The sequence below is a fragment of the Lycorma delicatula genome, chromosome 1 (genome assembly GCF_047948215.1).
Source record: "Lycorma delicatula isolate Av1 chromosome 1, ASM4794821v1, whole genome shotgun sequence".
Lineage (NCBI taxonomy): Eukaryota > Metazoa > Arthropoda > Insecta > Hemiptera > Fulgoridae > Lycorma > Lycorma delicatula.
Window position 1 is genome coordinate 196,598,085 of NC_134455.1, and position 60,723 is coordinate 196,658,807.

Here is a 60,723-nt window from a genome sequence, read left to right on the forward strand (position 1 = left end):
AAGGCTAGTTCCCTGCCTCAACATCTTTCTTTTCTCACTGTCTGTCATCCCACTGTTCAATTATTCCTGTAAGTGTTAGACTGCATAACATACCTAAGTATGTTAACTAACAGAAGTTTACATAGAACTTAACATAATAAAATACCTACCACAGCACTACAAAATTAGAATAAGATATGGATATATTTCCTGATTTACTGAGTTTCATAACTGTTTTTAAAAAAGTGACCCAGAAATTCTAGACAAATTCGTATTCTACACGTACATATACACACACACACACACACACTCACTCACACACAGAGTTCTTAATGGCATCTAATCTTGTCATCTACCTGAAAAACTAAGGCATTTGAGATATAGTAAAATGAAAATAAATGTGCAGAAAGGTACTTTTTTAACTATGCATTGTCAAAGAGAAAAAAATGTATGGTGTAGTTTGCTGGAAGTACATCAGTCATGAGATACCAGCAGTAGTTAGTCAGCATGGGTTCCTTTTTCATGGTAGCGTGATTCCATGATGGATATTTCCTGGTGAAAGCATTCTCCATGTTCATCACTCACAACTCCAAGATTGGTAAAAAAAAACTAGATGAGAATCTAACAAGTGGATCTTTAGTGACATTTTACAACCAAGTGCTTTATGGTTTTTAAGAAGCTTAATTATAAGTTCTTTGAAGTTACCTGCCTTAACCGATTTTGAAGGAAGTTGTTTACAAGCTTTTTAAAACATTTCCATATAGCAACCTCATAGTCATTCAAATTGTCTTTAAATTCAACATCATTCATTAATTTTGTTATTTGTGGACTAACAAATATATCTTCCTTTATCTTAGCAACACTTATATTAGGGAATTTTTTTTTAGAAAGTGAAATCTAGTCACATCACAATCCATTGCTTTAACAAAATTTTCCATTAAACCTAGTTTAATGCATAGTGGCAGAAGATAAACTTTTTAAAATTTTAGATGTGCTGGTCTAGCAACATCTTCTCTCCTAGTCAAGTTTCTTTTTTTGGCCACTTTTTTCTAACAAAGTGATTCTTCCTATCTCGGAACTCCATTTAAACATTGTGACTGTGTGTATCTTATGTGTTCCACTTGCACAAGGAACAACAAAATTTAATACACCCAAGTTGTAAACCAAGTAACAGTGCTATTCCTTTTAGGTCTCCACAAATGTATCTCATGCTGAATCACATCAATCACAAAAAAAATATAACTCCTTTATGTGAGCTGAATGAGCCAAAGAAATTGATGGGATATTATTTCCAACATAAAGAAGGACTGCTTTCAAACTACACTTTGAGAAGTCTATAAAAGGACGCCATGGTGCATATACACCAAAGCTTCTACCAAAGATTCCACATGAGTAAAGTAAAATAAGTTTTCGTACTAGAAGAAGAAACATTCATACTGCCTGTCACAGAAAGCACTTATTTTAATATTGTAGTGCAAAACTATTATCTGAATAATGTTTATTTTCTGTATTTGTTATGTATTATTATAAGTTATGTTTATTAAGTATTATTAAGTTATGTTTATTTCATAATTTCTTTTAATTTTTTAAGGTTATGATTTAACATAAGTTTAGTTTTTCTTTCTAATTAAAGTCCAATTTCTTTTGGCAAATACGAGCTGTGTGTTCTTTTATTTTTGTTAACTTTACCCAACAATGTTCTTTATTCTTTACAGTATTATATCCAGCACGGAGTCACCAAAACAAAATTCATATATACTGCACAATTTGTGAATAATTACATTAGAAAAAATATGACATGATTCACATGTGTACCATTTATAATTGCTTCAAATTCTGTTTAAAATAATAATAATACTTATTTATCATGGCTATTTATCAACTCTCGACTTTATTTACCAACTTAACTGCTGCAATAAATAAATAATATATTGTGTACATGCATTATTCAGGCACATGTACTTGTTGGAAAATAGAAACTGCAATTACAAAAAATCTGAAACCAATAGGGACACTGACTTCATATTTGGGCGGGATCACTTCCCAAAAATACATAAGATTCAGCAAATATTGACCATGTAACAAAATCAATGTTGAGGGTGTAATATATTATAATACTGTTTAATAACATTCTATAATAATGTACTAAACAGATAAGTACTCAACTGATAAAATATTCGATCTACTGGTCATTTCTGTTAAATTATCAACTGTGAAATAGTTTACCACACAACCTTCTGTTAAAGATCAATCTGTTGGTCTTTAAAGGGTTACAACAATTAGTTAAATAATAAATTAATTAAAATAGACAGTACCCTTACCAAACAGAAATTGGGCCAGCCTCTGTGACATGAGTGATGGCATCTCAGCCTTTCATCTGGAGGTCTCAGGTTCGAATCCTGGTCAGGGATGCCATTTTCACACACTACAAAAATTGTCATTCATCTCATCCTCTGAAGCAATACCTAACGGTGGTCCTGGAGGTTACAAAAAAGTACCCTTACGAAACAGATATTAGTAATAATGAAATTAGTGTTTAAATAATAAACCAAGAGTAAATTTACAAATGCAATTTTATTGTTAACTGCAAGAAATAAAATCACCAAACGCGCAATATTTATCAATTATTCACATATGATCAGAAAAATACAACTTATTTCAATCAATTATAGCAGTCAAGAAAAAAGTGAACTAACTGCCAAAAATAGCAATCTTGATTTTATGGTGAAACTGTGCTCTAAGTAACAAGCCAATTAACATACAAACTGGGCTATCATCTCAAAGTTGCGAATTAGGTTATTAAAAAATCCACTAAACAGCATATGTGCTATTGGATCAGCAGTTGTACTACTGAATAAATTCTGAATCATTAGAATTACACAGTACCTATAGTTAAGTATTTTAGTGATACTTAATTATATTATTAGAAATAGTTTATTTTAAAGATGAATGATCTTGTTAATGATAATAATAAGTAGAAAAGAAATAAAGTGGAGGAGGAAGAACACAAGATGAAACAAAAAAATAATGTTGTGAAGGGTTAACCTATAAAATCAAATCAGAAAAGGATATTCCTGCAGCAGGATCATGAAATATAGAACAGTAATCTTTATTTAATTTAAACCATATTTATAATTAGCTTTTTAGTTTTATTTTATAGTTAAAACTTGTTATGAACACATCCTTACAGGTTACTTTTGGATTAGGGCAGTCTTAGTTTTGAGATTAATTACTATTGCAATGAGTAAAAAACTGATGAGAACACCACATGACTTCCTTGAATGCCACATACACACATTTTTTTTTAAATGAAAAGTACTAAAATTTTATTTCATTAATAACTTCTGATATTTTTTCATATATTTTTTTTATTGTATTATTGAATCATTATTATTAATCGTAAACGTTTTTTTACAAACAGAAGTTAATAATTATTAAATCAATTTATTTAAATTAAAAAAAAAAGGAAGTGAAGTCTGATTGAAACTAACGTGCCTTCTCCTTCTAAGATCCAAATATTTCATTAACCTTAGAACGACACACTGAGGTCCCACAGACCCCAGGATTAATATACAGTTTTTCCAGAATCAAGGATGGTAGGAATTAAATCTAACCTCATTGTAAATAAATTCCAGACACTGGGGAAGGTATTGGCACCACCTGCAACTTCACTCTGTCTTATTCCTTCAAACAAAACACATCTGTTCTCGCCTTGGGGTACCTCAGATCCTCAGTGTGTCAATAGTGAATGATATTTTTTGGGCATAAGGTACCTTGGACCCCAGCTAGTCAATATTGATCAACCTTTTTCTGAACGGTAGGTTAAGTTTTTTTATTTTATACTGCAGCTCATTATAGATTGATTCCTTTGTTTCTGTATAATTTAGATTTGTCATAACTTTAGCATGCTAAAAATATCAGCTAAAATATTTTTTAAAGTTTACAATGGCAACTCCTCGTTACTCAACAGCTGAAGACTTGATGAAGAGGAGCGTGCAGGTTTACCATTTGGAGACAAGTCGTCAGGATCTGGGGACGATAACATTGAGCATCAAAGTTCTGATTGTGAGGAAAGTGCTGATGATGACAATGCTGAAACACCTGCATGTAGTTTAATATTGAGAGGGAAAAACTCATGCAAATGGAGTTCTGTTGTCCCTTCTTGAAAAACACGATTGGTAAGTAAAAATATTGTTACTCACCTTCCTGGACACAAAGGAAATGCTATAACTTAAGTCATCTTTAGAAGCTTGGAATTTGCTTTCAAGGAATAATATTTCCAAAACTGTTTTACACACTAATGAAGAGATAGAAAGAAGATGCTCACCCAATATGATTTTGCAAAGTTACCATGAATTAACAAATGAGTGCGAGTTAAATGCCTTTATTGGTATGTTATATATTGCAGGTGTCAATAAATTAGGCAATTTAAACATGGAGGATCTCTGGTCAAATAGAAAAGGCCATCCAATTTATCGAAGTACAATGTCCATGAACTGATTTAATTTTTTAGCCTCAACTCTTCGTTTTGATGACAAAGAGTCTTGGGCAGTGTGTAAGTCATTTGACAATTTAGTTCTCATTAGGGAAATATGGGATAAATTTATTTAACAGTATAAAAGTCATTATTCTCCCTGTATGTAACTATAGACGAACAACTCCTAGGATTTCACGGCCAATGTTCATTCAGGGTCTATTTATCTTCAAAACTCAATAAGTATGGTTTAAAAATCATTATGATGAATAATGCAAGAACACAATACATGGTAAATACTATCCCATACGTTGGAAAAGTAGTGACTGTAAAGAAGGAGCCACTAGTTTCATATTATGTTAGAACATTGTCTGAACAAATACATGGCACCAACCGAAACATTACCGTCGTCGATAATTGGTTCACATCTGAGCCATTATTCGATGCTAAAAGAGCACAAATTAAATGTGATTGGAACTATCCGCAAAAATAAGTAAGAAATTCCACCAAGCTTTTTGAAGGCAAGACAACATGGCCAGTCACAGTTTTGTTTTGATAAAAATATAACACTTGTTTCCTTTATTCCAAAAAAAAAATTAAATAGTTCTTTTGTTGTCAACAATGTATTATGATGATTCTGTAAACCCTTGAAAAGGAAAGCCAGAGATAATTCTTTCATACAATTCCACAAAAGGTGGTATAAATACATTTGATCAATTGTGCCATGAATACATCATTATAGAAAACCAAACGACGGCCACACAGATTTTTTTTTTGCATGCTATATCAGAGTATAATAAATGTCACCATTCTATATAAGTTAACATAAGTGAACAGTCAAAAAACTATAAAAAGACGAGATTTCTTATTTGAACTTGGATTTTAGCTTTTTGAACCGCACATAAGGAATCACCTACAGACCATGACATTGCAAAGGTCAATTCGTCTTCAAATCTATGATCTTTTAGCAGTAGAATCAACACCTCCTGTCCAAGAAACTCCTCTAAGTAAACAGAGATGCAAATACTATCCTTGGAATAAAGACAGGAAGACCAGCTTAGGCTGCAAGGAGTGTAATACTGCTATATACCAGGACCATCAGTCCCTGGTGTGTCAGGAATGCGTGAGATAAATAGTATTGACAAACACACTCTCATCATGAATTACTTTGTGTTAAATTTTTTTATTTTCTAAATACCTACTTTAAAGAAACAAACTTTATGGTAGAATACAATGATGACTCAATTAACTATTAATTCTTTAAAAAATATGTTTTTATGCAAATAAAATTTTTATAATTAGCATACTTCGATTTCAGCTTAGAAACACCCATTTTTTATATTATAAAAATTTTAACTTATGTTTGAATGTTTGATTAGCATTAAAAAACAGTGGTTTTGAATAATTTGAAATTTCAATAATAGTCAATTAAATATTTTGGGGTCTGAGAGACCACAGTGTGTCCAATTAAGTTGAAAAATTAAATGTGTCGTTCTAGCATTAATTAAAATTTCATTTGGCTATAACTCTGGATGAAAATAAGTACCACTTATCATATATTGTTGAAAAGCACTCAATGAGGGCTTATTACTGAAGTTAAGAAAAAGTCCAGAATCCAATTTTTTATGGATTTGGGCTTTTTTTGGACATTTTTGGTTCAGTCGATTGCAATCAAAAAAGGGAAGTGCACAACTAGATGTTAAAATCCAATCTAATCTGGTTAAATCCATCTAGATGTCCTAAATCCAAAATTTCAACATCCTATGGCTAATTGTTTTTGAGTTATGTGAGATACATACATACATACATACATATGTCACGCCGAAACTAGTCAAAATGGATTCAGGGATGGTCAAAATGGATATTTCTGGTGAAATCTGAAAAGAAAATTTTTTTGTGATAACAATATTTCTTTTACTTCATACAAGGAAGTAAAAGATGGACTGATGGCAAATTTATTGATAATATTTTCCACTTAGAATGAGGGGTTTTTAGTTTAGGTCTCCTGCAAATGCAGATTAAAATAGCAAACTCTGACAAATGAACATAAGGGAAAAACTGTTTGAAGAACTTTCATAAACTTGAAAAAAATTTCCACTCAGAATACATAAGCTTTGCCTTTAATACTCATAGCTGAAATCAATTGGAAAAGACACAGATTAAACAATTCCCCTGAAAACAATAGGCACCAGGAAACAATCACTTACTCAGAAGAATAAAGTAATATTCAGGTGTGAAAGAGCACTTTGTGAAATTTTTAAAAGAGTAATTACATTATTGTCATAAAAAGAAAGTACTACTACTTCATGTACAAATGAAGAGAAATAAATAAACACAAAGAAAATAGAAGAAGATAAAAAAACATGTTATTAAACAATGACAGAGAGTTTCCAAAAAAAAATGTCATTATATCAGATGTATTCAAAAGCAATACTTAAGTCAAAATCTTCAAATTTAGAGACTATAAAATCTTTAAAGTTAAGAATTTGAATAGTCATATTACCCACTATTTTTATTTTGAAAGAAAAATTTATTTTAGATTCCATTGTTCTTGACATAGTATTTATTCCAAATCATGATTTATTTTTCATGAGACTGAGAAATGATCCTCAAAAACAAGTATTAAAGAGGAATCAAATCTCACCATCATCATAGTATAGAAAAAGCTAGAGAAATCATGAAAAGAGAAAACACTCGGTCACGGGACAGTACTGTATGTTCAGTAGCTTTAGAAAGTTCTTTCTTTACCAATCCTCGCCCATGGAGAAAAATATTATATGAGACAACTGTCAAATTAAGCCTGGGTATACATTTTAACTGATGATACTGGTTACATGGTTTTATGGCATTAAGGAATTTGTGATCAAGGAGGTAATGAAATCGCCTCTTGTATTTCTGAATAGCATTGTATCTCTATGAATCATCTCTTTTTATCAAGAGTAGCATAGCATAGTGGATTTAAACTTTGGGAATGATAACAACACTGTTTGAAATAAAAATAAAATGATTGTTTGTATGGATGTATTTAATAGCAAAAGTAATTTTCATTGTGATAAATCATTTATTTAGTTAAAAGCAATAGCAACTGGGATTTTATAAATCCCAATTGCAATCGAGATGATTATAGTCTAGATTTTGCAAAAATTGAACAAAAAAGTAGCATCACATATGTGAAGTTCCAGGGGACAAGGTAAATTTAATAGTAGGTGTGACTTCAAAACCGTTCCAAGTAACATACTAATGAAAAGACAGGACTTTTTTACTTTAAGACAACAGTTAATCCACTGATAAACACCAATTATATGAACACATAAAAGCTTAATGGATCAAAATAACATATGATACTCTGGATGTAGTTTTTGTGTGAAAAATGTTTAATGAAATTGAGTGGAAAAAAGTAAGGATCATGAAGAAGGGTGAGTATCCAATTGGATTCGTAATTTTGACATTTCCCAGCTAGATTGTCAAAATAAAATTATTAAGAAGAAAAGAATACTGAAAATAGGGAATTTTATGACATTTTGATCCCATTACTAATTCTATGGGAATTTTAGTAATTTTAAAGTTTACTAATCTTTTAATATAAAAAAAAAAGGAAATATTAATATGTTCTTTTATTCTAGCAATTAAACCAAATGAAGCGTTTAACAAAGAAAATGGATGTTGCTCACTTTTTATGTTAATAAGTGACCATTTAAATAGTTTTATTTTTTTCAGTTTTTTTTTTAATTTCTAAAATATATCATACTTAATTTGAAAGTTTTTTTTATAACAATAAAGAGAAATTGTTGACGTATATGAAGTTTTATTTTTAGGTAATTTTAATTTAAATTTTGATTGTAAAATGTTTTTATGGTCTACTTATAAATTTGCGTTCTGGCATTTAGTCCATTATTTACTTCAATGCTATTATTATTCACAAATAGAATGTTTTCACAGAATAAGAAAAAGTACAACTTCTTCAATATCATGTAGTAACAGATAATTTTTTTTTTACAAATTACCAAGTACAATAACATAAAGTAAATCCCACATCAATTAATAGTAATAAATCCAATAATTTTGTTCAAAAGACAATTTTAGATGATATAACATTACTAAATATTAAAAACTAAGTTTTTTAAATTAATCAAACGCATAAAAAAAGTTTATAAGTCATTAAATATAATTAAAAATCCAATCACATCATTTAAGATGATATATTAGTGTATTTACACAAACATAATTTTCAAATAAGCCATTTCTTCACTAAACTTTGTATTTATTTCTGAGTGTGATTAGGGTCCATTCAGTAACACCCAATTCTGCTAAATCTTGCTGTCTATCATGTAAACCAGCAACAAGTTTATCCATCAACTGCTGACACATAGTTTTTTCAACAGAACTGAGAAATTCTAAGTTTAGGTTGAATCTGAAACAAACTGAAAATTAGTTCTCCACATAAAAACCACCCTAAGCTGCTTAACTTATAAATAATAGGCTGACCAATATTTCACAAAAATTTCAAAATTGAATTTCACAAAATCAGTTTATATAATTTTAATATGTTTACTGTTATATGAAAATACTGTTCACGTATTTTTTTATTATGATAGTAATTTTTACAAAATTATTCAAAAAAAAAACACAATATTTTAGTTAAAGCTTTACTTTAATAGTCCCTAAAAATATTGATCAAAGGATCTTTCATTTCGATACAGTTTAAAGTTTATTACATAAATAATTTTCATTCAAATAATTACCAAGATCGGTGTAAAAAATAACTATTAAATGGACAGATGCATGTACTCACAGTCATGGAAATAAACATATTCTCTGTATGGTTCAGAATACCTGAAAATATTTTTATCAAAATCAGAATAAATATTCCCATTTTGGTAACTTTAAGATTAGAAGGAATTTTCCTCTACATGCAGTGGTTACATATAAAAAAAAACCAAAAAAATGTAATTTTCATAAACAGATACATAATTATTGCAAACGGAAACGTACTGTATATCAAATAACACTAGATTGGATTATTTTTACTTTCCTGTAATCATAGCTCTAGAGCTATTAACTTCTTTAGCATGAAGGAAAATATGGTAATCAATGAAAAATAAATTTCTTTGCATTTCTCGACATTTAATGACCCAGGACTCCAAAAAAATTGGGAGGGTAATGTCTTACATAAGTATGTAAGTTTGAAATTTAATAACTTTTGACTAGATAAACCAGTTTTGATGAGATTTTGTACAAATTTGTGTATATGGGGTAATTTGTTGGTAAAATTTTGAGGTCAATAACTCCAGGGAGGGCAGATATTTTTAGGGGTCAACTTTCTCAAAATTTTTTCAACATAACCCAATTTATATAAGCTCAGTAATGTAAGCATTCTTGCATTACCATTGTAAAAAAAAATTTCCCTAAAATTCTTCCTTCACCAAAAATTGAAAAAAACTATCTTTTTATTTATTGCATAAACTAATTTTTTTATGTCTTCTTAGGCATAGCAGTAATATTAAAAATATTGTTTTTTTTTATATTTTTTTGTTTATTTTCATGTATCATTTATTTTTCCACTATATAAGAATAAATAACCAATGCCAAAAAGTATTACTACTTTGTTGTCAGCTTTTTTATCCAGGATGGAGCATAACATTACTGATCAATTGACAACCAGATAAGCTCATCTTTTTTTAATGAAAACCCATCCCCAGATTTAGAACTAACAGAACTATTCATATTGGAGGGTTGCAATTAATAACATGTTACATATCATGTGTGTAAAATGTGATGTTCCCTTCTCTGGTTAAGCACTGTAAGAGACAGGTTTGACTGTTTTTACACTAGATTGTCATTCAAAAATAAGACAAATTTTTTTGAAAACAGTAAATTTTACACATTAGAAGATGTATAGTTAATGCATATGTTCTATTTCATGTTACCATATTTGCTGTTATTGTTCTGTCAGAGGTGAAAGCGCTTGGCATATGTCACTTTCCTGTAATAAATATTCTACATGAATGCATTTATTTGGATGGTTATAATCTTTAATGGCATAATTAAGTATTCTTATATATATATTTTGTTTAATACTACAATATAATTGGTTGTATGGCCTGAAAAATCAAACTTGAAGCTAACATATTTTAGATCTTAAATGGTCCTCAAATGAAAGCAATGAAGAACTACAACAGCAATTTGAGAAAATGTTTAAATCACTTTTTTTAGAATAAATATCAAATCATCCTCTAGAGTAAAACAGTCCCAACTTGAATCTACATATGGAGTGATAAGGAGATCAGAGATTTAAAAAAACCACATCACTCTTTGAGTTTATTGATGCAATACTGTTAGTTTAAATAAGAGTTTTTACTCTTATAAGTTACATAATCTAAAATAAGAACTGAGCAGACACAACTAGATCCAGTGGAAATTACTGAGATAAGATTGAAAGATCAACAAAACTTTTGCTCAGGAATTATTTATGAAATCATAATGATAAGAGCACAGAAGAAAGAGTAATGTAATTACAAGCAAATCAGTGAGAGAATAATTTTACTCAAAGCCCATACCTGCAGCAGAACATATTTTTCTACAAACTTCTTTACCAGAAGATGACAGATTATCTAATCCAACATACAAGGTGGTGATGGACAGGTAATAATAGGGGACTGGAATCCCAGCAAAAAGATAACAATGGCAAATAACTGAAGATCATGGGTATGATCTAGTGTATAATTACGAGCATGAAATAGTAATTACAAACATTTTTTTTAAAAAATCATAAAATTTACACACATGGGTGAGACTATCAGTCGATGAAGGCATCAGAAAACTATACAATAATTAGGTATAGATTTGAGACAACAGATTTATGGACTGTAAAACATATCAGAAGATGACATTGATTCTAACCACAACTGAATTATAATAACAATAAATAATATTCATTAGTAATTAAACATAAGCAGTGCATTATAACTTTGTTCTTATAATAATTAACATTAACTAAAATCTGTTAGAATAATATGTTAGAACATATTACATAATAAAATCACACTTAAACAAAACACAGTTCACATAAATTTTAAAATATGCTACTACAGTTGGACCAAAATGACTTCACCATAGAAAATGCTTTCCCTACAAGCCAGTTAGATATTTTTAATTTAAAAGTTCTCATGATTGTATCTCTTGCTGATACGTGACAGCTGGCTGATGGCTGGAAATTAAATAACCATATACCCATTGTTTTATGATTTTTCAATTTGCTAAGTCTTCATTTAGGAGCAACTTAAATTTTAACAAAATGTAGCATGTATACTTACCTTTTTTATACCAGATAATATTCTAGGGCTGTTTAATTACAGTTTAACTGATAAATGTATAGGACATATATTGTTATGACTAATTAAATAAATAATGGCTAACAATATCTGTTTACATCTGTTCCTGCAATTATATAAATTGTCTTTTTCTGAATAAGAAATAAATCATTAACAACTACAGAGTAATTCCCCAAACATTCAGCCCGTACAGGAGGGAGGATAAGACAATGCAAAATAAGCCATGCCTATTAAATCTGTTAAGACACATATTAGCTACAGTTTATTACCAAATATATAAACATACCTTTATAATTTATTAACTAAATTTAAAGTTAGCAGTTTCACTGATTCAGTGTTTTTCTAGAGTTTAATACCACAACTAATTTTTAGTTTTGTTTTACTAAAACTAACGTTTTGTTTTACAAAAACCTTTCTGAGTTACTAAAGTGGTCTTTCATTAATAATTCTATAAATTTAAAATCCTCATGGAACCTTAGCATAGTTTTATCACATACACAAAAAAATTTATGTATACATAAATTTATTTATTTATCATATACATGACTAAAAATTCCATTTTTCATGAAACAGCAAAGGACCTGTAATTTACTTCTTCCTTGGCTAGCACTTCTCCACATACTAATCCTGTTGGTTTCCTATTAGTCAAATAATTCTAAATTGTATGATTGGAACTTGACATATAGTATGTACACTTTTTGCCAACAAAATGCCACAACAAACATTATCAAAAGCTTCAGAAACATCAGACAGTTGAGCAGACGTACATCTATTTTCCCTCAACAATTTTTAAAATACCATACAATTAACAGTAAAGTAAAAAAAAATATTTAAAAATATAATAATTAACTGTTTCAAAAAAATATGATCTAGAACAGAGATAATAAACAGATTAACTTGCCTCAACTCTAAATCAGTTTGGTGAAATTACATTAAAGCTTTCAAAATAATTTTCAATTTGACTTACTACAAAAATAATTGATATTAGAGATGTGGTCCTGTAACTTTCTGGGGCTCCCAGTTTCCCACTTTTATAATTGACTACTGCCTTAAAAAATTTTAGAACATTGGGAAACTGAAAGTAATTTATTAACAATAATAGCTAAAAGCTCTGAAATAAATTTTTTAAAACATAATTTGGCAAACTAAAATAATCCGTTGTTTTAGAATGGGAAAATTTTCTTTTTATTTCTGCATTCCATGCAAAAACGATTTCTGCTAGCACAAATAAGAATGTAAGAATAAGAAAAACATTTCTAAAAGTAGCTATGTGAATAGCAATACTTTATGATAGTATAGTACAAGTGGATATTGAAAATTAGATGGTTTTAAAAAATTAAAAATGAAGATGTCTTGTGATAAATAGAAGATTAAAATTTAAGCCATATCTTGCAAAAAGATTGATTACACTGGTGGACATTACATAACCCAAATCCAGATTTAGTTAATTTGGTAATAAAGAAATGTGTTTAGGATTATGAATGGTAGACAAGGAAGAAAATGTAAAAGATAAATGCAAATATGATAAATAAGTTGAGCTTAAAAGAACAGCACAGAACAGAAAAGAATGGTGAACTGCATGAAATCGGTGATCAAATTACTAATGATTCAAAAATAAAGGTTAGTAAAATATTTCTTATTATATAATTAAATAATAATCATTTAGATGGTATCTGAAGATTCATAATTTAAATACATAGAAGATCCAAAAGTAGCGCACATCAAAATTAAAGTGTGTGTAAATAGTAGTATAGTTGAGAAAGTTCTATCGGTTACTGCAAGATAGCACCATGGATATTAACAACAAGAAACCAAGACACTATTATGATTTGTATTGATCACACACTGCTTACAGTATTGCTTGCTAAACACATAGTTTTTCCTAGAGTAATGTGTTTACATTGTTGAACATTATTTTTCCAGATGTTCTTATGCACATGTAGAAGAATCCAGATGTAACAGTGGCTAACAATTCGACCATAACGAGAGATTAATTGCCTGTTAGAGAGAATGCGAATCAGTTGCAGACAAGAAGAGAACTGGGAGACCAGCCACTTTGTCTGATGATAAACTGGCTGAGGTTACGAATGTGTTACAACATTCGCCTGCAAAAGGCTTGAGGAGACTATCAGTGCACTCTCAGATTTCATATGGAAATGCTCAGAGAGCGATGAAGTTGTTATTCTTTTGTGCATATCATGTTTGCAGTGTTCAAGAATTGGAGGAGCCGTTTAAACAAAAGTGTGTAGTGTACTGTACATGGTTTCAGTCATTTGTTGACAACCATGGAATTGAAGAGCTTGACCGCTTTTCTTCACTGATGAGGCATGGTTTCACCTTAGTGGCTACATGAACAGTCAAAACACTAGAATTTGGTCAACTGAAAATCCACATGTGTTACATGAAAACCCCTTACACTCTCAGAAAACAGTAGTGTAGTATGCCGTATCACATCATTGAATAGTGGGCCCCATTTTCTTTGAAATTGCAGTGATCAGTGTTGTGTACTAAGACATCATTAGACAGTTTATTGTGCTTCTTCAAAATGATGAACGTGATTGTTGGTTCCAGCAGGACATGTGGCACTGTCCTGCCACATGTTTTAAATTTAAAACTAAATTAACAGAGTGCAGCACTGTAAACAGGTATGAATATAATGTACTGCTTTTATTTTTTTAGTTTATTTGAATAGCAAAACATTTATCATACATCTAATCAAACAATGCCCTTCTTGTGTGAATTTTTTAGCGAGCGTATCATATCTAAAGGACTATGGTCTTCCATATTCACCTAATTTGACATCCCCAGATTTCTTCCTGTGGTATTATATTAAAGGAAAGGTCTATAAAAACAGGCCACACACACTGGGAGGAACTAAATATAAACATAACAACATCAGTATACACGTGTTCCACAAAGTGGCCTCAAACGTGTAAAAAGAATTCTTACATGCATTACTGAACAGACCAGCCATTTTGAGAATATATTGTAAAAATAAATAAATCTTTAAATATTATTACTTAATTTTTTTCTTTTTTATTACTTTGATGAGCATGACTTTTAGATTTCTCTGTATTATTAGGAATATAATTTTTTTTTGTACAGTTCAAAATGTTTACTTGGAAAACAAAGATACAATGCTAAAAATTCAAGAGAAATTAATTTTTAAAATTTGGTAGCTGCTTTCTGACTTACAAGTAGAGTTGAGCAGGCCAGAGTTTCAATGTGTATTACAAGTGTGGTTTAACAATTTCAAATCCTGCCAAATGTGAAGTATGTTCAGTCATTTTATTTCATCACATGAATGGAGAAATTACTTCTGATATTCACTGTCAACTGGTTTTTGTGTATAGTAAAGATGATTTGACAAGTAAAAGCAACAAACTGGTGGTATGAATTTAAAATGGAAAGTCGCAATGTTCATGAAATGAGTGAAAAGTCATCTGTTGTTAGCGACACATTCATTTAAAAATCTAAAGAAAGATTTGTGTTAATCGACATTTAATGACTGATAACTGACTTCATGAACAATGTCTAAAAATATTAAGAACTAGTCTGTATGAAATGTTTACAGAAACAGATTACAGGAAAATACATGAACCTTGGAAGTTGATAGGCAAATCGAAAAAAAATAGTTGCTTTGAAACTTGCTTACAGACAATTATTAAGTTGAGATGGCTTTTTGGCCTGCATTATAACAGGAGTTTAGATTGGGTTTGTAACCACAATGTAATGGTGCTAAATCACTGATAAAACCAAAAATTTTAAACATTAATGTACAAATGGATCTGTATTGTGAGGCCAAATGAGCATCTTTCATAAACTCTAAGAGAACCTGAACCAATAGTCATGTGATACAAAAAAAATGTTGAAGGAATGTAAACTAATGCAATATTACACCTTCCAAATATTGCTTGTTGCACTAAGTTGTGACAGAACTTCAAACAGGAATGCACTGATGATCTTGGTATGGTGACTGTTCAGAAATAAATAACAATAGGTTTTAAAGATATCGTAATTCAATCCCAAAACAAAAAATTTTTAAAATGGGGCATCAGTATTTTTACTTTCCGATAATCCCTGATAATACAGAAATTATACAATTTAACATCTGAAATGGGTACTGAAATAGCCACCACCAATAAAAAGATTAAGTAAACATTTTTTATGTTTTAGATAAATGTTGTTTTAAGCAGAATAAGCATTATTTAAAATTTTGCGATCTACTCTTGAACTAAACTTATGCCTTGTAGTTAATGCTGCAGCTGAAACAGAGCATTACTCAAGCATCACATTTCAATTTATGAAATAAGTATTACTCAGTCCTATGTGAACAACAACAAAAATACTTTGAACCGTTTTAAATTTAAAACTAAATTAACAGAGTGCAGCACTGTAAACAGGTATGAATATAATGTACTGCTTTTATTTTTTTAGTTTATTTGAATAGCAAAACATTAGAAATTCTTTTCTTCAGCAAAAAATAAAACCAGTGAAACTTAATTTTCTAGAATTAATGTTTGTATGATATAAAGTCAAAAGTTTTGCAACTGCTTTGTAATTCTGAAGCATTTTGAGATAAAGTCAAAAACATTCCTGATAATTTATGAGTCAATTACTCTGCCTTATGGTGATAATAATGAAATTTTACCCCTTTTGGGGGAGGGAGTGAAGGATATAACTAGACATTCTGAAATACCAACCACTATGTCATTTTAAAGTACTTATCAAAACAAGAAGATGATATAAAGATCAACTCTCTATGATTTTCGTATCCAAAATGGTGTAGGGGCAATATTCAGATTTTTCTGATAATAAGAATATAACTCCCTTCAAACGAATTTACTTTATAGTTTTTCCATATAGTACAGATTATCAATTTTACAAAAACTTTTACAAAATTTTAAGGATAAGCAAAGTGCTTATCCTTAAAATTCTTTCTTATCATTATCTATAAATGTTCTAAGAACATTTATAAACAACTCACAAATGTCTATAAGTAAACCGCCTTACCTTTGAGTCTGAGTAAGTTGTTCAAGTATCCTGCAAACAATTACCATATTTTGTGTTGAAGGAGGAAAGATTGAAAGGACTTCAATAATTTCCCCTAATAACCCAACTGGAATTTCAGTTTTGAATAAAACCTGTGAATCAGAACTGCAAATACTCTGTAGCAGCTGAAACCTGTAAACGATAATATTTTTTTTTAAATTTACTTCATTATTGTTTTAATTACAACAATAAATATCAGTAGTAGAATAAATAAATATAGCTTAGTGGTAAACTCAGGATGTCCATGAGACGTATCCCCAAATGTAAAGTTGCATATCAGTACAGTTTTATGAACATGAATGCAAAATAATTTGAAAAAATATATAAAAGAGTATAAAGAAAAGGATTACTTTTAAAACACTGAAATACTAAAAAAAATACATCACTGTTGACTACACATTCTATAGTCCACATGTAAAAGGCTGTCATGGAGGATCCTTTTAAAACAAATACCATGATTTTTTTTTACTACATTAAACCATTTTTTAATTACACATAACAAAAATGCACCATTTTATATTAAGCTGTCATATAAAAATGCTGAGTTTTCAGGCACAATGAAATATGGAAGAAATATGTAAACTTGTATTTAAATCTTCCAAGCTACTTTTGAACACGGCCTCTAAACAAGCCTCTTCAGCTGAGACTGCAGTTTTTGGCTAATTTATTAGAAAACACCTTAATCACAACAAGATGGTTCACCAGAGGTGAGGTGTTCCAATATATAAAAAATCATGTAACAAAGCAATATTATGGAATTAAAATTTTGTAGGGGAAGCAATTATTGTCAAGAGACAAATAGAAGCAGCATTTTAAAGGTAATTAAAATGACCTGAAAAAACCAGTCTCAGAAGAGGAAAAAATTGTTTCAAATTTAACATCAAGTATAAAAAAATAAATATATCCTATACATTAATTAGGATGTAGAATAAAAATAATAAAAAAAAGCTACACAAGATGATTCTAAAAAAAATAATTAATTAACAGTAATCTAAAAATTGTATAAAATCCATCAACTGTAAACTATTTTATTTCTACTGATACAAATTGTTAGTAGTACTAATAATACAAATCTTGTTTTTTAAGTAAGGGCTGTTTTCAATTTGCTGCATTTGATAGTGGAAATTGATGGCGCTAGAGTAGCATGTTATTTATTTCAACGATCATCTGTTTGCAACAATAGGTTAATATTATTAATGTTAGTTGCTGTGTATAGCCTCACTGAAATGAGTGCTACAATAAATAATCTCACAAGTTGTGAAGTGTGGTCTGTAATTTGTTACCTACTGGCAAAAAACAAATCTGCTGCTGATATTTGTAGACAAATTGTTGATGTTTACGAATTCAGTGTTATGTGCGAAGGTAAAGTTCACCAATGGTTTGGTTTGTTTCATGGAGGAAGAACAAATGTACACAACGAAGAACGTAGTGGTTACCTGACTGTCATCATAGATAACTTGACTGAAAATGTGAAAGCAAAAATCTGTGAAAACAAGGTTTATTGTTTCTCAATTATCAATTGAATTTCCTTTTGTTTCACAATCAGTAATTTACAACATTTTAAGTGAAAAATGGGTTACAGAAAGTTGTGTTCTAGATGGGTACCAAAAATGTTGACAGAAACACACAAAAAAATGTCTGTCTAGCTGCAGCTGAAACATCTTTGAGATGCTACGAAAATGACACTGATGATTTGTGGAAACACATTGTGATTGGTGATGAAACGTGGATATCTTATTCATATGTTGAGACATAGCAGTAATCAATGCAATTCATCATCCCTGAAGCCCAAAAAGTTTAAGTGTGAAAGTTCGAGAAAAAGCTTATGGTTACAGTCTTTTGGGAAGCCAAAGGGATATTGCTGATGGAATTTCTTGAACGTGAAAGAACTGTTAATGATATGTACTGTGAAACACTTACAAAACTTAATGTTCAGTTAAAAAAAAAGGCGTGAAAAACTAATCGATGTGATTTTGTTTCTCCATGACCTCACAAAGCATGACCTCACATGCCAAACAAAACCACTGAATAATTGCGATGATTTTGTTAGGAAACATCCGCCATTCAGACCAGACCTTGCATAAAGTGATTATTAACTTTTCCTCCACTTAAAACAATAGCTTGCATTGCAGAGGTTTGAAGATGATGAGAAACTGCAAAACAGAGTAATTAATTGGTTTAAATCACAGCTGGGAGAATTCTTCAGCAACGGAATAATGAAGCTAGTAAGCCGATATCAAAAATCTATCGCAGTGAATGGTGAATATATAGAAAAATAATATATAAATATAAGTTTATTTTATTGTAATAAAGTTTTCGCTTATTTCAATTTTTATATCAAAACGGCCCTTACATAAAAAAAAAAAACACGCCTTGTATATAAAATACATTTTTAATATAACAAGAAAAAATTTGTAATCAAATCATCTGAAAATTACTTTGCCCAAGGGCATAGTAATAGTTACTATCAAGATAGTAACTGCAAAACACACAACTAAAATGTAAAACAGAACTAAAAAATTGTTTACATATTTAACAAACTTTATGTAGACTTTTTAATTAAAAGAAAAATACAATTTCTTAAACTACTATTATAAAGTTAGATATAAAACCTGTAAATACCATTTTTGGAAGCAAAATATATATTTACCTTTCTTCAACAGTTGTACATGATCGAAACTTTTTAATAAAACCATCAGTCGCTACTGAATTACATTCACTATTATCACTAACAAAGTTATTTTTCAGTTCCTGAAATAAATAAAATACTTTATTTTTATGTAATGATACATAATACACTCAAGTGTATTATTGTATGTGTTAGTAGTTGTATGTTGTATGTGTTAGTGTATCTCAGATACACTATACAGGTGATCAAGTTTTATGATAGATTTTAAATTGGGAACCTTCCCTAGATTTTTCCCTACATTAAAAATACGGTATTTCCATTTTTGAAATCTTTGCCCTTTTTCCAACATGGCAGCCAACTTCCATTATTTCAAACAAAAACTTCATGCTTTTATTGCTTGTTTGGATAGAAAATAGTATTTTAAGACATTTTTATTCTTCGGTATTTTTCTCTAAATGCATCTGTTATGGAGCTTCATTTTGTACGTGTTGACAATTGTAAAATCAAGTATATGGCCATCTGCATAATTTTAAGAAGAAAAGTGATGTATTAGTACATGGGTATCAAATAAAATTTTTAAAGTTTAAAAGAGTTTTACCTTAAACAGTATGATTTTAGTTTTATTTAAATATTAATAAAAATGTCTTAAAATAATATTTTCTACCCAAAAATGGAATAAAACATGGGGTTGTTATTTGAAATAATGAAGTTGCCTGCCATATTGGAAAAACAGCATTTCAAAATTGGTAATACTATATTTTTAATGCAGGAAACAATTTATGGGAGGATACCTATTTAAAATTTCTCATAAAACTAATAGTTTCCCGATGGTGATCATCTTGAGTTGATCATATATATATATATAGATACATATGATATTTACACTTAAAATTATTTAGACTGCTACCTTTTTTCTGTTTCACTTAATTAAATCCTCACAGGAGGCTATATGAACAAAAAAATTATATGAAGCATACATAAAATGCTCACAAGTGTGTACATTCTACTATTTAGAAAATCAAAGAAACTTCAGTGTCAGAAAGTGAAAAATCTCTGGTCATTAATAGTAGCTGTAATAAAGTTTGTTTGCAAATATAAACCAATTGAAGCAATCTCAACAAACACACCATGCCCATGTATGTGTGTGTACACACATACATACACACAAATGAAAGTCAAAAAAATAATACAACTTTTTTACACCATCTTTTTTGTGTTATTCTTGAGAGTCAATTTATTGTAAGAAATTATAAATATTGTAAGAAATAAAAAAACCATTTCAATGTTTCACATTTTCACTATCAGATCATATAACAAATTATTTTTTAATAATAAATTTATGTATACACTTTTATCTATTGTATATATATTTCTGAAAGTTACTTCCAATGAGTTTCAAAAGAAGTCATTTTTTTGGTGTTTCTATTTACTATTTTAGCTCTTGAGGAAAAAAGGAAATATTTATAGTAAATTGTTTTTCTAAACAATATTATTAAGATTTGTACATAATTTCAACAATAGAGAAAATAGTTTTGAAGGAAAGAAAAATTTTTAATAAAATGGCTGGGAATCTCAATCACTTGTTACACCAGAGTATAACTGCTTCATATAAATGTTGAATACAGTACAGACATCATATCATACTTATCTGGACAACTGTTTTGCTGTGAAATATTATGAAGCAACTGTATTATTTTCTAATGTAAAAATTGACTGCCAGCAGTTTCAATGGGAATTCTTTCTCCCAAAACCAATTTTTGCCCTGTTGTTAATTGAAATTATTCATGTACTGCATTAGTATTGTTAACATATAATGAAAATAAATTCTAATACTTATTGAGAACTAAAATAGCATTTTTTAAAATGATACTATCATATTAAACCAAGTATCAGAAAATGCTCAAAAACTTTAAGTTATCAAAAACTAAATTAGGAATTTTTAAAAATATGCTACCACATTAAACAATTATCAAAAAAAATGTTCAAAAATGTTGAACATGTAACTTTTGTTCTTAAAATTAATTATACAATAATCTTTTTTTTACAATCTGATAAAAAAGAAATCAAAAATAAAATTGCACAACTACAAAGACAGGTAAAAGCAATTCATACACTACTTGCTACAGTTCCTACAAGTTTATGTCAAACAAACTGAAACTGAATGCAGAAAAGATCAAGGTTTAATAATATGTAAAAGTCAATTTTTGCATTAACCTGATTTATAATGTACATGGTGGGCCAAAAGTAGCTTCTCAACTTTTTTCTTTTTTTTTTTAATAAAACATTACAAATTAACTCAAAAGTAATTTTTTTATCTTTAAATTAAATCTCAGTCAAAATATGATTTACTAAATTAGGTTTTGAAAATAATATCTTTTAATCTTTTCAGGACTGCCATCACACTTACACGACCGCAGTACACTGTCTGCACAGACTACGGTTGCGTAGTCAAACTCATTTTAGAACTTTATTGTTGAGAGTACTATCATTGTGTTAACATGACTAATATAATTCTTTCACTGACATGTGCTGCACTCTATTGGATTTAAAAAGAACTATTTGCACTATCGACAGGTTGCAGCTAACAGCTTGAAACAGAGAGAATAAAATCATGTTATCAGCATTCTAAAAGCTTATTAGGTTATCTTGAGATACACGTGTTAATTTTTGCCTTTAATTTGGTGGATTTGTTTCACTTGAAATTGTAATTGGGGTTTAAGATTCAATTTCTGTTTTTGTTGATTATTATTATTATAAATTGATGCAGTTTCACTACTAATAAACACACTAAAACTATCCTCATTTGCAAACATGTTATTATGATTATCAAAAGTATCATTAGAACATTCACTTTCACATTCATCATCTGACTCTTAGTTTAGCAAAACTTCAATTATTTCACTCATATCATGTAAATTCCGAGATTTGTCCACAAAACAGAAAGTAAAAGATTCTGGACTGCCATGTTTATTAACACAATTTTTAACCTAGTCTGCGCATGAATTAGGATTTACAGTATGTTAGTCCCAAAAAGGTTAAATGTTGACCTCTGAAGCATTCACAAATCTAGGCTCTTTTTAACCTATTTTGCATGGTTAAAACCAGTCATTCTTCCAGTACTGCTGCTATTTTGACTTGAATGTTGTTTTTTTAGCTCTTCTAAATTTTGTGACTTATTTATGTAGACCTTTTCTTTCAAATGCCCCAAAGAAAAAAATCAGGAGTCATCAAATCCAGAAACCTAGGAGTCCAAAGAAAATTAAATTTCTCAAAATTATTCAATTTCCAAATTTTAAATCTAAGGAACTTCATTTTTTGGATTTTTCTCAGCTGGTATGAGCCATAAATCCATCTTGCTGGAACCAGGCCTCTTTGACACCATCTCCAAGAACTGGAATGAAAATTTTCTGAAGCTTTGCTGATAACTATCACTATTCAGTCACGAAAACATCACTTTCTTCAAAAAAAATATGGCCTAATGATTCTATGCTTCGAAAAAGCACATCATCATACCGTAACTTTTTGTAGCTGTAAAGGAAATATATATGTCAAATGAGAATAGGCAGTACTCCAAAAATGAGCATTTTGTGTATTGACATAGCCACTAAGGTGAAAATGGGCTTTGTCACGCTTCCACAAATTAGACAAAAAGGAATCTTCAGTGTTGATAAACTACCAGCAGCATTCCAGGCATAATGCATACACATTTGAGTTCATTTTATTGGCTAATTGAATTTTGTAAGGAAATATTTTTAAATCCTTATGCAACATTCTACACAATGATGTTCGATTAATGCCCAACTGAATGAACAATTTTGTGTTGATGCTGTGGCATCCTCCAATACATTGTTCCTTACAAACTCAATATTTTCATTATTTCTAGAAGATCTTGATCTTCCACTGATCAAGTCTGTTCAAATTTCAAAACAATTGCATGGATGGCTGCACCAGAAGGTGATTTTCTAGTTTTGTAAGACGTTCAAAATTTTAATTGTGTTTCAGAAACCCTCCTCAGACTTTTAAAGTAAAATGTGATTTTTTTATTCTTTCTTGGAGAGTGTATTTTCACAAAATGAATCTTGTTTTTATTTAAGTTTAATCTAAAAGAAAAAAATAATTTAATTTTTTTTTTGTCTTCAGTCATTTGACTGGTTTGATACAACTTTCCAAGATTCCCTATCTAGCGCTAGTCATTTCATTTCAGTATACCCCCTACATCCTACATCCCTAACAATTTGTTTTACATATTCCAAATGTTGCCAGCCTACACAATTTTTTCCCTCTACCTGCCCCACCAATATTAAAGCGGTTATTCCATGATGCCTTAATATTTGGCCTATAAGTCTGTCTCTTCTTTTAGCTATATTTTTCCAAATGCTTCTTTCTTCATCTATTTGCCGCAACACCTTTTCATTTGTCACTTTATCCAGCCATCTGATTTTTAACATTTTCCTATAGCACTACATTTCAAAAGATTCTAATCTTTTCTTCTCAGATACTCCGATCGTCCAAGTTTCACTTCCATATAAAGCGACACTCCAAACATATACTTTCAAAAATCTTTTCCTGACCTTTCAATTAATTTTTGATGTAAACAAATTATATTTCTGACTGAAGGCTTGTTTCACCTGTGCTATTTGGCATCTTATATTGCTCCTGCTTCGTCCATCTTTAGTAATTCTACTTCTCAAGTAACAAAATTTTTCTATCTCCATAATCTTTTCTCCTCCTATTTTCACATTCAGTGGTCCATCTTTGTTATTTCTACTACATTTCATTACTTTTGTTTTGTTTATTTTCATGCGATAGTTCTTGCGAAGGACTTCATCTATGCCATTCATTGTTTCCTCTAAATCCTTTTTACTTTCGGCTAGAATTACTATATCATCAGCAAATCGTAACATCTTTATCTTTTCACCTTGTACTGTTAAACTGAATCTAAAATGTTCTTTAACATCATTAACTGCTAGTTCCATGTAAAGATTAAAAATAACGGAGATAGGGAACATCCTTGTCGGACTCCCTTTCTTATTACGGCTTCTTTCTTATGTTCTTCAATTATTACTGTTGCTGTTTGGTTCCTGTACATGTTAGCAATTGTTCTTCTATCTCTGTATTTGAACCCTAATTTTTTTTAAATGGTGAACATTTTATTCCAGTCTACGTTATCGAATGCCTTTTCTAGGTCTATAAACGCCAAATATGTTAGTTTGTTTTTCTTTAATCTTCCTTCTACTATTAATCTGAGGCCTAAAATTGCTTCCCTTGTCCCTACACTTTTCCTGAAACCAAATTGGTCTTCTCCTAACACTTCTTCCACTCTCCTCTCAATTCTTCTGTATAGAATTCTAGTTAAGATTTTTGATGCATGACTAGTTAAACTAATTGTTCTGTATTCTTCACATTTATCTGCCCCTGCTTTCTTTGGTATCATGACTATAACACTTTTTTTGAAGTCTGACGGAACTTCCCCTTTTTCGTAAATATTACACACCAGTTTGTATAATCTATCAATCGCTCCCTCACCTGCACAGCGCAGTAATTCTACAGGTATTCCGTCAACTCCAGGAGCCTTTCTGCCATTTAAATCTTTTAATGCTCTCTTAAATTCAGATCTCAGTATTGTTTCTCCCATTTCATCCTCCTCAACTTCCTCTTCTTCCTCTATAACACCATTTTCTAATACATTTCCTCCGTACAACTCTTCAATATATTCCACCCATCTATTGACTTTACCTTTCGTATTATATATTGGTGTACCAACTTTGTTTAACACATTAGATTTTAATTTATGTACCCCAAAATTTTCCTTAACTTTCCTGTATCATCCATCTATTTTACCAATGTTCATTTCTCTTTCCACTTTGAACACTTTTCTTTAATCCACTCTTCTTTCGCTAGTTTGCACTTCCTGTTTATTGCATTTCTTAATTGTCGATAGTTCCTTTTACTTTCTTCATCACTAGCATTCTTATATTTTCTACGTTCATCCATCAGCTGCAATATATCGTCTGAAACCCAAGGTTTTCAACCAGTTCTCTTTATTCCGCCTAAGTTCGCTTCTGCTGATTTAAGAATTTCCTTTTTAACATTCTCCCATTCTTCTTCTACATTTTCTACTTTATCTTTTTACTCAGACCTCTCTAACGATGTCCTCAATATTTTAATAACACATATAATATATATTAATAATATAAATATCCTCGATATTTTAATAATAAAAAAATTTTTTTTTCATAGGGAGTGGATCTTTGGCCCACCCAGTATAACTCTCCAAAGACAATATTTTCATTTGTGATGCATACGATAATAATCTGTTGTTTTTAATATATGTTTTTTATTCCATGGATGTGTACTGTTTTTACTATAGTAGTGATCACATTAGGATTACTACTAGTTAAATTTACATAGATACATCACTTAACACATTAAATTACAACCGTCATGAATGTGGTTATTTTTATGTCTGCCAGCAGATTGTTTACTATTCTTCATTCTCAATCTCATTGCAGTTATGTGTATAAATTATTACGCTTAATTCTATCATCTTCTCATGGCTCTTTTCTTTTTACTCATTTTTGTTGAATGAATAATGTGAAATTAACAAAAACAATGTGAGGAAATACATACATTTTTAAAAGTATAAAATAATAAAAACGGGAATATCTAATGAACAGGCATCCTCTGGCATTTTGTTTCTGATGAAACTATGTTTATTACACAGACATTAATCTAATTTGGATACTTCACAAATTATATGCTTGAGAATGATCATTTATTTCAGCATAAAGAGAAAAAAATGGTGTTAATGGTTGCTTTTGTGTTATAAATTAATGTGTATACATGTGTTATTCATTTACATGAATAACATATGTATATTACAACTTATTTTTTTGGAAAAGAAGAAACAGTGGTTTAAAGGAAAAACAAAATCCCAACATAATTATTAAACACAATTTTACCTATAACATTACTCTTGTAATTAACCAGTTGCATCCGGCATTCCTGTATGATAGATCATTTACTTATTACTACATAGTAAGAGTAAGTTATTGGAACCATTCACAGACCTTCCAATCAGATGGTTAACAAAAAAAAATCATGAAATAATATTTTATAACAGCTTCCTATGTTAAATGAAACTGTTAATAGCATGAAAAATAGTGACTAGTCTGATTCCAACAATCTAAATTTAACTGTAAGTCTGTGAAAGTATCCATTTCACCAAACAATCTTAGTTGTTTAGATAACTTTTGAAGCTCAACCAGGTATAGTTTAAAATGAATTAAACTTAATAGTAGGGTGAAGGGAATTTAAAGGATATCAGAAAATATTTATTATCAGTTATGTGATTAGCACTAAAATTTATCTCCAAATAATTCTAATAACAATGGTTACCTGTTGATCCATCACCTTTTGTTTTTCACCAGCAGAAAAGTTCTCAGTTTTATGAGAGGAAACAGTATTCCAAATACAGCCCTTACAATTACCCAGAAGATTTTTGTGTTCTATTGGTTTGAGATGAGATGCTTTTACAATATTCCTAAGTAAAATAACACAATCCAAAAATATATAATTAGACCAGGCCAAACGAAAGAGAATATATAATTTATAGAAAAAATATGTATAAGCAGTCATCAAATTAAATAAAATACAGGCTACAATAAGAAAGAGAAATATTATATAAGAGATTATACATTACACAATCCTAAAGAGTAGATTAAATTTTGTGAAACATATGATTTGAATGAATTCAGATAAATTAAACAAAAAACTTTTTTATAAATTTTAGGAATATAAAACTCCACTCCCATACATGAAACAAGTAAAGGAAGACTAAATAAAGCAAATTAGAAATAAAAAACTGTCAAGATTCATTTTTTCAGAAATTCATTTTCAATTGTCAACTGCGGATTTTGAAAAAATCCGCAGAATAGAGGTTCTTGTGACTGCAAAAAGGCAAAGAGAAGCATGTGCTGGACAGAAAAATGAAAAACACAGCATAGTGAAAGAATAAAAGAATTCTGGAGAAGAAACAGGGAAAATCAGAACAGAAGGGATTAAAATGATATTTGCGTGGTCCTCTACAGGCCTGTCCGAAAAAAAACTGGGCATGATTTACAAAGATGCATCACTTAACACATTAATTAACAGCATTCATGAAAGTAGTTATTTTCATACTACAACATCATACTTTCAATATGTTTATACAATCTTTCTAACTAATCAACTTAAAATTTAGTAGACCTATTTAAAACAGTACAAGCAGAGATCCAAAATGTGAAATAAACTTATCACTCCAAATAAAATACAGACTTCACCAATTATAATCAGCAAAGAAGCCTTCAGAATTAGAGCTCTAAAAACAGGCTTTCTTTTAAACTTACCTAAAAATCCTTAAAACATTTTAAATTCCTTCAAATATTCAGTAAATGAAAAATTGAACATGTTTTAATTTTAAAGAATATCAACAAAATATTTCTGAGAAATTTATTCTCAAACTTTGCAATGCAAAACCTTTAATTGGGTAGTAGGTATTAATATAAAATGTTGAATTTATGAGTTTTTTCATTCTTCCAGTCCTGCAGTAATTTTTTGTACATGGTTTACAAACCAAGTAAAAGTTAAGGGAAGTAAACATATTTCTATTCAAAAAATTAATCTTTCCATACTGATTTTTTTTATCTCCTCTATTTTAATTAATTTAAAAAAATGAATACTTATATTCATAAATATAATTATTTATATTTATAAATAATGATATTCTGTTCTATGATGCCATTTACTAGTGTATTTAAACAGCTCATTAAACAAATTGAATTGCTCAAAAGATAAATACATGTGACTATATTCCATTTTGGAAATTACACACAATGAAGCGTGGATTTTATTGGGTTCTGAGTAGTTTAGTAAACCGGATGCTTACAAACTGATGGTTCAACACCTAGTTCATCTCAACGGTGAACAACATTCTGGAAATTGAAGGATGTGAAGTAAGGAAGTGGCAAACAGACAAAGCCATATTCAGTCAACTAGTTCCTGTAAATCATTCAAGTTAAGAACATCAGGTTACATTGAATTCTACAGGCATCTTTTAATAGCTACTGACCACAGCAGTCAATGCATGAAAGAAATAAGAAAAGATAAATGCAACATAAAAATAATGGCACTGGTAATTAAATTAAAAATAGAAAAGATTTATACAATAAAATAAAATCATACTAGTTATAATATACATATCAAATCAATTATCAAAGTTGCCCAAATGAAAGAAAGAAACTAACCTAAATTCTTCATAACTAGACACATGTTGATTAACAGCACGAAATTTTGCATCGTTTTCAAGCCAATATCTTTTATCATTTTCTATTGCTTTCTTTAATTCTTCATGTAAATCACTGAAATTTATTTTTGAGGTACTGGATGATTGATCATTAAAATCGGCCATTAACAGCAGTGTACAACTTTATAACATTTTCTTCTACAATCTGTAAGAAAAAACATCAAATACTATAAATAAATTTGTGCAGCAAAAATATATTTAAACACGTCACAAAAGCTCCAGCACATTCTAGATAATTAAAACATACAAATGTAAATTAAAACACTAACATAACATAAAATTTCAAATAACATTACTGTTGGGTCCTGGGAAAAGATAGTAATAAACTGCACCCATTACAATCTCACGTTTCACAATTCCACAATTCTCACGTTTCCCACAGATCACCAAAGTTAAACAACACAAGTATAGTTATTAAAAGAAGTTGGAATTTTTTTAGTATATAATGACCATACGAATTGATGCAATTTAAAAAAAGGAATGTTATTGAAAGCAATACTGTTTTTAACCAACTCACCAAGATTACATCATCAAAACTAAAAATACAGCCTGTTAGCTGCAGTGCAATTAGAAATAATCTTTTTTTTATCAAAATATATGTTAGACACGGCACATTAACGAGATTATAGTGTTTCATACAAAGCAAATATAATCTGTTCCAGCCTGACAAAAACCAAAAAAGAAAAAAAATAACAGTGATTTAAATAACTGTTTGAAAGCCATAAATATTTAAAACACAGGAAACAGTAAAGGGATACAAAATCAAAAACATCAAAAAATATAACAATCAATTAAAGAAGAATTAAATTTATCAGTATATAATTATGATTGGAAATTTACGTTACAAGATCACACTTTTTCTGCCTACAAAATAAATAGTTTTTTTTTATTAAAGACAATCATTAATATTGGAACCAAAAGGCAGTAACAATCAAAACAAAAGAAAATACAACTAAATAATAAATATTTTAAGTAAAATAAAATCATTACATTCAACGAGGGATAAACAGATTTAAAAAAAAGATTGTTTATCTTTATTAGTTAAAAAATAACACAAATAAAAAGTATGTAAACTTAACAGCGTAGTGAGCAACTGAGTTGCTTACATAAAAATATACAAACAATAACATAACCTACAGTTTCAATATTTTTACAAATTTCCAAATTAAAACCGTAAATAACAAAATCAATACTGAAATAAAGGTAGAACGACCAAATTTCTACTGACCAAATCAGGTAAGTTCATAACAAATATTGTTTACTTTGTTAGGGAGCTACAAACAAGCACAAAGATGACAATCTACAGCAAATAACAATACAAGCCTGGAACTGATTACTCGAACCTGGAGATGCTGGGACTGCGAAGCTGGTGAAGTTTTATGTGCATATCCTGAAGAATGCGCCAAGTGCAAATATATTTATTCAAACAGCCTGCATATTTCAGTATCAGGTTCACATTTATACTTCTCTCACTCGCATGTACATGTAGATTATCGTATTATTATTGCTTTATAGTAAAATTTTGTATTTTAAGTTTAACAATTTCGATGTTATTGCCCAGAATCATGGCGCGTTTACATTCTGAAAGTCGTGTTTTGGCTTCACAATACAAGTTTTTATCAGAGAACCCAAATTTTGTATTTAGTACACTACATCCTTACCTAGTCAAAAAGGATGTGAATATTTTCTTTAACATTTTCGTTTGATTACCGGAAAATAACTAGTTTATTGACAATACTATTAATGCAATTACATTCTTCACCACTTTAATTGAAGTACATCTTACATTAAAATTATAAATTTCTGGGTGCGTTTGTCTTCTTTCATTCTGGCTAATATACTACTGACAGAAAGATTTGTTATATAGGTATAAACTACATTGTAGATTCTCATCAACCCTTGACAAAATAATTTTGCCAACGCGTTAAGTATAATTATTACTGTTTTTCTGTCCATATGTGTAGTCAATGCCGATGCATCTAACACAGATTCATTTACACAATTATATTAAAAAATGACTCCCATTCGAAATTTGCTTCCAGAAAATGTTTCCGGAGCTTTTCCTTCATCGCTGGTAGTGTAGTGGTAGTTAATCGTTCGTTATGTGGTCAAATTTGAGATATGTTGTATTTGTGAACAAAAAATATTTTTCGAATATGTTGTCTGTGGCTCTTTCATGCCACGTGTAAAATCTACATACTTTTTATTACGGCTTCATAATTACTATTTTAATGAGGGATGATGAGAAAAAATGGATGATAAAATTCCAGACTCTTCACGAGAATCGAACTTGAGCCAGCCAGTTAATAACAAACTAGCTGACTAATCAGATTATTTTCAGCCTCCGGGCCACAATTAGGTATCGCTTCAGAGTATGAGATGAAATGACAATTTTGTAGCGTGTGAAAATGCTATTCCTGACCGGGATTCGATACCGTAACCTACGGTTAAAAGTTCGAGACGCTGCCACTAGCCGGCTGACTCATCAAATTTAAGAAAAAACAAAATTAAAATATCTAAATAAATCAATTGTAACATGAATACCTTAGATACGCTATGGGGCCCTTTCTATTCATCATCAATATTATTTTTGTAGCACAAATTTATTGCCCTTAGAAAATTAGCAACAACATATGCCAGTGATATTTTCTAGACAATGCTGGTTTCACATTTAATAAATGGGAAGTAAACATTTATATTTTAAAAAAATTTTGTAACTTAATACATAAGAAATATTAGATATAATAAGTTATTCTGGAACTAATTTTATTAATTTTTTATTTATCCAGTTAAGATGCATGTATAACATTGTGGCAAACAAGCTTTGTCATCGAATTATGCCGACCATTGTAGGAGCTGTGAAAAACAACATTCAACAGATTACGTACAGAGTAATGCTAGTGAGGCAGCACACCATCTTGTTGCCAAATAAAATTCACTGTCCATCTTGCAATTGAAGAAAAATCCATGTAAAAAGCATATCCAAATAAGCAATTCCTGTTATACTTACTACAGCAAAAAAAAAAAAAAGCAGCCTATAAACTTTTGTCAGGATAGGAAGAAATCATATAACTTTGGGGACTCCCTGCTGCATTGTAAGAGTTCATAGGGATTTCAAAACCCCAAATACAGACATTATATGTGTTCACTTTTCCACTACAAAGAAATGTTAACTCATCATCAAACTCGGTGAGTGAAAAAGTGACTGTGACGTCAGCAGGCTTCAAAACTTGTTAAGAGCTGTAAATGGTACGGATGGATGCATATGTAAGCATTTCTTGAAACACTCTATATTGTCAACAAGGTATTGCTACTTCGTGATTGGCCTTCCTAACAATGTTTTTTAGAACTACACAGTAGAGACTCCCTGAAATGTTGAATGTCTTCTTTAGACACCCTTGGCCATCCCATAATAATTACTTTATGCAGACATCTGGTCATTTGAAACTGATTATGCCATCGATGAATGTAGCAACTAAAACTGTCCATTTTGCTCCTTGATTTTCATTTTAAATTAACAATGAATACCTCATCCAAGAGATATTATAACAAATTAAAAGACCGATGACTTTTTGTACACCTGGTATTACTGTTTCTCAGGACATCACCTTTCCTACAAACTACTTTTTTATTAAACCTTTATACTAATTGCAGTCCATAAACAAATTTGACAAAATAATTCATGCTGGCATATCTACTGACTTAGACATGTTCATGTCCAGGTGTAGAGGAAAGAATCTATAAACTTAGAAAAAAATAAAAGTTTTACAAAAATTGTAAAAGAATTGATCATCTTTTGAGAAAAAAAAAGTTTAAAATCTTATGGATATCTGTATAGAATGGAAAACAGTAATTAACAAAACAAATATTTAACTTTTTTGAAAACAGAAAAACCAAAACTAAATAGTTTCAAAAAGTTGAGAAGGATCTTAAACTGCTTAAGATATCAAAAGTACATATACTGGAAAGATCTCTTTTCAGAAGTTAAGTTTCCAAAGGAAAAGAACATCTTAAAAAGTCTAGCATGGACAGTAGAAATAATCACTGAGAAAGAATTATTAAATATTGGAAGGACAGGAAATTGAATGCTATTCATCGTGATCCTTGGGTCGTCCAAATGAAAAAAAGAGGGTTTCTATTTTTACCTATCATTTAATAGATGAAAATCATGTTTACAATGGTAATTTCAAAGCTCTTCATGTTCCTTTTTAAACAAAGGTTTGAAACTGAAACTTTTAGAGTTATTGGAAATTAATAAACTTAAAAATCCTAATTTACTTTTAAATAATGAATAGACTTGAATAGTTCACCATTGTTGAATTTATGGATATGAGGTGATGGGCTTATGTTTTTCTAAGTACCACCCCTTTTTCTGAACTAACCAATTGTATCTACTGTTAAATTTATATATTACAAATACAGGTGTACACTCCCTATTGTTGCTTTTATCTTTATGTATTTTATCTCTTTTGGTTTTGTAATTACCTTTTACGTTGTAATGTACTTTTTTTTGGCTTTAATATCCTATTCACAACACCTGAGGAAGGTACTGTGTACCAAAACAGCTGTTGTGATTTTTTAAATAAATTTTATGAAAATCAAATAATTTTTTTATTTCTTTTTGTTTAAAGAATGTGTTCTAAAATTACAAGTATCTTTCTGATCAGATGTAAACTGACAACCCAAAAGTGGCTCTGGAGTGTTTTTTTTTGATGAAGGAACCTAAATCTTAATTTAAAATTTTAACCTTAATTCTTTAAATCACTTTAGTCAAGAAGTTGCCAGAATTCAGATGTACAGACTATTTTGTTGCCTAATCTGTTTAAATGATGCTTGGATATTTGCCACTCTACATTAATAGCAATACTCAACTACTTGGCTGTCTGAGGATCCACTTACAGTATGTATAGTAAAGTTTTATAAAATTGTAAATAATATATTTGTTAAAATATCTAATGATAATTAAAAGTACTTAGAAATGAACTGATCATATAGTTATGGTAAAATAAAATCTAACCTAAAATTATGACATAATAAGAATAACACGATTTAGTCTCGCACTGAAATTTTATTGCATCGTTAATGTTATAATATAAACAAACATTGTTGTTATCATCATATGGTTATCTGTCTTGGACGGATCCTTGCACCATGTCCATCTCTACTATCTTCTATTCGCAGCTAACATTTAAGACCCTAATAGCTCCAATTTACTTTTAGATATTCAAAAATGTTTACTCTTTTTCTGCATCTCTTTTGGATTTTCTACTGATACTTCTAGTACTGCCTTTCTGTTCATATCTTTTTTCCCATCTCTTGCTGATATAAGAGTTGCCACAACTTCTTATATCACTTTCCCTAGAGATCTAAATAGGAAGTAATTTTAGCTCCAGAATAAGACTGCCATGATGCTAATACTGGGAGAATCTTTGCATGGTGGATTCTGTCAATACATCAGCCACTTTTAATGTGGGAAACAAACATTGACTGCAGCCACCCTTAACAGACGCTTCTGTAAAGTATTTCTTAGCCTGGATCCTAAATTTCAACCTGTTCTGCTCTGTACCTATAGTAGTAAGCTTAGCCACTCCTGGTATAACTCATAATCTATGGAGTGTTCAAGCTCCACTACCAATAACAAGCTCTTTTTCTTCCTAGGAGATAAACATTATTTATTGATAAAATCTTTAAAATAAATTTTATGAATAACCTATGGCTATAATAACCATGTATTTTATACATACCAAAATACTTTTCTGAAATATATTTTGGAACTATTCTTTGTTTCAGATTAGTTAATGGTTAGATGATTTTATAGTTTTGATCTGTTTTATTTCACAGTAATATATCACAGCAGAATGAAAATACGATTGCTGTAGCTGCAAATAATACCTAATCTTTACATCACAATGCATCTTCTAAAAACTAGTGAAGCGGAATATTTCCAGTATTCCACACATTTACATTTCATAAACTAAAATATAGTCCAATTTTCTTTATTTCATTATTAATCTTATCTTATATATATGTATGTTTGTCCTGTATGCGTTCCTATACCATTCATACAATTGCGATGAAACTTTGGTGAGTTGTTGGGGGCAGCACGCCCGCAAAGGTTTCTGAATTAGTTTGGACTCGCTAGGGTCGAGATATTTAAAAAAATTGTATTTATGGCTCAATTTGGCTCATATTCAAAATATACATTATTTATGTGAAAAGAAATATTTTTGCAAAAAATGGATGCACTGGGTGGTGCTGGGGTCAAGCTATTTCAAAAATTGTATTTATGGTCTGATTGGGCTCATATTCAGAATATGTGTACATGGAAAGAAATACCTTCTGCAAAAGATGGACCTGCTAGATGGCGCTGGGGTTGAAATATTTATAAAAATTGCATTTATGGTCTGATTTGGCTCATATTCAGAATGTATACTGAGTTACATGAAAATAAATATTTTTGCGGAAAATGGAAAAAGGGAAGATGGGAAAGTTTAAATTTTGTGAAGTTCTATAATGTTCAGTTTTTTAATGTTTTATCAAACTTTCATTTGTGTTCACTTAATCTATATATATCCAGCCATGAGCCAGGATAGACTTTATGTGAAAAATGTAAAGTAAATCAGGTACTTTTATTCTTTGTTAATAGATAGAAAATGAAGTAATTATCTTTATTATAAGCATTTTACATTTAGTTATTAAGAAATGATCAAGCTCTAAAATGAACACAAGAATATAAGCTTTTGAGTTCTCATTGAAATATGCAATTTAAAATTATGGTTCATGTTTTGTTTTATGTAATATAAATTTACTGATATAAGGATTAGTTCAATAATACAGTATTCCAAAATATATTTCATTCTTTTATTTGTATTTGTTTATTTCATACATTTATACTTAATAATAATAAATAAGATAAATTAAGCAATAACGAAAGTAACTAGTATTCCTATTTTTCCAGTGGTATGAGCTACATTTAAATAAATAGTATATTTTCAGTAACACACTTTTATACATATATTGTCAATAAAATTCAGGCTTTTATCTGAATTATTAAAAAATTAGCTACATTATAAAATTTTCAATTGCATTTATTACTGTGAATTACAAAACATTTTCAAGGTGCATTTAGCTTTATAATATGAAATAATAAAAATGTGTAACTTAAGTACAATGATTATTAAAAAAACACAAATATGTATGTCAAAAACAACAGGTTTATTATAAAATCTAGTGAAATGCACTGGTTAATGTCAGTTCTGATAAAATGCAATAACAAGTTAAAATACTATGTTTTCATTCAATGCCTTATTTCCATAAAAAGATTAAAGATTATTTTATAAATGGCTGAAATTTGCAAAGTTACTGACATACTGCATACAAAGTTATTGACATACTGCAGTGAAGAGGTAAAAAATTTTAATAAGCCCTCAGCTTTATTAAAATTCCTCAAACATTTTTAAAACTCTTGTATGTTTTTTAAAGGTAAGTTTGCCAATTTAATTTTTTCTACTAATAAAATTTAAAAAAATAAATATAATTGTAGAAACCAGACTGAAGTTTTCAAGATTAAGCCAAAAAGTTATAACAGATTACTTAAGTTAAACTGAAGAAATATAGAGCCTGTTCTGATATGTATAAATGAACAATCTAAATTACAGTTAGTTACCTTCATAACCAATTTATAAAAGAAAAAAAAAATCTTTCCTTTTCATAACAGTTGGAAGGATTCTTATATGTGAGAAAAGGGATATGAAATAAATAAAAATTAAAAAAAAAATACCTGAATGTAAAAAAAAATGTTTAAAAGAATTAGTCAGAATACACATGACAACCATTACTTCAATCAGAGATTCTTGGTTTGACAATTTATAGATTTTTGATATTGCCTAACCATTAAAATTGTTCTGTTTTTACATAAACAAAAGAACTACCAAAAAATAAATCTTTCATTAAAATATGTAGATTTCCGAAAGATTACGCGTGTAGCAGATCATTCCAAATTATACTACTTGTGGGAGGGAAAGTTTTCACTCTTATATGCTGTTATTTGAAGATACAATTTCTTCATTAAATAACATCTGTTCAATATCAGTAAAAAAAATGCAAACATTAAAGCTAAATTCACTGTTATACTACATACTATAAATGGTCATTTTTTAACAATTTTAAATTCTTTCATGTGAAAAGTACATTTTTTACTAAGATACTTGAAATGGAAAAATTTAAATCTATGATTTATTATTTTTATGTTAAAGACAGTAACACAGTTACCACAATGTTTAATGAAACATAATTTTTAACCTAAACATTTCTTAATTTTTTTTTTTTGTTGTTGCTCGTTAAGTGAGATAGGCTTATGGGATATTCAAGACATGTCCCAACTTTCTAATAAAAACTTATTTGAGTTACATGCCTTGCACTAATTTAGAACTGTTACATTATTTATATAAATTTGATTGTTCTAATAATTTTTTTTTTAAATTAGCACATCTTCATATCAATGTTACGCATGTCACCAAGAAGCCATGGATAAATAAAAAAAGGAGTCACCAAATTTTCCACATGATATTAAAGCAATTAATGAATTCAGAGGTCTTAGTAAATATGTGAATGTTCTCCAAGATAATCTGGACTAGGTTATGGGAAAACCAATTCTACTGAGTTGATGGAAATTGTAAGCTATTATGGTTCATTGTTTAAAAAAAATGATTTTATATTTTAGGAGAAGATCCTGACAATATTTACTGTTTTTCTCTTACATGCATTACATACACTGAAATGAATAAAATTGTTGAGTTTTGCATTGGCACATAAATAAAAATTCTTAAAAAAGGAAACCAGAGACTGTTAATGAAAATGCTTTTGATGAAATAACATAAACCAGAGATTATTAACTTCATAAATCTGTTTTAAAAAATCTGTGTGTGAAGCCCAAATGCTGGTATTCCTTCCATACTGAGATTCTTATCAACCACTTTTAATGCAATGAACTTTAATATATATTTTTACCATAACAGGAAAATTTTGTTCATATAATGCAGATAAAGTATATAATTGAAAAAAAATTAATTTTTTTAAATATATAATTTAATTAGATTATCCTGATTAATATACCACTCAAATTAGTAACTTCCTATTTTAATGTTAAAACCTTAATTATGAAATAATTAATCTTACTTTTAATAAAGAATGTTTTTAGATGAAAAAAAAATTTACTGACATGTTCTTTTGGTTTTTAAGCAGCAGTAGTGGGTTGGAAGAGACAAACTGGGTGATAATTAAAATAAGAAATTCTGTATCTAATTGCAGAAATTAAGCATTGCAGTATTAGAATTAAGTAGAATTTTTAAAATCATGTAAATCAATAAATTGATGTTTTATTGCTAGACATCTACATGTTAAACAGTTACTTAATTTGCCATTAATTCCTTTGAAAAGGAATATAAAAATGTTCTTTACAGGTATAAAAAACACAACTTCTTTAAAGGAACATGAAGAATGAACCATTTTTAGACAGACACAGAAGACAGGGAATATTTATTGACAGCTACATAAAACTGATGCAAAACTACAGAACACAGGCTGATTAAAAAATTTGAAATCACATGCATTTTATAAATATAAATATTTACACGTGCTGATGCTGTATTATAATGAATAAGCAATAAATAATTTTAAGAAACACTGAAAATCAGTCCAAATGACAAAGTATGTAAAATATTACTGTAAATTACTTAAAATCTTCTGTTCAGTTATTAATATTCAAAATTAATAATGAAAGTAGTTTTATGCACTAAATGGAAGATCTTGAACGTAAACTCCCTCAATAAAATCACTAACTGCAATGATCTTAATCATACTGCAGTTTCTGCAGTATTTTACTGCAGTTTCTCAACCAATTATAAATTAGATAATATGGTAAATATTAGATTTTAATCTGTTCAAAAAAACTAAATTTCAGTCTTTATAATTGTCATAACTTTAGAAATGGATAAATAAAAATATGAGATTTGAATCAGTTTCTTTTTTACTTCTATGAAGAGGCCAAATTTTGGGATTTTTGGAGGAAATGTAAAGGTAACAAAAGTACCAATTCATATTACAGCGCCATTTACTGTCAACAGTAAGCAGTATGGTGAGGGGAATAACAAGAATTGAAAGGGTAGGTCAAGTTAAAACGGATTGGTTTTTACCTACCATTTGATTTCAAAAGTAATATAATTGAATTCTTTTTTTGTAGTTATTTAACTGACTTTTTTAAAATAATTATATAAAGAACTGATTAGTTTTAAATATTGCAAATCTTTTATGAAATAGCTATTAATACTTTGTTTGTTACTACTTTCATTTTCATTAGCAAGGGTATAAATTATGATAAAAAATATTATTCAAAATAAAAATACTAATTTTTATCAGAAATTGTATATTTCTGAGGCATATTTGGGGAAAATACTGCTGTTATAATGCTATAATTATAAGTTATGGATTCAAATTTTTTTCAGAAGATACAGAACACTAATAACAGTTTTGACTATATAGTTTTTCTCTGGAAGTCTCTTCATTTACAAATTACAGACATAAAAATTATCCAAAGTTTTCAAAACTTTCCCACATAGTCTTTAACATAGCAGTGCAATTTATAATTGGAAACAGTCTCGAGCTGATATTTCAGATAAAAAATGGGATTAAATGTTACTTACAGCTTATGATTACAATCAAACAGCTGATACTATGTAAAATAACAGAAATTTTTTAGTAATTTTATGTTTATATAACATAATTTATAATTATACCTCAAGAAATTATAAGTTTCCCAGCGTGAAAGTAATTTTTAGTTGGACTGTAATAAATGGCATGTATGATCTTGAATAGATAGTAATGAATAAAAGCACTGAAATTCTCTATTACTCCTCTTTTTATCTCTGTAAATATGGGTTGGCATTAGAAGAAAATACTTAATTTAACAAAATATATTATTTGTATTAATAAAATTTCATTATCTGGTGTCCAAATCCTGTATTCTGCTAAATTATTTTTTATTAAGTAACATACTATAAACACTTATGAATGTTACTTTATAAATTTCCTTTTTATTATAGTTATTACTTGGCTGGTGGAGTAAGCATTTGAAATAATTACTTTTCATAAAAGATTAAAAAGAAAACTATAAACCCAACACATCACTAATGACAAATAAGAAAAGAAAATTAATAATAAATACTTAACTTGTTTTCAAAATTCTGAAACTGTGTCATTTAATATTTTATAATTTAATAAATTTAATATTTTATCACATTCTGTTATGCTGTTCAAACAAAAAAGAAAGTTGTTAGTACAAATTACTTTTATTAAATGCATATTTTATATAAGTATAAAAGTAAGCGGTGCATCAAAAAATGAACATTTCGTATCAGTAGCAAACAGCTATGTGCGGACAAAAATTTTGATTGCAATTTTTTTTGTTCATTAAAACCATGGTTGTAAATTTCATAAGTTATCATTATTGAAAAATTATAAAATTAAATTGATGTTAAAACTGAACTTTACAATCTAATCTTTTAGACGTTAAAGTTCTCCCTCAATAAAATCACTAACATTGCAGTGACCTTAATCACCTACTTCACTGCAGTTTATCAATCGATTGTAAGGTAGTCAGTTAATATGGTAAATTACATTTTTATTACTAACAATAATTATATTTTAAAACATTAATTTAAGATTTAAAATAAAAATTAAAAAAAAAATAAATACTAAAATACTTTTATAATGTACAACCATTTTAAAATTTACAATATATATGTTATCAATAATCAAGCTAACTAGTTTTTCTGCATTACTATGTAGATAATATTATAAATAATACATGTTATTTAAGTTCATAACTATTGCTATAAAAATAGACATTAAAAGCAAACACTACTTTATTCCAATAATTAAATATCAATAACAGTAATACTTACATGATTTATGTTTTGTTTATAATTAATTTACAACAAGAAAAGCAATTTATATTTAGCATTATAGGAAGAACAACAGATATTTTCAAAAAAATACTTATTACTATTACCTCTTCAATAAATATAAATATACACAACTAAACACTTACAGATAGTGAATTTTTACTAAGTAATTAAAAATCAACAAAGCAAAAAAAATATAAATTTATCAAAATATTTAATAAACCATTTCAATAAAAGTATTAAGTATAAATAGTTATATCTAATTAAGCATATAACATTATGCTCAAAATATTTTAATTTATTATTTAATATTGTTCCTATTACTTATTTTGAATAAAGACACACATGGTAGTATAAAAATAGTAATTAAAAAATAAACAGCTGTCTCCAAAATTAAACATACTCGTCAATTATTTTTAAGTAAATGATACCTTTTATAGCAGTATTACAAATAAATTAAAAAAATAAGAATAATATACATTTACACTGCTTGCTAATAATTTACATAAAGCCTTCAATTAACATCACTGGAAAAACCAAAAATGAAAGCAGTGATCAGATTACTAATTCAACACTTAAAAACTGAACACTACAAAATTAAACTTTTACACCTATTAATGTAAATGAAAGCATATTCAGATGTTAACAAATCTATTAAAAACATAACTTGAAATACAACCCCAGTGGCATCTTTTGCCATTTAAAACCCAGCTTTAATACTTTAAATAAGTATTAAAATCAGTGGTATAGTATGATGGGAATATATGGGAGGGATATATCCATGTTGTTTTCTTGCTAAAACTATATTTTGTCATATATACTGTGGTATTCTAATTAAAAGAATTTTAAAATAGTAGATAACAGATAAAATAAATACACTAGCAGACCTACTGAAAAGCGTATTCTTTAATATAACTATGAACAATGTGCTGCTAGCCCAATCATATGTACAAGATATAGGTGGGTGCGGTGGTGGACACCAGTGGTTCTCCTGTTGCCTCAGCAGTCTCCTAAAGACTAATTATGTCTGCTAATGCAACTCCTTGTCCCATTTCTCTTTCCCCTATCAGTTATGTGTGTCTGTTGTCTGCTGCATGCCGATGAGTCAAATTATTAATTTTCGGTATGAGTGTGATTGCTAAATGTGTCTTACTTTTTACTTACTGTTTTGTGCTCACAGGTTTTTAACTCAGCTGCCTTACCATAGAGCCATGTAAAAAAGAAAAAAAAAAACATTGTGTCATTTTTAATCAATCTAAAAATGAAGGCATTACAAGAAACACCAATCTGTCTGATGAAAGTGAACTGTTGTTAAGGCCACCTACCTCAGAACTGATTAATCTATCTTCAGAAGATGAAAGTGAACTGTCAGCTGTAAGTAAAGTCTCTTCTTTATCTATGATCAGTGATAGTGATGAATTAGACAATATTTCAAAATGGCTATGGTCCTCTATGTGGACTATCAAAATGTGGAATCGTAAGATGGATGTGTTTCCTTGGCTAGATTGCCAAAGTGGTAAATTAGATTGTATACTGTGCAAGAAAGTTTCTCACTTTGGTGCATTTAAAAACAAATATATTGAAATTTCAAAAGAATGGTCTCCATTCAGAATCACTTTCAATGGGTCTACAAAGCCCGCCTAGCTCACTTCTTTAAGAAAAAGATTTTTCTGCATAAACAGTTAGCAGGTCACATTTCGGCAGAGGCCATGCTAAGGCAAAATAACAAAAAAATTCAAAACACTTGTGACAAAATGAAAGCACCTCATCTTCAATCTAATATAAAAATATTTAGGTCAGCATACTATCTGGAAAAAAATGGTAGGACTTTTTCTGATAATCTTGAGCTTTTGGAGCTCAAAAAGGTAAATGAGATGAACATTGGTATTGCATTATACTCCAGATTTAGTGTAACAGATTGTCATCATGTTTTAGATGAAATGAAAAAAAAAAATCATCCAACAGGTTTTGAATATATCAGGTAAAATTTCAGTTACAATTGACAAATCTACAAGCCTGGGATCTAAATCTACTTTATATAAAATGTAAAACCAGCAAAGAACTTCCACCAAACGTTTTTATTTTTAGATCTGAATGAACTCCCAAATCAAAGTGCTGATATATTTTTCAGACCCTATTATATTGTTTAAATAAACATAGGTTCAATGATGACTATCTCAAAGAGAATTGATTGTATTTGCCATTGTCATATTACAAAAAAATTTGGTGTAGCAGAAAAGTTGGCTCAAAAATATCTCTACATTGCCTTTGGCACTGCATGAACCAAAGAATAAAATTACTTGCGAGTGATTAAGTCGATGATGTGGGGGGGGGGGGCTGTTGGCATCCCAATGATGACACAAGATCATGAGCAAAGCCTGCTGATAGTGATAACACCATCATGGATGAAAACATCTTTGCTGAATTCTTAATATCTTCTGAAAGAAACTTAATTCAAATGCACCTAGTAGATTTTACGTTTTTCATTTAAATTAATAACAACTAATAAATAATTTAATATTCTTTTTTTGGGCTAGATTAGATGATTAACCCTATTGTATTTTCATGTTTGTTATGTTAAAATAAATGAATAATGATGATGTTTACTGTAACATAGTTTTTAGTTTTACGTAATCTCTAGCATTCTTTAGATCAAAATGGAGTTTCTGCCTTCTACATTAAATTAAGTGCTATTCAACACAATATCTCAATATCCACAAGATTTTCAATGTTGAAAATTTATGACTATATATACATTCATCTGTTATCAAGAAATAAACCAGAAGTATACAGAAGGTGACATGGTAAAAGATAGTTTTGATGTAATTACCTTTCAAATAATACTTCAGAGGATGATACGTATGAGTGTAAATGAAGTGTAGTCTTGAACAGTCTCAGTTCGACCATTCCTGAAATGTGTGGTTAATTGAAACCCACCCACCAAAGAACACTGGTATCCACGATCTAGTATTCAAATCCATGTAAAAATAACTGACTTTACTAGGACTTGAACGCTGGAACTCTCGACTTCCAAATCAGCTGATTTGGGAAGATGCGTTCACCATTAAACCAACCTGGTGGGATATATAAAAATTAACCAAATTTCTTCTACTCCACTTAGTAAATGCAAATCTGTTCTAAAGTACTACCTGCTTCATTTAAGTTATTAACACTGGAATCAAAGTGGTCATCTATCATTGTCTCCTGATTCTGATTTTCCCATTCAAGCTTCTTCACATACTTGTACTTGAAATATTGAATGGCAAATTCCATTTTGCAACATAGTTTTATATATCAGCCCAAATTAGTTTGAATAAATTTATTTCAGGATGGTATGATGGTAACCATAAACATAATGATCCCCCTTTCTAATAAGATCATCAACTAAACAATGCACACATTTTGGTTTATTAAAAAAATTTGGCAGAAGCTTCAGTAATTTTTCATTGAACCTAATTTAATTGTTAAATAACCAAAAAAAAAAATTTCTTTATTCAAGCCGAGAGATTTTTTAGCCTGCATATTATTATGGTCTAAAGTATTATCAATAATTACAGAATTGGGTTCAAGAGAGAAAAACAGTTTTTTGGTTATCCACTTCAAAACTTTTACTGTCCATTTGATCATGATAATGAACTTGTCATTCAACCCAAGAAAATTCTGGGTTCAAATCCCAACCAAGCTTGCAAAAATAAATAATTCCCTGTACTCTAGCCAGCTTTCCACACATTAATGTATTTGGGATGAATTGGTCTCTTCACTGACATAGATTGATGTAAGATGTTCTCTCTTTGCTGTGTCTGTATTTTAAATCTTTTTTCTACACTGACACTCCTATAGCCTGGACGGTTCTTTCTCGGGCCTTAAATACTGTAATAATTGACATCTTTTAACGACCTCTACCTTTCATAAATTTATACCCTTGCTATAATTACCCTTACTAATTACCACCGTTAGGTATTGCTTCAGAGGATAAGATGAATGACAGTTTTTGTTCATGTGAAAATGCCATGCACCTGACCGGGATTCAAACCCAGGACCTTCGGATGAAAGGCCGAGATGGTACCACTCGCACCACAGAGGCCGGCTCACTACAATTACCTTACTCTGAATATTCAGAACTACTTCCAAACTTCTATTTAAACACAGGATTTTTCATAGGAAAGTTATATTAGAAATTTGGATAACATTCAACATTATATTCATTCTAAAAAAAACATGATGGTAACCATAAACATAATGATCCCCCTTTCTAATAAGATCATCAACTAAACAATGCACACATTTTGGTTTATTAAAAAAATTTGGCAGAAGCTTCAGTAATTTTTTTTTTTTAGCCATAAAATAAAACAAAAACCTTAAGTGACAACTTAATAATTTACTAAACTAGAATGAATTTTATAGCAATACTTCACTTATGAACTGGACTATCAGTATATAACAGATGCTAAGGCAAAATTCATCATTTAAAATAGTTCTGATTAATAATTTGTTATTATTCCTTATTCCATTTAATTACCTGAAGTATAACACAACAATCACATAAACATTTTGAAGATTTTTAACAAAGCACATTACAAACATTGTACAAAATTGATTTTAAATACATAATAAATTATTCTGTGTACAAAACAATAATTCCAATAAATAAATAATTTCTTTTTTATTAATATTCTATATAAAATGTATAATATTATGCAAGCCTATGTATGTAATGTTTAAGATATTATTAAATCTAATGAATGAATAACATGGACTCTATAAATAAAATGGCTTTTATTTATAAGCTCTGCCTTAGCTAGATTATTTACAGTAAATATTCATTCAATATTATTAAAATGACATTTATTTTCCCACTCTGCCATACCTTTTTCTAATGCAACAGTCAAGCTACATGCCTTGATACCACTATATCTTGATAATTCTTGTTATGACACTTAATAGATCCCCAAGTGTATGTTCTATGTGTCATGTGTACGAGTCCGCAAATTAAGATAAGTGTATCTCTAATTAGTGTGCTCATAATTGGCTGCTTTCAGTTCATCTCACCAGTAGTGTCACAACTAATCCTTTCTCAATTGTTTCTATTACTTCTTTATGCCAATTGATCAGAGATTTGGGCAATGAACATTCAACTTTTGGTTTACAAATGGTACCAAACATCCATTAAGAGGCCTGTTTCTTCTTGCATTGTTTTTATGCCTTGTAAATAAACTTTCATCAATTTAGATTACATGTTCCTTTGCTACAAATGTCATTTATTTAATGTTATTTCTGACAATGAAAACATATTTTAAATATATATAATATTATATTTATGTAGTAACTGACGAGATGTCCCTGGTCATGATATTATCTTAACATCTTTAAACCAGCAATATATATAAGACATTATTTCCACAGAAGTGAATACTCTGACAAAAAAGTGTTACCAGAAGTAAATTAAAAAATAAACTAACAATATTTCTATATTATTAATAAATATTAATGAAAGTTTTTGAAAGATGTATTCTTTATGTTTTTATACTACATTGTACACACAGTAAATACTGTCAGAATATTCCTTGAATTTCTTAATTTAAATTAATATAACAATGACCAGTGATGCTGTTTAAAGATAATTATATAATATAGGTAGCATTCTATTTTAGAACACATACTAACATGGATGACCCTAGGAGGGAATATGAGAAGCACCTGTACCAATATTTTAGTAATTGATGCAACATAATACTACTACCTCTTAATAATGCCAAAAAAAATTCAAATCTCGTAGACTGACTGTAAAATTAACATCATTATTCTCAGAAATACTCATCTATTATTTTTCTACCTTAACTGCATCACATAAGTGACAAAATATAATTAAAACTGGGAAGTGTAAATAAATAACTACAGATGCAGCAGATCCGATTAAGCAGTTTTGACAAGTTATAAAAAAGTAATAGGAGCATGTAAAGAAAAATTGTTTTTATTTTCTAAATTAATAGTTCAAACCATTTAATATTCATTAGGTTTTGAAAATAATGTTCTCAAGAAGGCAGCCGTTAGCAGCAACACACTGTTGGAGATGATCTCTAAAACTTTGTACAGCTTGTTCACACAGGGGAATGGCGTTAACTGCTTCAATAATTCGCTCCCTTAGCTCTAGTAGGGTGTTAAGGTGATGTTTAAATACCTTCTCCTTCAGATATCCCCATAGAGAGATATCACAAATGCTCAAATTGAGTGACTACACAGGCCACTCTAAATCATCCTTCAGAGGCCAGACGTCTGGGAAAAATTTGTCTCAAAACATTGAGTGAATTTCACAGTGTGAGTTGTAGCCCCATCCTGTTGGAACCACAAGTCCCCCAATCACTCTTCTTCAATGATCTCTTCCGTTCTGGGGTGCAGAAAATTTTACAACAATGAGACATAATGTTTGAAATTCACAGTCACACCATGACCCTCAAAGAAGTACAGACCTATCACGCCAAATTGTGATATGGCACATCACACCGTTAGTTTAGGTGTAGTGGTCTTTTATGAATAATTTGGTAGTTATTTTCAGCCCAGAAGCGGAAATTTTGCTTATTCACAGCCCCACTGAGGTTGTTTGTCACTATGGAAGAAAGCTGCCTCAGGAGTGATCTGTGGAAGTGTTTGCTCACAAAGATTTTGGTGGATGGCATAGTCTGCTGGGATCAATTCTTGAGATATCATTATTTTGAAGGGTTGAAAATTCAAATCAAAAATGCAAAATCCTCCTCAAACTGCAGTCTGACATCTCCAAGACGAGTAGACAAAAATAGTTGACAGGGTGCGCCTACCCATTTTAGTAAATATATGACAAGTGAGCAGTTGGGACATGTAAGCTGGTGGTGTATGACACCACGCTTATTCCGCTCATGCTGTTAGGTAAGCTCTAGGAGCTATTTAGGACACTGGTCGCTAAACTGTTTTGAGGCTCAGTAGCCGTTTGAGGCACAGACATTTGGTCTTATGCTTTAGAGTGACCGAATAGCGTGGTGGCAGGAGAAATGCCAAGAAAACCAATCCCCAAGACAACAGCATGCCTCTGAGCAGAACGTCTTGGCAACGGCTCAATCACTGCTCTCACCAGCTGCACATTTTGTGGTGTTCTGATGGATCGCATTGGCCACGTGTATTTCTTCTTATGTGCTACCAGTTTCCTCCAACTGCCTAACCCAGGACCAAATTGTGTTCACATTAGTAATGGCATTGTTGTGCATAATGTTGAACCATGCTGAAAAGTCCTCTGCGTTGCAATCACAGATCAAGTGTTTTCAAAATATGCACGTATGGCAAAGCAACAATGTGCACCTGTCCAAACCATCTTGGCTACTAAAATGAGATCACTGATGGACAGAGGGATACCATGTGGTCCTGCCTACTCCTACCACCACCCCAAGTGCATTTACTCCTCCTAACTGCTTAGTTGGTTCTGCCCCACATGTATAATGTTCTGATTTTTTATATATACCTGCTTATACTCAATAGTAAAGATTTTAATTTTTATTTAAGAAATATGTATTTTTCTTTTGGATTACACAAACAGATCAGTTTATTAGAGATGACGAATATGCAAATTTTTTGCAATTTAAAAGAGTAACATGGTTTTTCATAGAGTCAGATGTGTTAATAAAAATGAAAAACGATTTATTACATTTGAAATAAATTTTTTATTATTCAAATAACACACAAAAATGAAAAAAATTGTTTTAATATTAAAAAAAAAGTTACATTATTACTTACATCAAGAGTTTGTCATCAACAATTATATCAGAGATAGCTTTGGAAATTAAGGTCTTAGATATGGTATTTAATAACTCATTATACTAGTTCTTGCATAACGAAACCTATAAGGAAAGTGTATAAGTGAAAAGTGTAGGAAGTATTTATTATTAAGGAGCACTCAATCCTTAATGTTTTAATGAGGAGCACTCAATTCTTTTCATTTGGTGTTGCTTAAAGCATTGATCATAAAAACTGTAGCACTATTTGTATAGTAAGATATGATATAATTAACTGCACTTGTCCAGTGACCAGGCTTTATTTTTCATATAAAATTCTAAGTATACATAACAAATTTCTTCATTTTTTCATAGTTTTTAATTTCAGATATTTATACTCATTTAATATAATATGAAGACTGATAACAAATGATTAACACTTTTAAAATGATAGGTGTAATCTTATTCACTAGAAAGTAAATGTTTCCGAAGACAATATAATATAATACCTGAAAAATATTATATTATATTATATGGTCGGTAGCATCTTGGCCTTTCACCTGGAGGTCCTGGGTTCAAATTGCGGTCAGGCATGGCATTTTCACATGCTATGAAAATTGTCATTCATCTCATCCTCTAAAGTAATATGTAATTATATATAATACAATATAATGTAATGTAAAGTGGAATAAAATGTTAAGGACATTTTAAGGAATGTAGACCTGAATTACAGAGAAGAGATGCTTATACTAATTATAAGCAACCTTTTAGTTACACATAAATCAGGTGTCTATAAATAGAACAAATATAAAGTATTGCAAGTTTCATGGCAAAATGGAGGGAGATCAGGTTTATCACTGTTTCTAAACGTATGCATAAAAGAAACAATTCAAGAAAAAAAATTAATGTTACAATAACTCTTGATGCTGCTTTTATTAAATGATGACTCCTGCTGCTGCTTCAACTACAGACTTTTCTTAGAAATTAACAAATTATTCTTCTAAGAAAGTAAAACAGAAAAATTCATTGATTTTATTTCAATGAATTCCTTGACACATGCATGTGCAACTTCATTTTGTCTTTATTTATTTTATTTTACTTTATTTATTTATTTTTACAGTCTGTTGTGATCTGTTGAATATTGTCATTCAGAGTATGCTTGATCTTCAATAAAGCCTAGCTATAGTCCTAGCAGACTCCACACATTCTATATACGACAGTAGTAATTACAATTTAACCAAAAGTGAAAAATGATCATGCAATATATTTTTGGTATTAATTCCTAACTAAAGCAGAAAAAATTAATTAAGATCTATTTATTTGAAAATAAATAATCAACTTTATCTATTAATAGTAACTGAAAGGATTCTAAATTTTAATGAAATAGGCAAAAAATTCATTACAAGAAGTACACCAAAAAAAGGTAAAAAGGTTTTATTGCAATGTACTACCAGCAATGTGGTATTGCAAAGGTTGTAATAATGTACAACCACCAACTTTGACACATTGATGCACTAAATGTAAACTTCAAGTGCTTATGATATCTCTTAACGAAAAGAGATATAAAATTTAAAAAGTGTTTCCATTTTTCCCTTTCAATCACTTAAACTGATTGTTATAAAAGTAGTTAACATTACACCAAAAAGAAGGGACCTTTTATTACCTTTACTATGTATTATCAGAGTCTATAAATCAATTCAGCATATGAATGGTTTTTTTAAAAAAAAAAATACAAAAATTATTTCTTGTATATAACTAAGTGTTTGGTCTGTACTGCACTAATGACCAACTCTAGAGCTATGCTAAAATTATGTTTAGGATTCCTAATCATAACAAGCAGTACAACATATTTTAACTGATTACTTACTGTTAACTCTATAACACATAGACTAATTTTTCAAGATTATTGTTAAATAATTTATTTACTGTTACTTCTTTATTTAATGTTTTATTATGCTGCATCTGAAACTCATGATGTTAAAAAGGGAATTACTGGTATCATGATGTACAGTAGTATTTGATATTTTTTTAATACAGTAAAATAATCATCAATAAAATATAACAAAAAAACTTGAAAATTAAGTTTATATTTTCTGTATGATATCTATTTATAATGATCAAGAATTAGTATATAACATTAATTTAATTTTATTTATTGCAGAATAATTTTTTTTTTGTATCAAATCTTAGTTTTCATTCTGTAATATTTTGCAATTTTATGCATGTTAAGTGCATAAGGGAAAAGTAAAGCATACTATAAACTAATCATGCGAGGCAAGATTGTAAATAGAAGATAATGTTAAAATTTTATGATTAAGAAGCTTATAGAAAAAATTGCATTTCTCTTTGACCTTTCTGGGAAGAAATTTTAAAAATAAGAATTGTAGAACTGATAGCTAGCTTCTGAGAGGAGATGGTTCTCTAAGAATTTTTCCTTTGTCACGTCAAGGTTTACAAAGGTTAAATATTGACAGCTCTATCAGATAGCTTCGACAATACTTTGCAAACAGAAATAAGATTTGTATCAAATAAAATAATAAGCCACTTATTGATAAATGGTTTATCTTAAGATCTGGATAAATAATACTTACCTACTATAAGAACAAAAGATATTCGCATTTATATTGTTAAGTATTTAATAAGGAAACAATATGAATGCTAGTAGCAAAAGTAAGATAAAAAATATAGTGTCAATTATGAAATGGATTCTCTTAAATCAGAAAACAAAAATTATCAATAATTTGGACTCTTGTTCTTTTATGTGAGTAAAGCTGTGAATAATGCCGAAAGAAATATTTATTCAAGTACATTTTTCTTATTAATGATTACAATTAATGAACAAGCAATAGATCATAAAACTTATGTTCTACTTATAATATCAGTTCAGAATACTTATATTATTACTACAATATAATGTATGTATATATATATATATATACACATACACAAACAAGTGAACCATGAAAAAGTAGCCCTGCCAAAATATGGAATATTGAATAAAACATTAACATCATAAGTTCATGCACATGACATTGGCATGGAAAATTGGAACAAAAGAAGGGGACTTTTCTATGTAAGAAGTTCCCTACTGTGAGTCACATGATCATCTCTCCCTTCTGTGCTCCAATAGTCAGTTCTATGCTGAGATCAAGTAGGTAAGGTGGGTTTGTTGTGCGTGCATTAGTGATGTATTCGATACCAGAGCAAGTGAATATTGTAGAGTGGTACATAAGAACTGGTTCTTTGAAGGAAACATAGGAGTTATTCTATAAAGCATTTCCTAATTGTCCTGTCACAGCTAAATGCAGCATTCAGTAATCAGTGAAGAAATGGTGCCAAATGGGATCTGATGCAAATGCATAAAGAGCAGGGTGTCATCTGTCCATACTCCTGAACTTCATGCACTCATTACCTAAGTGATGCTTCTTTGTCTTTGGAAGTTTACCAGAAAACTACTGTTAACAGGTTGGAGTGAGTAGAACAATCTGAAAATGTGTCCTGAAGAATTTGATACTGAAATCTTACATCAAAGTTGTGTAACAATTTAAGGAACCGGACTTGGGAAAATGTGTGACTTTTGGTTGCTAGTTATTGAATATGGTTGCAGATGGTTGACTGGATCCATTTATGTTTATCACGTCAGATGAGACATGGTTTCATTTATCAGAAGATCGAAACCTAATACAATGTATCCTTACATGACCAGAAGATGTGAAGTATGTGGTGTGCTGTGCTTGTCATGTGCGTTATTGGTCCAATATTTTTTGAGACCACAGTCAACACAGATGTCTACCTGACCATTTTGGATGATTTTTCTCAATAACTGGCAGAAGAAGAACATGAGTACTGCTTTTTCCAGCAGGAAAGACCTGTCACACGTCTGAGAGGTCACTTACTCGTGTTTATGAACTGTTTACTGCTGAGCGAACAGCAAGTAGAGGGTTATGGCTGCCACAGTCACCAGACTTATTGACATATGATTTTTATTTATGGGGAATGTTGAAAGCACTAGTGTATCAAACAATCAAACTAATGTATTGAAACAATAAAACACATAATGAACTGAAGAATAATATAAGAATGTGCGTTAGCAGTATTACCCTGGTGGAATTGACACAAATATATACCTATATTTTTTATCCTGCACACAAGTGTTTAGCTGTTGGTGGAGACCACTTTCAACATTTACTCTGAAGATTAGTTCAGGTAAGTTAGTTCTTAATATCTATCTTACACAGGTTACTGTAGATGCTGGCAGGACTACTTTTTCGTGGCCAACACTGTACTTTCTTTGTAGAATTATAAATACATAAAGATTTATATATATATATATATATATATATATATATATATATATATATATTTTAATCACATGAATGATGGCAAAGAAGCTACATTTATTTTGTTCACTGGCAAAGAAATGCAAAAGCATTTTATAAATCTTATAATAAAACAACCAATTAAATGCTCTAATTAAGTATTGCATTTACTATTTCAAGTAATATCTTAAAAATACATGCTTTATTTCTTAACATATACATAAACGGTTTATATAGTGATGAGCAATATCAATGCAGAAAATAACTTCTGAAAATGCTTTAGTGAAAGGATAATCTAATCTGTGAACTTTTTCAGTCTGTATATAATATATATATTTTACAATATCAAATAAAAAATAAGCATAATATTTATCACGAAAGTCAATCTTCTCGTCTTTCCTGTAAAAAGAAGCTAACAAAATTTCAAGATGAAGTAATCTGTTAAATGAAATATTTTATACAAACATTTCAATGAAGATTTTCTAAAGAAATTCAAAATTCTTCGGAAAAATATTGTTATGTAAATTCAACTGATATGAGAAGTTATTAGGAATGTAAGAATTGTTCATAACATAATTTAATAAAAAATATAATTAGAAAAACAACAGCAGAACAAGTTCTGTTAAAACACAGTAAACAGCAATACAATGGCTTACACTTATAAAAATTTATATTTAACACTTAAAAAGATTCATATTAATTTTTGCTTTGCCTGCCTGGAAAACTAGTTTTATGAGTATGATTATCAGGTTTCATATAATTATGTACCGATTAGGTGTTTGTTGGTTATAAGTTGTCATGATGTTTGTTATTTGTCATGAAATATAATCAAATGCTGAATTTATGATAACAGAAATAAATTAACAATGAAAGGGTGATTGCTCATACAACAGTCCTAATGTAAAAAAATATTTTCATTAAAATTTAAACAAATAATTGCTCACCACTTTCTTATACTACTAGGAACACAAATTTACATAAATTACAATAATAAAGAGTTGCGATGTACCAGTTTGATATACAAGTACTGTTGTTGACATAATACCTTGAGTACTGTAAAAAGAACTGCAAATAAAAAGGAAGAATGCACTTTAAAAGCTGATAATACATATTAATTATTAAAAAAATCATAATTTTTTATTTCTAATGAAAGCTTTTTATTAAAAACTTTAATAATTAATAGCATACCCACACCTCGGTACTATGGACCTGCTTTTAATGGATTTTGGAAGCAGCGGACAAAATCTGGAGTGGCTGACACAATTTAAAAGTTCCATGCGCTACAAATGGAGTTGTGGCAACGCTAGACATGAGCCACTGCTTCAAGAACTGACCGCTAGTTTGCAGCCAGTCACTTTGTTTACATCAGTGTAACAACATGTTTAGCTCTTTGCTTCATGGTTTTTGCCCTTCTTTTACGGACTTGTGTTTGTACTTATGTTTTGAACTGTATTTTCTATAACCAAGCCATCTGGAGGAAAAGTAGAAAAAAAGTGAATTTAACAGTAGCACAGAAACTTGATTTAATCAAAAAGTTAGAAGTCTATGAATCGTGTGTGTAAGGAATAGTGTAAAAAAAGTTTCAGATATTTATAAGGTAAAATCTAAACTTACTGAATATGCTGTGAAGTATTCTGTTGATGGATATTCAAATAAGTCTGGTTCTGCAGCAGTCAGAAAGCATATGAAGGTTGGTAATCAGAAGGAGTTAGACTAAACTGTGTATAAGTAGTATATGTATTTTGGTATTAAACAAATTTCTGGAATCATATGAAATGTGTGTGAATAATTCCGTAAGCGTTTATATATTCAGTCCAGTGCTAATGATTGTTGTGGCACTTCTCTATAAGAGGCATGGTCTGCATGATAAGCAGGTAGGAGGTGAGTCTGGAAGTGCAGATTTGGCAGGTGCTGAGATTGATTGGGTTAAGCTTAATGAGCTGATTAAGAAAGGTTTTCTTGTTGCAGCTACACTACACCAATGAAACTGACTTATTTTGGAATTTTTTGCCTAATAATATTCAGGCATGTAAGGATGAAGAAGTAATAACAGGGAAGAAAATCTATCTACCTACAATTAGAGGTTTTTATCACTACTTTGTTGTGCTAACACTGATGGTATGTACAGGGATAAGTTGGTGGTTGCTGGTAAATCAGCTCGCCCCCGTGCATTGAAAAAAGTTCACATGCACACTTTGCCAGTTCATTATTACCATAACAAAAAAGCTTGGTTTAATGCTTCTATTTTCTCTAACTGGATTGGTTTTATAAGCATTTTGTACCAGTAATACAAAGGTACCAGGAGGACATGTTGAAGTTTCACTAAGATGATGTAAAAGCTCTTTTCCTTTTAGATACTGCACCTCCTCATCCCAGTGCAGACAAGCTTATAGGTGCTGATGGCAGAATATGTGTCAAGTATTTGCCTGCAAACACGACATCACTAATCCAGCAAATGAACCAATGCATCATCATGCCTGTAAAAGAAGATACCAATGACTCTATTTAAATGAGGTTATAGTGGTTGTTGAGAATGAGCAGGATATAGAAAATGACACCAGGGGATTACAGACATTCAAAACATACAGAATTACACCATTAAGTCTGCCACATTTAACTTTGCTAATTCATGGAAAGTTCTGAAAATATCTACCTTAGCAAAGAGATGTAAGAAATTCCTGAGATATTGAGCCTGATTACGACCTTGAGGGTTTTGAAGCCACTGACTTTCACTGTATGCTGCAGTGTGCAGGTGAGAAAATATAACATCCTGGAGGAAGTCCAAGATCAGCTGGATGTAAATGAAAGTGATTGATCCAGATACCAAATAATTTCAGATGAAGAGATTGCTGAGAAGGTACCCAGGAGAATAGCAGCAGTGACAAGGAAGACGAGATAATGGTGATATTGTCCAAACTATCAGAGGTGCATAGCGTAGCTGTATAGACACTGTGCTACAGTTTGTGGAACAGACAGATATCAGTATTCATTATGGAAATCTCAAAATTCTTTGAGAAGCCATAATTAAAACAATTTCAGGGGCAAGCAGCTAAAATTACAGCTTTTTCAAATTATCAGCATAGCCTACAACCAGTGTTTAATTTCTGAGGCCCCATTATACAATCACAATATATCAACATTACCTCTTCACCAAGTTTGATTTTAAATTAAAAATGTTGAACTTACTTTATTATAGTGTGGTTGATTAAAGGTACAGTACTGTATTTATTCCTCTGCCTTTCGTAATGTAATTATTAACATCAGCCATATTTATATGAATGTGTTTGGTACTACTTTGTGAAATATTCACTAATTAATTTGTTTCGCACATTAATTACAATTATTGTTGAAATCATCTATATAATATATTATTATATTAATATATTATAATCTATATTATTGTTGAAGAAAAATCTATATAATCTGCTTCAAAAATTCACTTTTAGTAATAACTATAATGGAAGAAAGTGATGTCAGTATTACATTTATGAGTAAAATATTTTTTAATACAGGTAGAATACCGACATGCAATGGATGAGTTTTCATTTAAAAGAAATAGAAATTATCTTAACAAACAGCAAAAATTATTTAAACATGATATATATCATCCAATTAATAATAATAATACTATTAACTAATAAACAATTTTCTGAAAGGTCAAGGTGGCATTCTTTACAATTTTCAATAAAACGAAATAAAATTTAATATTAAATTTCATATCTGGTTAAGAGATATATTTTGCATTCTTTTCAAGTGGGGGAGGGTGAATGTGCAATCTTTCTACTACCTGCTACAAGAATGATAGAATCTATATTGATTATCATACATGCAAATTTTTATCATTGTAATAACTTTTTAAGCATGTATTTGAAAACAGAGTAAATCCAATTATGCACATATTTAAATGTTGAGTAAACAGTTAACACTTGCACCTATTACAGTAAAGTGTATCACATACTTCATTTACAAACAATGTCTTGAACTATTACAAATTCATAAACAGAGAACCGTGTATTCATTATCATAAAGCTCTATAAGAAAAAGTTTCAATATGTGTCAATATTTTACAGACAAGGCATATATTTTTAACAGCATATAACACTGGGAAACTGTGATTTAAATAAAAAGAACTCATTTATTTTGCAACAATAAGCAACTATATATCATCCAGCCACATCCCAATATTTAAAAAAAAATAACTTATATAAATAATAATGACACAATTAACCACATAGTTTTAATGTACAAAAACAAAAAGAACATCCGGTAGTCAAATCATTTGTTAAAAAGAAATTGGTTTGGAACTGATTAATTTTCCCTTATTTCTTTTTTTAAATATTTAAAAAAAAATTATATTTAATGAGAACATGCTACTGAGATATCAACTTTTTTATGTCATCTACAATATAAAATAAAAGATACTTCTTACATTGATGTATACATACTAAATTTATTTATAACTCTCTTAGTAATAACGAAATGGTATTCGAGTAAAACATAATTATTTATATACTGACCTTAAAAATTACATATCTGTTTGATATTTATGTACAGTTTAATACATATAATAATTTTTAATATTTACTTAATACTTAATTTTAATAATTCATACAATTAATTCTTCACAATATTTTCGACATTATAAATAATGAAATATAATGAGCATATCAGAATTAAATACAAAGCTATTTACATTACAATAAAACAAATTATTACTATATATCAATACCCAATGAATCATTTAACTATGGGAGAAATAATAAAATTCATGTTTACACTTAAAGCAAAAATTGAAGTAATAAAAATAGTATTATTAAAACTTGCAATAAATTCTCATAAAATATCAACATTGTTTCTGAACAGTATAGTTTAAATTGAGAAGACTAGATTTCAAAAAAACATAAAGGTTTAGTCTGGAAATATGAAAATAAATACATATATTATTAAAAATTTAAGTACTATAAAACTTATAAGCTGATATACAGTAAAACCAGTTTAAAAAATTATTTAGTTTTAATATGTTTCACATAATTCTATTATGTCTGCACTGCACAGAACATAAGTAAGAGCAATCTTATTTACCTGTTATCATCTTTTCTAAATGTTATTAAGGATATTTAATAAAAAAAAAAATAATGATACCTGATACAAAGTTCTTAGATTACTGTACAATAAATAAGTCTTCATTAACTAATTTCTTAAATAGCTTATTATTTTTTTAAATCGCTTTGTTATTTTTATATTGACTTGTATTTGATCATATCACCTACAACCATTAAGTTACAGCAACTGACATACAACATGGGATCATAGTATAATAGGATGAATAATGCTAAGTATGGCAGACATTAACAAAATTAAAAAAAAAGAACTGGTATATGTGCAGCATAAGAATAATTTCTTATTCTTCATTCAACATTTTTACTAGTTTAAGCTAATGGTTTAAGCAAACAATGCATATAACCTTTAATAAAACCAACACAAAGAGAATTTTCTGCAGCTTAGACTGGAACTAGTAATTAAATTAGAAAAACCATATAATTATTTATTTTACCTAATAAAATCTGCTTTAGTAATTAAAAATAACTATTTTAGATATAGATGCTTACATCAGTACAGATTCTAAATCTGACAAATCTACTTCACAGAAATTGTTGTACTATAACAAATGTACTGCAAGTATTTTTAATATTAGTTCTGACCTGTTTATCCAATCTATTAACCCAATGTCAAGCAATAAACACTAGAAATCTAAGACATAATCAAGTATAGAATTTTTTATAATAAATTTCTGCCTTATGCTTTGGCTGAACCCAACATTAGCTGTTTCCTTTGGATTTTTATCATAATTTATGATGTGAACCATAACTTAGTATGAAATCAGGTGCTACTATGCTCCATCTACTCTCAAATTAAATTAATGTCATGAACCAAAGCCACACAGCACAGATAGCAGTGTTAGTTGACTACACTGCTTCAGCTTTCATGTTTTAAGTATTATAATTTTCAAGTTTCTTCTTGGCAGGCTATACATTTCTAACAGTAACCTATAAAATTAGCCTATTAATGAAATTTTTTTTTGATCCATCACAATATCAGATTTTTTTTTATCATCGACATTATTTATATAAGCCTCAACTTATGTGAACATCATTTAGTAAAAAAAAACTTAGTAAAATTAAAAACTTTTGTAACTAAACTGATCTCATTTTGAGCCATTATTTTTTTTGACTGACAATCTATTTTTCCAAACTGTCTTACCAAGGGTTATGTCAAAGAAATTACCACTTTTCTAACAAGGAAGTTAATCATAAACAAAATCAAAAATTCAAGACAAATAAAATAAAAGTGACTGATTAGTTAATAACAGGTGGAGTTAAAAGGAAAATAAGAAAGGAAATTTGTTTTTTACAGAACTTGTGAGACAACTGCAACGGAAAGGTCATGGATATGAGTTTTTGGGATGCGAAGGGAATAATCCTCATAGACTTTCTGGAAAAAGGAAGCACAGTCATGGGACAGTACTACAGTGAATTATTGGACCGATTCAATGAGAAATTGAAAGAGATATGGCCGCACTTGACAAAGAAAAAAGTGTTGTTTCATTACAACAATACACCAGCTCACTCATCCGGAATCATTATGGCCAAATTGTATGAATTACTGCTGCATCCACCATACTAATAATGTAATAATGTTGAAGTTTGTTTAAAAACCTTTTGTCACGTATGCAAAACACAGTGCAGAGTTCAAATATTGCAAGGTAAACTAAAAACTGGTGTTGATGAACAAGGCAAGCATTCAAATTGTCCACATGCTATAAAACTTAATATAATAAATAAAATTAGGGAACATATTCAACATCTTCTTTAACAATCAAGTCATTATAGTAGGGGAAAATTATACAGAGTATTTGTTTTTGTGATGTGAATATAAGCAAGGCATAAAGACTTTTTATACAAAAATATCTGGATTGTAATATTAAGCAGCATGTTTATCAGAATATTTTCAATTCAGAATTTAATTTACAGTTTAGTGTTCCTCAATCGGATACCTGCAAATATTGTGCCAGTTGTATCTAAAACTTATTTTAGCTGACAGTGAAGAACAACATAAAGAAATTCAAATACAAAGTAACCTGCATCACTCTAAAGCTGAAGACGCATATACAATTCTTAAAAGTGACACTAAGAAAGCCAAAATTAATGCGAATACTGTAGTTTTATAAATTGAACTGCAACATGTTTGTCTTGCCTGATGCTTAGTCATTCAAGTATGTATTATCAAAGACAGCTGTCCATTTACAACTTTGCAGTTTGTGATGTAGAAAGTAATCAGACCACTATGCATTTGTAGTATGAATGTCAAGCAAAGAGTGGTTAAACTGAAATTGCATCATGTATGTTAGATTATATTAAAGAACATTTTGAAGTTTTGTCTTCCAGTAATGAAAGAAAATTAATTGTCTGGTCAGATCAGTTTGTAGGCCCCAGAACAATAACTAGAAAATGTTTTTATACAACTATATTTGACTTTTAAGAGGATATTTTACAGAAATAGAACAGAGATTTAGTTTCAGGACATAACTTTTTGCCCTGTGACAGAACTTTTGCAATGATTGAAAAGAAGATGTGAAATGGGTAATGATAAGTTTTATAATTTTAATGTGTTATAAAACATCTATGAAACGGGAGCCAACTCTAAAAATAGCATCAGTGATATGGCTCAAACTAATGTCACATGATCCAATGCAGTAATCGTAAGGAAGAGTCACAGCATATTACAACCGTTGGTTCAACATTCAGTTCAAAAATAGAAAAGCTGAAGTCAAATCATTTTTTATTCCGATGCTAACAATTAACTTACCTTTACTCTACAATGGACTTCTTCCCTAACTAAA

At 29.5% G+C, this 60,723-nt stretch overlaps 1 protein-coding gene and 1 long non-coding RNA gene across 10 annotated transcripts; one reads left to right on the forward strand and one right to left on the reverse strand.

The window, feature by feature from the left end:
- Positions 1 to 2,534: 2,534 nt before the first annotated feature.
- On the reverse strand, positions 2,535 to 30,695 carry LOC142326939 (dynein axonemal assembly factor 19). Of its 8 annotated transcripts, none has more exons than XM_075369694.1 (6): positions 30,470 to 30,695; positions 28,750 to 28,953; positions 26,864 to 27,008; positions 19,487 to 19,587; positions 16,798 to 16,968; positions 2,535 to 8,864 (listed from the first exon to the last, which is right to left on the reverse strand). In XM_075369694.1, the coding sequence occupies exons 2-6, from the start codon at positions 28,911 to 28,913 to the stop codon at positions 8,702 to 8,704; spliced, it is 744 nt and encodes a 247-aa protein (XP_075225809.1). In that variant the 5' UTR covers positions 28,914 to 28,953; positions 30,470 to 30,695; the 3' UTR covers positions 2,535 to 8,701. The 8 variants fall into 8 exon arrangements, with proteins under 8 accessions (XP_075225809.1, XP_075225793.1, XP_075225785.1 ...); XM_075369678.1 differs by lacking the exon at positions 30,470 to 30,695 and adding an exon at positions 30,152 to 30,454; XM_075369670.1 differs by lacking the exon at positions 30,470 to 30,695 and adding an exon at positions 30,037 to 30,163.
- LOC142326984 (uncharacterized) lies at positions 29,924 to 43,314 on the forward strand. Of its 2 annotated transcripts, none has more exons than XR_012756885.1 (3): positions 29,924 to 30,044; positions 37,294 to 37,482; positions 41,949 to 43,314. It is a non-coding gene; the product is annotated as an uncharacterized LOC142326984 (long non-coding RNA). The 2 variants fall into 2 exon arrangements; XR_012756886.1 differs by lacking the exon at positions 29,924 to 30,044 and adding an exon at positions 33,490 to 33,708.
- The last annotated feature ends 17,409 nt before the right edge of the window (positions 43,315 to 60,723 follow it).

Bases quoted from the DNA above. Each gene is read 5' to 3' on its own strand.
- LOC142326939 (XM_075369694.1), bottom strand. From the start codon at position 28,913: ATGGCCGATTTTAATGATCAATCATCCAGTACCTCAAAAATAAATTTC. The intron at 27,009-28,749 runs GTTAGTTTCTTT...TATTTTACTTAG, and splicing joins TCTAGTTATGAAGAATTTAG to GAATATTGTAAAAGCATCTC. The intron at 8,865-16,797 runs GTAAGGCGGTTT...AGTTTGTTTCAG, and splicing joins CAACTTACTCAGACTCAAAG to ATTCAACCTAAACTTAGAAT.